The sequence below is a fragment of the Leptopilina boulardi genome, unplaced genomic scaffold (genome assembly GCF_019393585.1).
Source record: "Leptopilina boulardi isolate dan_hultmark-lab unplaced genomic scaffold, ZJU_Lbou_2.1 LbouV2_38, whole genome shotgun sequence".
NCBI lineage: Eukaryota > Metazoa > Arthropoda > Insecta > Hymenoptera > Figitidae > Leptopilina > Leptopilina boulardi.
The window spans coordinates 2,585,153-2,657,241 of NW_026137951.1; the positions used below are offsets into that span (position 1 = coordinate 2,585,153).

Consider the following 72,089-nt stretch of genomic DNA (forward strand, 5'->3'; position numbering starts at 1 on the left):
TAGTCCATTCAGCATTTTACGAGATAAGTTACGGACAAATTAAAATTACAGACCTAACAGTCACATGACCTTAATATACTATACTTTTCTATAATAAATAAATAAATATAAAATTTAAAAAAAATAAATAATTTGAAAAAAAGAAAAAAATTATAAAAAATATGAAATTATAAACAAATTTTTAATATAATAAAACATATTTAACATTAACAAAAATATTTTTCTTAATTTACTTTTTAATTAAATTTAATAATACTTCTTTTTAAATTAATTAACTAAGAAATACTACACAAAACCTACATGTTTTAGTTTTCGACAGCCTCCTGCTTTAGTTATCGTCATAAAAGAAAATATAAAATAACTTTCATTTCATCCAATTTTCGGTTGACGATAACTAAAATCTATTAATATTATAATATACAAAATTTATTTTTACATTGAAAACAAAGGTTTTTAACATCACTCAATAAAAAAGTCAGTTGTATATGTACTTAAAAATTTTTAGTTATCGTCATCTCTGACGATTACTGACACACGATGAATTTTGAGTTTTAGTTATATCGTTTTCCTTAATAATAAAATAATAATTTAAATATTAACTTATTTTTTTTAATCCATCAATAGTAGTTTCATTACTTTATGATAAAAACATAAGCTTAACTTTCAATTCACTTTATACTACTAATCACAAGTTATTTTGTATATGTCATTCACCTAAGCAGAACTTTAAGAAATGCCGAACATCTAGTCAGTACGCGGCTTTGTTACGAAAAAATATACTTTTTTAATTAAAAATTTACTATTTACACAACGAATTTGTATCCTTTCGATGCCGAAAGGTTTTATTTTCTCAAAACACACAATTAATAACACAGGAAAGTTACACTGATCTTATTTTTTACAATATAATGTACTAGCTGCCGATAACTAATGCACTGACGATTACTGGTGCATTTACCTTATACTATAACTACTCAACTACTCTATACTATACTAGTAGAGTAATTATTTCTGTATTTGTATTTATTTATTTATTTATTACTATATCAATTATTAAAAATTGGTCAATATATTTTTTGTAGGCAATATGATAACTTCTGTGCTCGGATGCTGTTGGTCCTATATCGAAGAGTCGCATACATTTATTATCCGCGGAACTCTTTTGGAATAACTTCCGTATGGTATTGTTGAGAAAATATTTCGAAAATTTAAAATTACGAAATTTTTTAGACCGATTTTAGGTTCTGTATACATTAAATAGAAAAGCAGATATACAAAAAAAAAGCACTATGAAAAGCATATATTGTAAAACGGATTCTAAATGCGGCACCTGAATACAAAACGTTTTGGAATTATGTGCTTAGAGACCAACTGCCCCTAGATATTTATATTTGACTCGCGTGCCCCTTTGCCATTAATACATACATTTTCACCCGCGTTTTATACTGAAATCTACGTCAGTCGACACGTAAGTAAGTTTACACTTTATAGCTATGGGTTAAAGGCAAACTTCCAACTCTCGTCGAGGCTTTACTACGTCGGACTCGCTGATCCTTTTGTGGGAGTCTGCGAGGGTAAAGAGAGAGAGAGAGAGAGAGAGAGAGAGAGAGAGAGAGAGAGAGAGAGAGAGAGAGAGAGAGAGAGAGAGAGAGAGAGAGAGAGAGAGAGAGAGAGAGAGAGCGCGAAGGGCGAAAAGCTTTCTAAAACGAGAGCACCCAAAGAAATATTCACATAGGACTTTCCCTCAGGAAACTCACGAGGGAGAATCTTGTTTCGTTTTTCCTTTTTAGCAAAAAAGCAAAGAAAGAACAATTTTCCAAAATTTTCTTATTCGACAGAATAAGAATTTTATTTTTGTACAAAAAAATTTCAAGCTATTTAAAATAACAATCCTCATCTTATTTTCTTCGTATAATTTGCTGTAGCAGAATGAGCTCCAATTTATAAAGTTTCTGCGGTTCTTTTCTCTCTAGTTTTCTTTTTTTCGAATTAGGGGTTCCTTTTTTTTTTGTTCTGTTTTAAGAAGAGCTATTTTCCGCGCCAAAAGTCTTTCTCAAGTGTCGTTTAGAGAGTCGAGTGTTACCTGCGCACATTTATATCAACGTCTATCGAGGGACCATATCTTCAAGGCTTCAAAGTACATATTTGCAAACACCCTTCTTATTTCTTTGTTTCAAATTCGCCATCTCGATATTTTCATAAGCCCTCCCTATTATCCAACAGTTTTTTTTTGCGAGGGTCGTTTCTATATATATATATATATTTTGGATCAAACTGCAACCCCATATTTCAAACTATGTGTCTGGATTCTTATGGAGATGATTCTATATGGTATTGTGAATTTTGTATTCGCTATTCGCGAACAAAGAAGATAAATAATCAAAGTTTTACAATAATTAGATTCGAAAATGTGACTTTCAACAATAATACTAAAAGCAACTGTTAGAAAAGAAGAATCTGTTGTGGCATTCCTCCCTCTATATAGCAGAAAAGTTTTCGGGCAAACAAAGAACCTCTTCCCCTTTTAGAAATGCGTCCAGCATATTTATGGCCGAAAAACTTTGCAAGTTTGCTTACGTCGAGAAGCATTTCAACGATTTAGAGCCACGTAAATAGAGAGCTAAAGAGCAACTCACGAATATGTGCAATAAATACGAGAATAATGCAGACCTCTGTATTCGCATACACACACATATATATATATAAAAGAGTCAATAAGCATCAATGAATGTCTCGACATCTTCATACTCGAGGTCAATTTCGAATATAAAAGAAGTATATAATCTTTTCGATATTTATAAACTTAAAAAAATAATTTCAATATTAAAAGGAAATAGAATATAAAAGAAAATTTTACTCTCAATTTAAAAAATTAATTAATAAAATTATATAAAAAAAAACGTTCTGCTCTTCAAATGTAAATTAATTTATAGACAAAAAGAGTTGTTTTTCTCTTCAATTAAATGTAGTATTGAAATTTCATTTATATAAAACACAAAAGAAAAAAGTCATCAGGCTAATTAAAAGAAAAGCAAAAAAAAAAAGATACGACAAATTTGCAATTCATCTGTTTTTATAAGGTGTGTACCAGACCTTTTTTGTCAAAAGCAAAAGGAAACGATCCGTATTCGTCAGTGAAAGTTTTCGATAAAACGTTATAAAGCGATCGAACTCAAACAACTTTTTCCCACAACTAAATATATATATATATATATATACAAGAGAGACAAATGCGGAAGGTGCAAAACGTTGGAAAGTTGCACATATATAATGAAATGCGGCCTTTAAATGAATTTGAATTAGTTAGGGTGATCAAAAGACACGTGGAGTGCATCTGCACTAAAATGTGGGTCAAGTCGTACCTCGATTTCCGGCCTTCTGTTCATCCTATATATATATATATATTGATGGTAAGAAGATTATTTTTGACAATTTGCATAGAACAATATGAAAAAAAAGAATGCATCAAGCAAATATCGCTACCAACCATCGAAATACTCTTTTCAAACGCAAAACGCCAATGTTACTGTATAAGGGATATTTTTTTCTCCCCCTACTCTTTTAATGCACATTGATTCATTGCTTATGCCAACCAGAGATTTCATAAAAGATTTTTATCAAAAGGGTCTCTATATAATCGTGAATTCAATCGGGCAAAATCGAGCTGACTGGGCGTCTGAAAATCTCAAGCTTTGTTCAACGTTTATCTGATTCTTTTTTTTCAGATTTGACTCCTTCTAAGTATCATTGATTTTATAATTCTTTTACACTTATGATTTGTAACTTTATATTACTGAAAAAAAAAATTATTTCATTGAATGAATTCTCAAATTTATAGAGACAAGAAACAATGAAAATTAAAATTATAAAAAAGAAACTGCATAAAATATAAAAATAAAATGAGCAAAAGTATCATATATATGCTTGATATAGAATTAATTCGAAAACAACTAAATGGGTTTGTTGTGACAGTTCTATGTGTAAGAATGGTTGATCGATGATCTTAAATGGAAAGTCGACGCAAAATGAGTGATCTGAGTATTTTTTTTTTTCCCCCTAAAAATTCAAAGGGGAAGATGACATCTTTTTTTTTAAAGTGATCTATTTTTCTACCACATATAAGCACCTGAGTTCACACAGTAAAGAGAAAATACAATTATTAAGAAACTAAACTAAATCTCTTTCTTTGCTTTCGTTTTCAATTTCAAAATATTTTCGAAAATTAATGGAACGTTTCATGAGATGAAATTAAATAAACCAATCATTCAGATTTTTTTTTCACTGCAGTCACATTTCAAAGTATCGAAGAACCCCATTGAATATGATACTAGTTTTTTTTTTTTTTTTTTTTTTTCATTTCCCACTAAAAGGTTTTGCCTTTCTATCTGTAAAAAAAGAGATAGGATTCAACAGGGGGATAAAAAAAAAAGAGATCCCTTATCTGTGACAAAATCTATTTTAACAACAAAAAAAAATTTTCAAATTGTTCGAATGACAAAAACAATTATTCTTTTCTATTTAAATAAAAACCAAATAGAGAAAATAATAATAATTTTAAAAAATACATTAAATTATAAACTAATCAAATTAGCTGCAAATTGTAAATAAAAATTATTGTCTGCATAAAAATTAAAGTACTTCTATATCCAAGTATATAAAGTGATAATCAAAACTGTTATTTCAAGTCTTTTTTTATAGACAAAAATTTTCAGGTTGAGAATTAAAAAAAAATTGTTTACATTCATAATATAACAGACTGAGCAAATATTTTGTCAGTCACGTTATTTTTGATAATATTTTTGTATATATACGCGCGTATTTTAAATACAAGCATTTTTCTGCTTAATATGTAAATGAAAATAGTGCACGAACTGAATTTAAAAATTAATTTTAGTTTTACTTAATGCAATAGTATAATTATTAATAAATTGGAATAAATTTATTGTACCATTGCGCATATTTTGCGGGTAAAATAAGTCCAATACGTACAAAATATATTTATATGTATTTATATATATATATATATAGAAAGATCTTTATATATGCAAGTGTCATTAATCGTTATCTTAACGTCCACATAAGATGTATTGCTATTACTCATCGAGACCACGTAATCGTACTGACTGCATAATATGTTGATATGATAATTGAGGATATATTTTTCCCGCTCGAGCAACCACGAAAATTGCTACGAGACGTTCCCTTGAATTTGTGCAACAATATTAAATTACACACTTTACTATTAATTTAAATCAGAAATTTATAATATAGAAGATGAATTATGCTTGAAACAAAAAGAATAATTTTTTTAAAACTTTTAGAATATATGCTGAAAATATTTCTTTTTCGCAACAATAAAAAAAACTTATATACCCAAATAGCACGGAAACTTGCAGCAAGTTTGCAGTGCAAGGTTTGAAAGTTTGTAAGGTAAGTTTGCAGCAAACTTGTGGCTAATATTGAAATGTTCTCCCTTGGCAAGTTTGCAGCAAAAACTTTCTGCAAACATGCTAAGCAAAATTGTCGAAAAGTTTCAAGAACAATTTGTAGCAAAATTGCGCTGAAAATTTTTAGAAATTTTAAAATGCAAGTTTTAGTAAAATAAATATTTAATAGTTTTATGGAAAATTATTTTTGTCAATTTCTTTTGAATTTAAATAATTAAATCACAGAATAGAAAAGTATTGTTCAAAATTTTATAACTATTTTGTATTTAATTAAAAAATTTATAAATATTTTTACTTACCTTATCTCGATTTTTAATGTTTTTAAGCCACTAACATCGGGGCTAATAAATTGTACTCAATATTAAAAATGTTCCATAACAAATATTTTCAAATGTATAAAGTCATTGAGAATAAATTAAAAAAAATTTCTTTCAAACAATTGTTTCGTTATTTCTCCTTTTCTATTCTGTGATTTAATTATTTAAATTCAAAAGAAATTGACAAAATAATTTTCCATAAAACTATTAAATATTTATTTTACTAAAACTTGCATTTTAAAATTTCTAAAAATTTTCAGCGCAATTTTGCTAAAAATTGTTCTTGAATCTTTTCGACAATTATGCTTAGCATGTTTGCAGAAAGTTTTTGCTGCAAACTTGCCAAGGGAGGACATTTCAATATTTGCCACAAGTTTGCTGCAAACTTACCTTACAAACTTTCAAACCTTGCACTGCAAACTTGCTGCAAGTTTCCGTGCTATTTGGGTATATTACTTTGGAACAAGAAGTTTCTTTTAAAATTTACTACATCTTTGAAAAAAATTTTTATTGAAATATTATAATTTTTAGAATAATTGTTTTTGTTAATATTTAAAAATAAATCCTGCAATTTTATTCTTAATTCAAGAATATTTAAAATACAGCAACAATGAGAACAGGTATATAATAAAAGAAAGTCAAACGACTATCAGCAGAAAAAAAAAAAAAAATCTATTTCATCGAAATAATGAGTAAACTGTGAAAGAGACTCGCAATCCTATTGAACGTCCATCCGTAAAGGATAATCTTGATGGATTTTTTCGGTATAATTCCATTAGTATACTTATCTCTTGAATACTAATATAAATGAAGGGCAATATATTTTTGCGCATAAAAAGAGAAATCCATCATTGAAAACGCGGCATGCATGACCGCATCAAGTTTAGCATTCGACCTTTAACCATATTTTCTCGGATATGTGCGATGCAGCGATTGGAACACCCCTCGAAAGTTTCTATACATATATTATATATATATATATATATGTATGTCGACAGTATGCACCCTTAAGGCAAGAGATAACCACGCGTGCATAGGGGTGAATCGTTCTTTTCTTGCACAACCCAAAAACGGGACTTGATCATCGTAAATAAAATTCTAGAGAATAAGAGTTTGCCGCCATCTATTCTTTTTCCCTATACGAGCAATAACAACAACAACAACAACATAAACCGGTAAAACCGGATGCGTTCAAGCATCATCCCTTGACGCGCGCCTCTCAAGTTTTAGGGTGGCAGTTTCCAAAAAGTTTTCACTATAATGGGGAAATAACCCTCGATCATCATACATAGAAAAAAAAGTTTATTGAAAAATGAAAAAACGCGTGCGCCACATATCTATATGTTGTAATCCACATCGGATTAAAAGAGTTTAGCAGGAAAAAAAATAGTAACCTAAAAAGGTCAGGGGAACTATGAGAGGGGGACATTAGCGACCGTTGTTAAATTTCCTTTGTGTTCAATATGTGTGTGTGTGATGAAACGGAAGGTCCTCTCTTTTAGAAGCTTTACCGGAACTTTTCGTTACGGTATATGTATTATTGTCTACTTTCCGTTCTTCGCGATCGTGAGAAAAGCGCAATGTTCCTTTGTTCGCATTTTCATCTTACCCGAGACAAAAAAGGCGCTAACTCTTTTTTTTTTTTAAACCCCCCGTGTGTATTGTGACATGGTATAATAAACCGGAAAATAATCATTTTCATGATAAATATTTCTATATTAAAAAATATCGCGCAAATTAGTAAAAATAATTTTTATAATAAAAATTTTATGCAAAAAAAAAAAAAAAAACTTGTCCTTGTAGTTTAATACACTATGGGGCGGACTATAACAACTTGGGAAAACATTTGTACTGAATTCCCTTCTTTGATCGAGTTACGTTGATACGCAATATGAGCCCAATGGCACCATAAAAGGTGCCAACCTGACGACTGTCCATCTAGTGAACGAAGTGTGTTATTCGCATAAAAGTCCGCTGAATTTCAATGCATGATGCCTTTATACTTGAGCCATTCTTTTCGGTCATAAAAACCATACATTCCATACTCCCGTGTGCTTAAAACATACACACACATACACACAATTACTACACTCATCGTAAATCACCTCCTCTTGGCTTGTTCGTATATATATCGCCAGTTTCATTAAGCGCCAGAACCAACAGAACATGCACTTCCATCATGCTCTCTGCTCCTCTCTCTCTCTCTTCAATTTTTCTCATTCCCATTTTTACAATTCCTTTCACTCGACTATAGGGGTAGAGAGCAGAGGGGCAAAAAAAAAAAAAAATACAAAACAAAAATTATCGCAAAAAAATGAGAAATATTAATCGAAACTAATTTTTTCATTCTTTCGAATAACACACTTATTTTTATATAAATATAATTTTGTTAATAATAATAACAATAATAATTAATAATGAATTATCTATATTAATAAAATTAGACTTTTGTCTGTACATTGCTTAGAACTTAAAAATTCATGTATAATTCTTCGTTTTAAGTCATAAGGATTCTAAAAATAGCATTAAAAAAAATTCTGTCTGTCTGTCTGCACAATATTTTGTTCGCCAATCACGCATAAACGGCTTGACCGATTTAAGTGAAACTTGGCAGTCTTTTAGGTATTAGACTAACTTAAAATCTTAGCCATACCCCATTAAAAAATATTAACTTGAACGGAAGTTATGGCACTTTTTGTAAAAATCGAAATTTTAAAATTTTGTATTTTTTCGCTTATTTTTACTAGACTTTTTTTTAGAAGTTTTTTGAGGTTAATTAATCGCATTTTTACCTTAAAATTGAGAAAATAACTGATAGATTTAAAATTGTGAAGAAAAATTCCAAAAATCAAATTTTTTTAATTTAATTTCTGTTATATACCTTTTTTAGCTATGTTTTTGAGTCCAATTAATCAAATTTTAACTTTAGAATTAAAAAACATGACAAATATAAAGAAATGAAAAAATGTTTTTTTAGTAACAACCTTTTTATAATTATTGTTTTCGGGTTATAGATTTTTATTTTAATATTATAGTTTAAATAATATTAAAAGATTTTAAGTTGTAAAAAAAGTATAAGAAATTAAAATTTGAAAATAATTATTTAAATAAAATTTTATAATGCTGTTTCGATTTTGTCTCAACTGATTATTTGCTATAACTTCATTCCCACAATTGACTGTTTTTTTTTTAATCTGTTAGAGATTCAAAACATTTGAAATCATTAATTACGAAGTTGATAAAGAAAAATAAAAGGTTAGTATATTTTTAGTGTGTTTTTTAGATTTAAAATTTTAAACAATTTTAAAATTTAACAAATTTGTGAAATTATTAGTTCAAATTTTTAATAACAATCAACTATCTATACAAAAAATTATTTGCACGAAAATACTGTTGGGCGCACACCACTAGATTTCGCTCTTTTATTATATTATTATTATTTGTTTATTTATTTATTATAATACTTTGAATGGTTAATAATGGATCATTTTAATATTGTATACTAATAAAATATTCTGATATTCAGTAGCGAACATAAAAAGGAAATAGAAACGGTGGAAATTCGTAAATTTTTGCCTAAAAGACCTACTCTAGGGTTAGTGTACCGAAACGCAATTACTTTAAAATTATTATATATTTTCGAATAGAAGAAATCGAATCATGAACTACTTCAATATAGAAAAAGGGTTAGAAAGGACTCACCGATCGGCGAATCCAACGTTGGGGCGATATATATATATATATATATAGTTAAATCGCCACTTCTCGAGCGCTTCATGGACCACTCCCGAAGATCTCTGCTCTTGATTGCACTTCTGCGCAGATCGGGAGTTATACTATTCCGTAAGAAAAAATACGGTAGCATGCTGGGGCCGCTTTTTTTCGTCCACATCCTTCCTGTCCTTCAGGTTGTTCTTTATAGGTATTGACTGAAAAAGAAAAAAATTTTCTAAAACACAATTCGATGCTACATAAAAAAAATTTTATTTGATTCAAATAATCAGTTACTTGACTATTATCAAATAAATATATATTTTTTAAAATTATTAATTGATTCTAAAACAGTTTTAATTCAAATAAAAATTACTTAGTTAAAGTAAATATTTATTTGATAAAAGAAACTGATTATTTGAAACAAATAAATTTTTCTTTAATTTCAATTTTGTAAATTTTAATTAATTGAAAAAGAATACTTACAATTGCGAATTTCCGCAAAATAATGACAACGAATCCTCTCCTAACGAATTTTTTCCCTTCTCTGCCAACTGTCTGAAATATTTTTTTTTTTGAAATAATTATAATTGTTTTAAATATCTATTAATAATTTAATCGCATTGTCTTAAATTATAGAAAAAGGAGCGGCTCAGCAACAAACATTTCATCTTCATCAATAAACCTATATGTCTATATTACAAAAATTGAAAAACTTTTTAATAAACATAAATGAAAAATATAATTTATGTATTTTCTAAATTATATTTGAACTTTTATAAAAATCGAAATCACCAACTTTTCCATATTTTCAAATAAGTATATTTCGAAGGCGCGATATTTCAGTGAAGTTAACATAAAAAGATTAAATTAACTTAATGCACAAATATTATTTGATTGAACGAGAAGAATAGTCGCCTCCTCGCCCCTCTGCTCTGTTGACGCATTACTTCTATATTTCTAAAGGGGTAAAATTTAATTAAATTTTCACGACTCATTCAAATCGAAATCCATGACAAAAATATTGTCGAGACTCGATTTTCATATATATGTATATAATATTGACAGTCACCATGTAATGATACTGAAAGATAATGAGAATCCCATTAAAAGCAATCATGGAAAAAATATTACAGAAAAATTTATTAAATTATTTTCCCTTTTTCAAAAAATAAATGGAAATAAAAAAATTATCAGAGAGTACAAAAAAAATGTTAAATTTAACTATAATATAAATTTTTGAAAAAACAAATTTCAACTCACCAGGTGATGTATATATATATAAATGTCGCGCCAGTATATGTTCTCGATGAAGATCCCAAAGCTCATATACAAAGCGTTTCGTGAGGCTGTAATTTCGTCCCCGGGTATTCCCTGTGGTCCAGATTACGAGGGGAACAACGTATATAGGGTTTTGCCCCGTGTCACTCAAACTGAAATACAATTTTAAGTCTCAATTGTAGAGTCGCGAAATACCTTATTTCTCGATCGATGAAATCCTAGTGGGAATACATTTAAATGCAAAGGCCGTGTTTATTTTACAGCTTAACTTCCAATGAAGTTCAGCGCATAGAAAATAAGGGGATTTTCTAACGTATAAACAAATGTTTCATTAAATTAAAATAATAATTTTATTTGATTTCAATAATCAGTTACTTAACTATTATCAAATAAATATTTATTTGAACCAAATAATTTTTGAAAACCAAATCATTGAATTAAATAAACTGTATTTGAATCAATAATTTTTCTATTTGAAACAAATACAATTTACACGGAAAAAAATGTATTTTATACACTGAAAAAAGTATTTGGTATTGACAACCAAACGTTTGGTTGGTATTTAAGCAACCAAAATTTTTTTTGTTGAATCAACAAAATTTTGGTTGTCCCAATCAAACTTTAGTTCAACAAAAATCCTTTTTTTCTAATTTTGGTTGTGTCAAACAAATTTTGGTTGAAACAATTAAAATTTTGTTGATTCAACAAAAAAATTTTGGTTGCTTAAATACCAACCAAACGTTTGGTTGTCAATACGAAACTCTTTTTTCAGTGTAACAAAATTAGTATAAGTATTTTTTTATTTAGTCATAACTTCTTTATTAATATAATGAAAATACAAAAAAATGTTTTATGCTTTTCAAAAAATGTTGAAATGCTATAAAAAAATGTACATTAACAAATTTTTAATTATTTAAAAAAAAAAAAAATTTTAACCCCTTTTCAAGCAATTTTAAAATATTTTTTATATCCTTCCCTTAAGGAGAGGTAAAAAAACTGCATTTAAATATCACATGTGGTAAATATTAAATTCACTGCATGCATTATCAAAAGCAGTGAAAAGGGTTGTACCTCACTATAAAGGGCGCAGGCAGGGGCCCTTTATTTCCAAATTTATAAATTAAATTTTGAATTTTTTAAAATAAAAGTTGAATATTTTTTAATAATATTACCTGTTAATATTATTAAATTATTATTTTCAATAATAAAGAAGTTACGACTTTTATAACTTTTTATTTGTTTTAAAAAAAAAAAAAAAAAAAAAAAAAAAAAGTCTGACACTTTTATGTTAATCTCAAAATAAAATGTATCATATATAAATTTAGAATGGGGATTAAAATAATATATAATACAGAACAAATAAAATGCAACATTGATCTTAATAAATCTTAACTCTCGCAGTCATAAAATATATTCCGGTTAAAGTCTATTCATTGAAAAAAAAAACATAAATGTATCGCTAAACCAATACCACAAGGGCGTGACTATTAAATATATATATACGTGTGGGTCTGAACAAAACTGATACATCCTTTTAAATTCAGTCACGCAATTTGTACGTAGGACACTTTTTTTAAACCTGTTTTCATGACTTGTATATATATATATATATTCATACCAAGTGTTTGCCGCGTGTATAAATTACTTTAAAATTATGATAATAAAGTGCAAATCATGTATATACAAAGTTGCAACGGGAAAAATTATCATTTTAAATTAAATATTCGTATTTAATCCACTTAAATATAAAAAATATATAAAAAAAAATTATTAATAGAAAATAAATTACTATTTAATACACTAAAAAAAATTTATTTCATTCAAATAATCGATTACTTGATTATTAACAAATAAATATTTATTTGTATTAAATAATTATTATTTGAGATGGTATTTCACAGAAAATTAAAAGGCATTAAAATAAGCTGCAACGCTTATTATTTTAATACCTTATAATTTTCTGTGTTGTTTCAAATATACAGAAATTATTGGTTCAAATCAAAATTTATTTAATTCAAATAAAAATTATTTGGTTCAAGTAAATATTTATCTGATAACTAGCAAAATTAAACGCGCGTAAGCGCGCCAAATTGAGTATTTAGTTATTTGTTATAAAGAAATTAAAGATTAATATTATCAATAATAATTTAATTTATTAGAATATTATTACATATTAAATGATAATAATGAAAAAATGATATGTTTACAGGCCTCGGATTATACGACTTTTTCCTACTTTTTTCAAAAATACGACTTTTATGGACTTATTTTAATAAAATGCGACATTTTTTTTACATTTGAAAAAAATGTAAATAAAATACATTTTTTAGTATAAAATATAGATCTTCTTCAGATCTTCTTCAATTCAATTATTTAACAACTTTTGAACTAAAATGATTCTTCACTAAATTAATTATTTTTAATAATTTTAATGAAATACATCACAAATTCAATTATATCAAAATTATTTTTCAATTAAAATTTTTATGAAATATTATAAAAATTGTTTATAATTTAAAAAAAAATATCACAATAAAATTGAATTATTTTTTAAAAATTTCAATTCAAAATAAACTAAAATTCAATTATTACCCGAAATTTTAATTCAAAATCAATTAAAAATCCAATAATTATCCACAATTTTCAATTTAAAATTTAATTATTTACCAAGTTTTCAATTTAAAATGAAATAAAATTCAATTATTTTCTAAAATTTCTATTCAAAATTAATTATCCAAATTTTCAATCAAAAATGAACTTAAATTAAATTATTATCCAAAATTTCAATTAAAATTCAATTATTTCCCAAAATTTTCAATTCAAAATGAACTGAAATTCAATTATTTTTCAAATTTAAAATCAAATAAAATTTCATTATTCTCAAAAATTTGAATTCAAAATTAATTGATTTTTCAATAATTTGAATTTAAAAGCATCTAAAATTTAATTATTTCTAAAACTTTTCCATCGAAATTTTTTTTTTGGAAATTTAATAATTTCAATTATAACTCTAAGGAAATTCAATTACTTTTAACTATTTTAATAATATTCTTTGAAAATTCAACTATCTGAAACCATTTTTCAAATTAAAAATGATTTTCAAATTATTGTATTTTGTCCGCATTTCCTAATAAATTTTTAGTGAAATCATCTAAAATTTTAATTAAAAATTACTTAAAGGTTCAATTAATTTCAAAAATCTCAATTTTAAATCTTTGAAAATTCAATTAAATTTAAAAAATGTTTTCCAAAAATTGTTTGATAAATTATTTTTAGTTCTGTAAAATTTAATAATTGTTTGAAAATTAACAATATCTTTTGAAATTTAATTATTTCTAAAAATTTCAACTTTAACCTTTCGAAAAGGATTATTATTAAACAAAAAAATTTTTATTTAAAAATCTTTAAAATATTTTTGTTAAAATAAAAAACAAATCCACTTTTTTTGGAATATAAATCGACTAAAACGACTTTTTTGTGTCTTTAAGTTGATTCGAGGCCTGTGTTTTTATAATTAATATTTAATAGGTATTCGTTGGCCCCTGGTACCTTAAAAATTAATTTTTAAAAATTAATTTTTTTCAAATTACTATCTTGTACGAAATTTCCTGGCGCATCTTTTTTCTCATCATACATTTTTTGTATTTGTATACAATTTTTGAATGAATATACAAGTTTAAAAACAATTTCGTTGGTAAACGTTGTGTATACTTCAGCTTCGTGAATTGAATTTTCGAATTTTGAATTTTAAAGAAACTGGGTCAAAATTTCTCAAACGGATCACCTAAAATTCAGAATTTTTTTTTTTAGTCTCATTTTTTTTCTCAATGGTTTCTTACACAAAATTGTGTGGGGAATTCAAAAAAAAAAAATTTTAATTTTCTGTAGGACGTCAAGAACACTATTTTTTAATAACATTTTATAAATAAATAATATAAAAATCTATTAAATATGAAATTTTTTCAAAATAAAAATTATATTTAGAAACTACATTTTAAGACGAGAAAAACCCTTTTTTTTAATTGGTGAACAGGAACTCGAGAAAAAAATTTTTTAAAATAAAACTGCAAAAAATTTCAATTGTTTATAACTTAAACAAAAAATTTTTTTTTGACCTAAAAATTTCAGGGACTTATTTTTACCATGTAAGGTGTCAAAAGAAATGATTTTTGATTAAAAAAAAAATTTCTGAATTTTAGGTGATCCGTTTGAGAAATTCTGACCCAACTTATTCCGAAATTTGAAAACACAATTATACAACTTTGGCAAAAATGAGAAAAAGAATTGTCAAAATTTGACACGTGATAAGATTACTATTCAAAAAAAAACACGTGAAATCAGAAAAGGCCAACTTCAAGTTAGGACAGAAGGACAGACCAAGCATTTTATTATTATATAATAATATTCAAGTAATCAAGTATTTGAATAAAAAAAAAAAAAATTCAATGTATAGTAATTCATTTTTTATTAATAAATTCTTTTATATATATAATAAATGCGAATATTTAATTTAAAATGATAATGTTTGTTGTTTTTTTGTTTATAAATTATCGAGTCGATGTTTTAAATTCCCTGTATATTTTTATAATCGTAACTGGAAAAGAATAATATAACTAAAATACATAATCGAATATTTTTTTAGAAATTTTTTTTCTTTTTGAATTATGATGTAAGAAAAACATTGTAGTTTAGGAAACAAAAGCAGTTAAAGATGCACAAAGGGTAGTAAATCCAAAAAAGAGATAGCGATAAGCCTCTACTAAGGAGTGGAATGAGAAGACCGCAAGGGCGGAGTATCTAGAAGAAGAAAATCCTAAAAAGAGAAAGAGAGAGAGAGAAAGCGCGTCTTTTTTTATTGAAGAAAAAGACAGAGACAGAATATAAAAGAGGATAAAATCCTTTGCGGAGAATCGAGGGGTTGCAACACACGGCTTGCCAAAGAGGAATGGCGCCGGCGTTACAACGGAGGGGTTGAACGCGATTATAGACTCAGAGAAAGGGTGGGGATTGAAATTGCAAGGGGTGAAAACTAGAAGAGCGAGCGAGAGAGAGAGAAAGAGAGAGAGTGGATGGTTCTCTGTGCTAGGTGGGTGACGCTGACGTCACGTGCAAGGTGCACCACGCTGCAGAAATGCAAGGGGATGAAACGAACAAGCCGGAACTGGGCCAGTGGGTCTCTAGCAGCCATCTGCACGATTCGCGTTTCCTTCGTGCTCCACCCTTTACTCAAATATAAATTTCTTGAAAAAAAATTTTCTTCACATTTTAATTATATTTTAATTTTGCAAAAGAAAAAAAAAAAAATTTTCTTTCTTTATTGCATAATAGATTAAAATATCCTTAAAAGTTCCTTAATTTCTTTTGGAATTTCTTTCACTCCGAAAAAGTAGTAATTTTTTTCCTTTGAAAAATTCTCAATAACGAAATTAAACCCTTAAAATAAATATTCCCGAAAAAGTAACAATAATTTTCCTTGGAAAAATTTTCAATTAATAAATAAATGTTTCCATTTTGTGATTGTGTAAATATTAGTGATGAATTTTGTGTTATGGTTTTTTTTCCGCAAAAAAAGTGAAGTTTTAGAAAAGAACATTTTTCAATTGGAAAAAAATTAATTTGCTTATTGTTTAATAATAAAATTAAAAGAAAATTATCAATAGTAAATATAAAAAAAATGATTTAAAAAACAATACAAACAAAAATTTAATATACTTAAAGTGCATTAATATGAATAAATATAGTGTAATTTAATGAAATTGCATAATTAAATTAGAAATTTAGTAAATTATACAATTTTATGTAAAACATATTTAAATAAAATTGTCAACATTTTTTTTTGCAATACCAAATATATATTATGTATTATTCGTATATATAAATATTTTTCATAAATCCTAGTTCTTTTTAAAAACATATTTTTAATAACCAAATTATTTATCAATTATATTCGTGAAAATATTCGAAAGGACATTTTTATTCAAAATTGAAATTTACCAAAAAAAAAAAAGGTAAAACATTTTTGCCTTAAATTAAAACATATAAGAAAAGAAAAAAAAATTTACGTTCAATTGTATAAATTTTCACTGTCAAATGCGCGACTTCTAAAAAATTTTATACGACTTTTAAAGTAAAGATTAAGCCTCCCTCTTCATTTTTTTTACGCTATTTCAATTCGTATCCGTTCTATCTTTTTTCGAGGCAACTTTTTTGTCTGTCGTCGTCGTCGTTGTCGTCGAGGGAAGCTCCGCATACAAATTCGCAAAAGAAGAAGTCCCGCAAGTCTGAGAAAATCTTTTCTCGCTTCGACAATTTCGAGGAGGAAATATAACGTCTTTGCGTAACGAAAAATTTTCTCAGTTTGTATATATATGTAGAAGTGTGTACCTCTTCTTTTGATTTCCGCCCTTTTGCGGATCAATCTTCTATAAGGGATTGTAACTGTGCACTCGATCCTTTTGTCTCGCGCGATTCGATTTTAATGTAAATCGACAAAATTCCAACGTAACCTACAACCTCAGCCTTCTTCGTTGGCTGCAATTTGCATATCCTGCCATTGATCGTATATATGCATTATATTCGCCCATTGTGCTCTGCGAGGCCATAAGTGGTGCCCAAAAAAAAAAAAAAGAACGTATACGAAATAGCGTTCATTGTGATGACGACTAATTTTCGCTTCTTATGCGCGCCACGTAAGTTCGTTTTGCATTCACGGGAGAATTTTTATTCTCTCTCTCTCTCTCTTCGAGAGTGTTCTGCCTACGCCGAAAATATAGAAAAGAATCGATGCTTTTAAAGCCACACGTGAGAAATTTTATGGTACAGGCTTACTCTGTGTGTGCGCTTTTGACGCTCAGCCACAGGGTGGAATTTTTTTTTTTTTTTATGACATTTTGAATACGTATGTCAAATTAAGATTCTGATTTATTTTTCATGTGACTTTTATAGTTTATATATATATAAATTTCTCTCTTTCTTTTTTCATAAAAAAAGACCTTTTCACATTGTGGTTTTTACGAGGATTCAGAAAAATTTTATGTCTGGAGATTAGGGTTCCTATTGCGCTAAAAAAAGAAAAAATTCTCTGAAAATTCGAGATAAGTTCTATTTCCTTTTTAATCCGGATTTATATGTGAGATTTTTTTTTTATAATTAAAAATTAATTTAATTAAAAAAAAAATAGATTGCGTAATTATTATTGAATAAATATATATATATATATATATATATATATTTGAACGAAAAGAAAATTAATTCCTGTTCTTTCAATAATTAAAAAGTTGAGTCATTCCTATATAACTTGGTAAGTTGGTTCATTATCATATGTTTTAAAAATAGCGTGCAAAGTACACTGTGTAAATACATTGTATATGGACAATGAAGAGCCTATTGCATATATTTTTACTTGAAGAATAATACATGTTTCACGACCGCGTTCACGAGACTTCCATTTTATTTTTGTCGCAGTGACACATCTTTTAACCAATATTTTCATTGCTTTGACCAGAATGTAAAAACATGTTTTCCACACACTTGATGGCAACAGTGCGAAATAAATTTTAAAAATTCGTTTATAAAAAAGAAACGGGAAAATTCCTTGCAAAAGCATATACCATATTAAAAAAAAAAACATAATTTTCAGTAAAAATAAAAGTATTTGAAAGTTTAAAAAAAAAATTACTTATTTAAATTATTATTATTTTTTTTATATAATTCTATATATAATATTTAATATTTTTCATGTAATACGTTTGAAATTTTTATCACACATGTTTACTTTGTAACTGATAAATTGTCACATCATTTTATTTATAACCCGCTATTAGTTTAGAAAAAAGAAATTTTTGATATAAAAAAAGAAGTATTTTTTTTTTTTGAGAAGAAAATTAAATTTAAAAAAAAAAATTATCCAGTAATTGATTATTATTATTGTATATATGCAGAATACGCCGAAAATCTGTGACCTTCACGAAAATTGAGAATCAAATATTAGTTTTCGTTCGTTCAAATATTTGTAGTGAGAAATATATAACCTAACGAAAAAAAAATCCACAATATCGTGTGCTATATATATATATGGATATTATTTAATACATTCAAAACTTGTTACGTAACTCCGGCATTTAAATCGAGTCTCTCTCACATATATCGAATGTGCAATGAATCACGAGCTTTATTTTTATTGAGGATTTAACACCAGAAAAACAAGTTACAGTTGCACAATTTTTATGACAGAGAATTTTCTCTTTTTTTTCACTTCACCAGTAGCCACGATCTTATATCTCAACATCCTTTTTATTTTCTTTCCTTCTCTCTCTCTCCCTCTCGCTTTCTCTTTCTCTCTTCTCTTATAAACAAAAAAAAAAAATGCGATACGCCTACCATATAGCGAAACCTTTTTATCAACATTTATCACCTAAAGTGTAATAACAATTTTTGATGCCACGTTTGGCACATAAGATACACTTTTGACTGTTCTATATACACACATTATGTATATTATATATATACACAAAATGTGTGTATATTCACTGTTCGTAATTCGACGCATAAAAAAAAACGTTATCTAATCATGCTCAATACAAAAGTATCTACATTCGTTTGTTTTTTAAGCTCTTTGCGCAGAAAAAAACAGCATATAAACAAAATGAGACTTTGACATATTATTGATATAATTATTATTGTGTATTATTATTCAGATATTAGTATAGGTAAAGGTGGAGCAAATGTCACTATTTTGATTTAAAAATAATAATAAAAAAAAAAAAAAAATTCATTTGATTCAAATAATCGGTTATACTTGACTACTATCAAATAAATATTTTCTTTAACCAAATTATTTTTTGAGTTAATTACTTTTTTTTAAATACATAAAAATTATTGGCTTAAATACATGTTTATTTGATACAAATAAATATTTAGTTGAGAGAAATAAAACATTTATTTAATAACTGTCAAGTAACCGATTATTTGTATTAAATAATTTTTTTTTCACAGTATAAATTATTAAAAAATGCCTTAATTAAATTTGAAAAAAAAATAATTAAATATCTCCCCCCAAAAAAATTAATCAACTAAATAAAATTTTTTTTTATAAATAATGCCCCCTTTCTCATATTTTTGTAATCGATGAAAAACAATTTCAACACACCACTGATTAAGTATAAAAAAAAGTTTTAGGAACAAAAGTAATTATTCTAACAGATTTATGTGCGAGATTAAATGGAAAACTTTAAAAGTACAAGAAATAGTGTAAATCAATTCGAAGAAATGACAATTATTATATATTTGCAAGAGAAAAAGTACAATATTTTGTCACTGATGTTCTAATTTATAGTGAATTAATCAATAAGCAATAAATAACAAGTGATATTTCTAAAGTGGAAACATAGTTGCAAAATTGTGTCTTTTTTTTCTACTTGCGGATGAAGATCAAACGCTCTCTTTGCAGAAAGTTGTATTTAATTAACGTATCTTCTTCACGCTCGATTGAATTCAGATTTATCGTTCGATGTTCTCTTTATTACATTCGAAGGAGAGGCGCGAGAGAGTCGAGAGTGTAGTACAATACATTTAAATCAAGTATATACATTACTTTGTATATATATATATATATATAGATGAAAAAAGAGAGAAAACGATTTGATCTCATATTATAGTAAATCTTTCAAATCGATTAACACGCGCTTGAAAATTTATTCTCCTATTATTGCTTTTACTTCTAACTTTTGTAATTACAGAACAGCAAAATGCTTCCGGTTTCTAGTATTAAATAACTTCTCTTTTTATCTTTATTAATATTCCATAACAGTAAATCTATTTCAAGAATCAAAGGCTATTTTATACTATTCATGAGGTTTTATCTATAATTTGTAAAATAAAATTTTTTGATATATATTATAGAAAGTGATGATTTTTTTTTAAAATTAAAATAAACTAACAATATTATTCTTTTGCTTCCTCGTGGAGGAAGCTTTGTAGTCCTTTCGTTTATAAAACTTTTCAAAGTGTCGGAAACAAATTTTTTTCTTTATAGAAACATGTTATATGAGATTCTGATCAATTGTCCGGATTTATGTATGTGTGTTTCTGTGTGGATCCCTTTTTTGTTTAAAAGATAACTTTAACAGGTTTTAATGGATTTAGATAAAATTTGGTAGGCTTATTTATCATATTAATATCTCAAATCTGACCAAAGGATTTTGAAAAATACTCCCAAAAAAAAATTTTATCGTCTTTTTTCCAAAAAATTTTTTTTAATCGAAAAAATTTTTAAATAGAAAAATTTTAGGTTATATATAATAAAATCGTATTCCTTACGTCAAGACGAATCGATCAATATATATAAAGTATACATTTGAGATAAATTTAAAGAATTAATGAAAGTTAAAAAATCAAAAATTCACATTTTGGCTATAAAATTTTGTGATTTTTTAAATTGAAGTTTATATATGAAATAATTGTATTCCTTACGTCAAGACGAATCGATCGATATATATAAAGTATACATTTGAGGTAAATTTAAAGAATTAATGAAAGTTAAAAAATCAAAAATTCACATTTTGGCTATAAAATTTTGTGATTTTTTAAATTGAAGTTTATATATGAAATAATTGTATTCCTTACGTCAAGATGAATCGATCGATACATTTGAGGTAAATTTAAAGAATTAATGAAAGTTAAAAAATCAAAATCACATTTTGGCAATAAAATTTTGCTTTCTCCACGAGGAAGCAAATTTTTTTTGCTCATCGTAAAGAGGAAGCAAAATGTTCATGTAATGAACATCTGAATTTGCAACTTGTTTTTATTGTTATGTATTTTTGTTTTACTTCTCGTTTTTTTAAAAAAATTTTTCTAGAAAAAAGTTAATTATATACTATAATTTCACATATTTTCAATTATCACCAATTATTATTACTATATTTGAAAAAAAATGAGAATTTAAAAATTATAACGCAAAAAAAATTATAAAACAGTTATAAATAAAAAGAAACACGATTAAATAATAATGTACACAAAAAAACGTCAAGAAACTCTATAAAGACGCGGCTAATCGGATTCTTTTTCTGAAAGGTTCCTCGTTCTTTAATTCCTTTGTCCCTTTTGGCAAAATACTCTAACCGGTCGTTATATAAGATTATGCAAATCTCCAAAAAAGCGTCTCTCTTATAAAGACTAAAAAGTTTTGCATCACGGAAACGAATGCCTGTTTTTTAACCAACGTGAGGAAGATACTCGATTCTCGTATAGGAGTAGTGTATATATATATATATATATAAATATATTTACACGAAAAAAATATAAAAAAAAGAGGCAAAGGGGGCCTTCGGTTTTGGTCTGCTGGTCGTTGTAATCATATGTGGACATTGGGTGGGTGTGTGGGTGTGGTCGCGAGACATAGGACATGGTGAAGGTTAAATTCGAATTGCGTTTCAGTGAAGCAAAGAGTTATAAGAGAAGTCAGAATATATAAGCATTAGAGGAAGTAAGTCAGAGGAAGGAAGAAATAAGGATGGAGAATGTGTGTGACCCTGATGCAGTCGAATTCGCAGTTTGTGAAGAGAGAGAGAAAAAGAGGGAGAAAAAAGAAGAAAGAAAGAGATTGGCTCCACCAATCAAATCCAATGAATAAAAAAAATATTTACCCACACACACACACACACAATCTGTGCGACACACTCACAAAACAATTGATAATTCTGATAAAAACAAAAAAAAATACATATTCGCCCTATTTATAGAATTGCATTCTTGTTAAAAATTGTAAACACAATTGCAAGTTTATGTCATAATTATCTACATATCTTAAAGACACTTAAATAATTCAGTTTTAATCTACTTAACGTAATTGACTTTAAAAAAAAAAAAAATTAATTATACTTTTTCATTTGTTTTTGTTTTTATTGTGCGACGTGATTTTCATTTATTTTAATTGGTGACAATTGAAAGGTAACAATAACAAGTTTGGGAATAATTACATTATCTACGATAATTAACTGTACTAATTATATTTCAAATTAATAATTAATTAACTAATAATTAAGTACATAATTAATTAATTATATAGTAATTTAATACTTTATTAATGTAGTAATTAATTACTTAATTATAGTAATGAACTACTTTATTATATAGTAATCAAATAATTAGTTATTTATATTTAATAAATAATTAATTTAATCGATTGTCATGAAAATATTAAATTTTCGAATAAAATTTAAATTGAATTAAAATTAATTATATCCCATAAACTTTTTTTTATTGTATAAGGAAATTTATCATTTATGTGTGTGAGCAAAAAAATGTGACTTGAAATGAATCGATATTTATATATGTATTAGTTGAAAAAAAAGTACAAACAGTAAATAAAGTTAAGTTAAACAATATAAATGATACACGTTTAACAACTAGTTTTGAGAAAATTAGTCATACGGTAATAAAATGACGTCAATTTTTGCGGAATATTCATGCGCCTCGAATCTTTTTTTCTTTTTTTTTAGTGTCAACTGAAAAATTATTATCCTTGGTCAAGAACTTATCAACCGCGCTCGTTAAAAATAATTTCTGAATCATGTTTTTTTCTTATAGTGTATATGTAATTGTTTTGTTTTCTAAAAACTACGCATATATTTAAATACATATACCTTTAGATATATATATATTGTATAAATTGTAAAAAAATATATATCTCTTATCCCCTTAAGTTTCCACTTATACAACCTTATCTCTTTAGACTAAAATTAACCGAAAGTCTCGGAATCACATGTGTTTTAAAGTTTTCTCTCTTGTGTTTCATTTCTATGCGAGCAACCAGAAATGGTAGAGATATAAAAAAAAAAAAAAAAATGAAATGAAATGAATTTCTATTCAGCGAGTGCAAATTTGAATATGTGTGGGTGAGCTTTTGGCAAATATACATAGCTGGGCGGGGAACGCGAACATGTGCGACGTTGCAGTTGATATGAATGGCGTCATTTACGAAACAAATAAAACAGCAATCAATCGTCGCAGTCAGAGAAAAAAAAAATAAATGCGTCAAATTGTTTTTTTTTTATGACAATATTAATTATATATTTTTTCCGGAAAATTCTTTTCAATTTAGTTCAAGAACATTGTTTTATTTTTCTTGCTCTGAATATTTTAATAATAACAATAATTAACAGAATTACGATAATTAAAATAAATTGTTTTAAAATTATATGAAAATTATATTAAAATTATAATTATAATTATAATAGAATAACATTAATATATAATACATTAATTTATATTATTATAAATTATAATATTTATAATTTTTAATATTAATTTATTAATAATATTTACAAAAATTGATTTTTTTCATCAAAGATAAATTTTTATTTTAAGTACAAAGATTTTGAAAATTAATTTTTCGGAAAATTTGTTTTTTTTATAGTAGTTAAAAATAAGAATAAGGCTAAAATTTGATTAAATGTTAAAGTAAAAAAATTTCTTACCTTTTATATTGAAGGTGTTATAATTATGAAATCCGGAACAGTTTCTTTATTACGATGAGTGGTAAGGTAACTGGAAAATTTGAAACATATAAATAAATTTTTAAATATATAATATTAATATAATTAATATAATTAATATTAATTATAATAATAGTAATATAATTAATGTTTTTTTGAAAATCTTTTACAGAAAATGAGTACATGTAAAAATGTGAAAATTTAAATCCATAATTATTATTAATTACTGCTAACGAAACGAGAAAAATAAATGAGATTCTCTAAATATTTTCAAAGCACGTTAAAATGACTAATGAAGTATATTAATAATATAATAATAATTAGAATAATAATAATAATAATAATAATAATAATAAAAATAATAATAATAATAAGAAGAATAATAATAATTATTATTATTATAATTTAAATATATTTAATATTCCATCGATAATTTTGAAACTTTCTTTCTCGCTCTCTAATTGGTGTTAAAAGTTTCATTTTTTCCAACAAGTGTGAAATTTAACTCTCGAAAAGAGTAAAATTATATATATATACTTAAAAAAATCCACTAAAAAAGAGTATAAAATCAAATTCTAAAAAAAGAAGAAGAAAATATATATTTGACCGTAACGTGATGATATTTTTCTTTTATTTTTTTTATTAATCGTGAGTTTTATGGTGTTCTTGCATATAGGACAGAATAAAGGAACTGGATATACGGGTTTGTCGGTCGATCTTAGTGCAGAAATGCAGTCTCTCTGATATGCAAGCTGCAAGAGAGAAAAAAAAAAATATATATATATAAGAATAAAGAATTGAAAAAGAATAGCTCGAATATTGCACTTCCTTTTCTATACATTGGAGTGAGGGAGATCTCCGATAATGTTGGTTTTGTAACGAGAGATATTTCCTCTTTATCCACACGGTTGACGTTGTATCGTCTAGATTACAATTTGATATAGATACAAAGTATATATATATGTGCATGCGCAAAGTTCCATATAAAATTGGTTTTACTTTTCCAAAAAAAAAAAAAAAGAAGACAATTTATCGTGTAATAAAAGTCCTATACATTGTAAGAAATTTAAATGGTTTTAAATCAGTCTTATTTTTACACTTTAAAATATATTATAGAATAAATTTGACATTTAAAAGCGATTTTAAAATCCAAAAAAAAAATCGAAATTAAAAACTTATTTTCTTTTTTTAATTGAAAACGAAATGTATAGATAAAAATTAAAATGATAAAAAAAGAGCCAAAAAAAATATACGCACTTTTTGGGCGAAAGTTTTTGGAATGCAGAGCGGCGTTTCAGGACGGAATATAAAAGTGATGCAAGTTGAATTTAAATCAGATAGAAAATCCACGCTTGTCTCAAAATTCGAATAAGAGTGCAGGGATATATGTTACATCAAGCGATAATGTTGTGAAGATACATCAATTCTTAAAAGGTTCCCCGAAGAACGATATCCTCTTATCAAAAGTGCACACATTATATACATATACAATGTGCAAAATGTGCAACGCAAAAGAAAGTGTCAAATTTCACTTGCCCGATTTGCAAAATACCAAACCTGGCATATTTTTTTTTTTTTTTATCAAAGTATAAAAAATAAAAAAAAATTTATATCAAAGGTAATTTTTTTTACAAAGAAAAAATGGATAAAAAAATTTTCTTTAATTCATTTAGAAAAAAATTGCACATATAAAAAAATAATACAATACAAGAAAAAATTAGTCTGAATTTCGCAAATCATTACAATTTTGTGTGCGAACTTTTTAAAGAGTCTTTTAATAAGTGTTTCACATTTTTTTTTTTTTTTTTTTTTTCTTGATGAGAACCCTCGGGATATTCTGAAGGACCTTTGTCGATGCTTTGCTGCTTTTCGCACTCACTAATGCGATTATCGCACTTTTATTTCCGCGCGTATTCCTCTCAACGAGCAAAAAAAAAGTGATATTAAGAAAAAGAATGAAAAAATCTTTGCAAATGTCTATACCGAAAAATAAAAGATTTGCTCCTCTTACATAAATTCTACACTGAAAAAGCAGGGTTTGGTATTGACAACCAAACGTTTGGTTGGTATTTAAGTAACCAAAATTTTTTTGTTGAATCAACAAAATTTTAATTGTCTCAACCAAAATTAGAAAAAAAGGATTTTTGTTGTCCTAAATAAAGTTTTATTGGGACAACCAAAATTTTGTTGATTCAACAAAAAAAATTTGGTTGCTTAAATACCAACCAAACGTTTGGTTGTGAATACCAAACCCTTTTTTTAGTGTAATAAAAAAAAAAAATTTCTAAACTAATTCTATATATAGGAAAATATTTTTACTGTATTATAATTTTTAATATTATTTACTGAGAAAAAAAAATATATAATTTTCAATTTTTTGGAGTAATTTATACAGATGAGGGTCAATTAGATTCCCGGAACGTTATATATTAAATTATATTGTTTTCGTCTGTATTATATTTTTAGACAATTTTCGACTGTATTATTCTTTTTACGATTTGTATATATATATACATATGTGTGTGTGTGTGGGTGGGTGTAATACGCGGCCCAAATTTTCAGCCATAATCGAAGTGGCGCCATGAATTACGTGATGCCCGTAAACGAGATGCTAACTCGCCCACGCAAAAAAGAAAGATACATATCTAGCCATGTGCTTAATATTTCGATTTTTAAACTTCATTTCGTCCCTTTTTTGTTTATTGTTTACCTCTGCACCATGAAACATTGATCAGTAAAAAAAAGATTTCAATTAGAACTTGAAATTTTAATAAAAGTAAACTGAAAAAAAATTTATTTGATTCAAATATAATCGGTTATTTGATTACAAATAAATATTTATTTGTATTAAATAATTATTAAGTCAATTAAATGGTATTTGTTTCAAATACAAAAATTATTCATTCAAATACAATTTACTTAATTCAAATAAAAATTATATGGTTCAAATAAATTTCTTTTTTCCTATTAATATATTAGCATATGACGGAAAATCATAAAAATCATAATCGATTTTATCTGAACATAATTGGAGAATTCTTATTTTTAAAGAATATTTGCCAATTTTAATGTGCATAACGTATAAATGTTTTAATTAAAAGCGAAGACAATAATTAATATATTATATACATTTAAACTGATCTGAAATGTCGATTTGCCGGAGGCATATACAGAAGCAAAAGGTATAATAAAACAAGTCCATTGATCAAGTACGCCTGTACGCGCGTATGGATATATAGAATTCAGTGTCTAAGGTTACGCCGCATTTGAAAGAGGACCCGTTTACCGGTCCCACGGTGTATTTCAATTAGAAAAGAGAGACTCTCATTTTGCCTTGCAGCGATATGAATTTATTCTACTTATTTACTATATATTCACATAATAAACCAAATGGTCAAAAACGTCGAGAAGTTACGTTCATTTTTTTTTTTTTTTTTTTTTCAACAAATTCGACCCTGACAGATGTCAATCAGAGGGTACAAAAGTTGCCATAAAAAAAAATGGTAAAAATATAATTTTTTTTTTCCTATTCATTTGACACTATAATTTATTTAAATACATTCAGAAAGTGAAGGGAACATAACAATTGCTTGTAAAATGTCCATTATTACGACAAATGAATCATTAAAGTTCTCTTTACCCAGAGAATTACCAATTAATTGCACATGCATACTTTATATAAAATGGAATTCATTCTCTGAATTCCATGCATTGTTTTAATAATTCCCCGCGGTAAATTAACAATAAATTGTACCTTCAATCGATATATTAGTAGCTTTATAATAATCATTATTTGCAATAATTTATTAAATTGATAACTATTTTTTATTCTTTAAATATTTTAAAAAAACATTGATAATTCTGTGAAATTCAGTATATATATATAATTAAAATTAAAAAATTTTCAATTCGGATAAAATTTTGTTTCTTTAATAAATGGCACTTTAGTGAAGACATTATTTTAAATAAAAGGATTTAAACATTAACGCCCACATAGTTATACATATATTTTTGAAATCGAATTAACCGATGGAAATGAATAGTATACCGTAAATGTGACAAGAGAGCAAAAATTGCAAATTTTAATTACTCGAATATTGAATGCATTGCTTGTGCGTTCTACATATGAAAATTCATGAATATACGACAAACGCCATATATACACACACATTCAATGTTAATTTACATATAACGAGTAGCTTTCTATCCTCGTATTCACGATAGAACACCAGTAATTAATATTACTTTCTGCTCATATTTCATTTAGCAAAATTTTATTTTGAATTTTATTATGAAAAACGCCTTATAAAATCTAAATAACATTCCTTGAGATTAATTAGATAAACTACCGAATGCACGTTCTCAATAAAAAAAAAAAAACATAAATGAAAATAATTATTAATTAATATATAATAATGGAAAAAAGAATTGTATTTTTAAAACTAATTTACATAATCCCTAATTTCATTTTTTTTCTGATTTATTGTAATTATAAAACTTTGCGTGTGATCAAAATAATAATTTACTTTTTAAAAATTTATTTTTTTTTTACATGAATTATATGATGATTTATCAAACCGTGCTACCAATATATTATTTGCATACATCATCGATATAATAAAACGTGTATTTAATCAATTTTAATATCAGAAGATTGCATATTTATAAATTTGCAACTTTTAATTTCGTTAAAATATTCATCAGTCAGATTTGTAGCCACTGACAGAAGCCAATAATTAGCAATCATTATTTTGTTCACGTCTGTGATGTATATATATAATTTGAATTTGTAACTGTCAAAAGTACTTTTTTTAAAATTCACTAAATTGTCAATATATAAAAGAAAAAGATTCCAATTTTGTTCGATAAATTCAAAATCTTAATTATAATTTTAAAAATTAGGGTGTAATTTTTTTTAAAAACCAAATATTTATTATTTTTTTCAAACTTAATTAAAATTAATTTTTTTTCTCGCAAAAACAAATTTGTCATTTATTTTCTTTTCAGTTTATTGTAAAATTATTTATAAATTATTTTGAAACGACACATTATTATTATCGAGGAAAAAAATGATGGATGAATATATATATTTTTTCATGTAATATTAGCGATTAGAAAAATGAGTGCATATACAATGTTGCAATCTAGCCTGGTGTATAAAAGATGACTCATAACCCATAATCAGTTCGCGGTGAATGAATGCTCTTTTATCTCTCTCTCTCTCTCTCTCTTTCTCTTCTTCTCTGACTTAGTTTAAACGGAACTTATGTCTCTTTTTTTCATTACCATACAAATGTTTATAAAATGTTTAAGACAAGAATAATGAGCGATAGTTTATCAAGTTTTAACGCCCATACAGTAAAATATTTTCATGAATCTTAAATTTTCTTTGAAAATTACTTTTTAAAAATTTTTTTATTTCTATTAATAATTTTTAATTCTATTAAATTATTGCTATAATTAAATTTTTCAAATCAATTTTTTTACGAATTGTAAATTTAAAATTTACGAATTCTCTTCTACGTAATATAAATATTGTAAATAAACAATATGGGATAATTTAGTTCACATATATATATACGTTTCTAAATTATAAAACCATATACGTGATACGTGAAACTAAGAACATATCAACTGTATACGCAACCCAAGTCGTGCAAGAAAAAAAGAGAGGAGAGAGAGAGAGAAATAGAAAGGGTAAAATTCATACAACAGAGGAAGAGAGAGAGAGAGAGAGAGAATTTAAGCAAAAGAATTAACAGCGAGAGAAAGAGAGAGAAAATTATTGCCGGCCAATGAACTGACGGCCTAGTTTTAAAAATCAAAACAAACCTCAGGCTTTTAGCCATTTGCCTCACGGTTTGAATGAGCTTGTGCGTAAACTATTAGCCAATATCGGCAAATAGGTAATAACAAGTATAGAAAATTTTCAGTTTTATTTTTTAATTATAAATAAAAATTTCAAAAGAAAGAAATTTTTTTATTTAATGATTTTTTAAAAATATATACCATCATTTCTTTATGTAACAATAACTTCTTTTCCCCCCATTGTGAAAAAAATAAATAAATAATTTTTTTTCAATTTTCAAAAAGAGAATAGACAATTATTTTCTATTGTATTACTACGCTAATTGACAGAATTTCTATTGTTCCATATATATTAACAGAACTATTTTCTATACATTTAATTGATAGTTCCTATAAACACAATTTTTATAAATCAATGCCGGAATATCAATCAATTGCGATAATAAGTACTTTCAATTAAATGGAATTTCTCCCCCCCCCCCATTGTCGACTCTACACACGGCAGTATACATAAAGTATTTAAAATTCCATTTTCATTATATGGAAATGGAATGTAATGAAATAATAATGTACTTATTAATTGCAAACATTGAAAAAAAAATCAATTCTAAACAAATAAGAATTTTAATTATTATTTAGAAAATAATTTTACATTAATTTAATTTTTAAAAAACTCACATTAATGTGGAGAATCCTTTGAATCATGTGTCCTTCAAAGATAAGATACCCTTTTTTTACTTTGAAATATATGAAAATCACAGCATCTGCAAAAAGAAAAATTAAATTGTAATTAAATCTTTAACCGGTCGGTACACTCAGAAAAAAAATTCATTTGAAGCAACCAAATTTTGGTTAAATCAACAAAATAAATGCACTGATATACATAGTTAACCAAACATTTGGTTGCATAAACCAAACATTTATTTAGCTCAATCAAATTTTTTCTTTGTTCAAAAAATTTATTAAAATAAACCAAACAGTTATTTAGATCAAATAAATATTTATTTGAATTAAACAAATTTTGTTTGAACTAACCAAAAAATTGGGTAAATATAAAAGAAAATGGTACATTTGGTTCAAACATATCTTTTTTCTGAGTGTAACATACACTGAAAAAAAAATTTATTTGATTCAAATCAATATTTATTTGATAATAACCAAATACACCGGTATTTGAATCAAATAAATTTTTTTTTCAGTGTAGAAAGCAATAAAAAAATTTCTTTGACAAAAATAAGTGTGGCATCGCGAGACTAAACCTAAAGTAATCAAATAATACAAAAATCTTGAAAATATGACTTACAGTTTTCGGGAATATTTATTACAAAAAATGATATTTTTTTTTCATTTAAGCAATATTCAGCAAAATAAATAACTGAAATTTTAGAACAAAGGGACAAAAATAAAAGAATCAGACCCGGATATTAAAATTGTTTTTTTTTTTTTTTAACCGAGAGGTATATTTTTTTTATATTACTCTCAAGCCGCACAAAGTTGACCGACAAAGGCTAGCATCTGGCCAAAAAGAATTATTGTTATTCCCACTGTGTTCCATTGGTCCCAAATCCGTCCCTGTCTTGTTGTTCTTTATCTTTTTCGCGACCCTAAGCTGGATTTTTACGAGCTCGTAAAACTCGACATTCTTTTTATCCATATATACGTTCGTGAGATCGATATATACATACAATATATACGTATATGTGTGTTTGCGTGTATTTCCGATATATGATTGAAAATCGTCAACGATATTTAACGAATTTTCATGGACAAGGATCAAAATTTTATTTGAAATAAAGCTGATGCGCCGTTTTCAAATTCAACGAGACAAGGGTCGAGACTAGAAACCTCGGATATATATATATAGTGGAGTGTATATAAGGTTTCTTTCCACCAATCGATCCCGTGGAACCCCGGTTTCTGTTTTGGACAGAAAGCCGATTATATTGAACGAGAAAAAAATTTTTAAATTTCATTTTATTTCTAATTTGAAAAAAAAATTTCTTTCTAAATCCAAAAAGTGTCATTTACCATTTTATATATATTTAATCGATTTTTCATGTTGAAAAAATGAATTTTTTCCAACAGTTAATAAAATTTTCTATATCTATATATAATAATAATTTTATCAACTATTGTGAAAAATAAATAAATTAATAAAAAGATAAAAAAAAAATTTCCAATAGTTAATAAAATAGTAAATAATAATAATTTTATTATAACCATTGCAAAAATTAATAAGTCTTAATAAAAAGATAAACAAAATATTTTTAACTAAAAAAAATTTTTTTTAACCATTTTAAATTGACTAAAAACATATACGGAGTGTTTCAACTCCTTTGAGAATCATTTAAATTTCTTCTACCTGCGTGGCCTACATTTATCTGAGAATTGGAGCCGCAAAAGGTAGGGTTACATATATGAAGAGGCGTTGCGAAAGGAGCTGGACTTCTCTCTAAAGTTGGCAGTGATGTGGGGTCATTGTTCGCTAATTACAATCCTATCTAATCGTGCCATAAGCAAATGTATATATACATATGCGTTTTACAGTCATTATAATAGGTGGGAAGAACTGTCAAGCGTTTATAGATATTAAAAATAATATTATAGAAACTTTTCAAATACATTTCCTCTATATATATATATTCAAAGCGACAAACTGCAATCTAATCTCTTTTGCGATAAAAAAAAATTAAAAAAACAATAAAAAAAAAATAATAAGTTGTAGTTTAAAATAATTGTAGATGTAAAATAATTATAAAATATTTTAAATATATTTTATAAATATATATATACGAACAATTATAAATGATAAACAAAATAATAAATAGAATATTAAATAAACTGAGTAATAAAATATATTAATAAAATTATAAATAAAGTAATAATAAATAATTTAAAAGAAAATAATTAAACAGTATCAATGTACCATATTATAATAAATTATTTACATTAAATTAATGTTAGCATTTTCATATGAACTCCAGATTTTGTTATAAAACAAAAAATATATTTCTCCCGAGGAAAAAAAAGCTCTCGACTCGTAATTATAAACCAAGAACATAAATAGTATATACAAATGTTCAAATATTTTTTTTTTTTTTTTTTGTAATAAAATTTAATTGGAATCACATTTTATCTTAACTGTATAAAGTGTTAAATTGTAAGTACTAGAAAAAATTGTAATAGTTCATGAACCAACATATTACACATATTATATGATAGTTATTTAATGAATGAAGCTGCTATGCAAATTACAGTTGCAATAAGAGTTTTGACTGTATGATAAAATTTAATTTGCATATATACACTGAAGAAAAATTGATATCTAATGATTTTAAATTCGCCTATATTATTTATCAGATTTATAAATATATATATATTTCGAATACATATTTTATATCTTCTTTTATTGGCGTTATTAAAAAAAGGAAAAAAAAACGTGTATTTAACTATTTTCTCCTCAATGGAACGAACAATGCGGTAGAATGAAAAAAAAATGCAATGTGGCATATAATTATGAGTTTGAAGGCGTATATTATTCTTGGCAACATTGATACGAATATATAGAAGAGAATTTGAATTGTTAAATGGAGTCTATCTTTATAAGATAATAAGAAGATTATGAGAAGGGTGTGAAATATTGTATAATAAAAAAAAATAAAAATGACAAGAGATTGAATATTAATAAACTTCATCTCAAACTATGACTATTAAATTCCAATCACTCAACATTAATTATGTCAAGCCTTCAGCTTAAAATTCCTATTCAATAAAATAGATTTCTTTTATATATATATTATATACACATCAGGATTTACGAACATTAAAAATTAAAAGCACAATTAAAAATGTTCAATTTCAAAATATTTCATACTGTTAAATAAAAAAAAAATCAATCAAAAATAAAATCAAAAACATTTGTTTAAATTAAAGATATTAGAAACGTTAGAAAAAAAATCTAGTACAAAAATTTGAAATGAGAAGCGGATTTAACAAAATATATATATAATTATCTCAAAAATCTTGGCAATTTTTAAAAACACGTGCCCATTTGAAATCTATATATTCAAGCACGTTTAAATAGGTCGAAAAAGGAATTACAACTGATGAGTTTTAGAATAAATTTCCAGGTGAATTTCAATTCAACTGTGCGCTGTTATAACCTACGATTAAGTCGTTCCCTATATATTCGTACCTGAATATAAACACATACAACTCAACAAAAAAAAAAAATAATAATAATAATAATTTAAGAACCTTTGTATTTGATGCATTTAAATTACCTATTCAAAAATATAATTCAAAAATTTGAATATTGTTTCATTTATATAATAAAATTCCTTGAGAATTTTGAACTTGTTGATTCAAAGTTTGAAGAAAGTAAAATTATTCATTCTTTTATTAAAAAAAAAAAAAAAATTCTGTAACAATTAAATTTTAATACAAATATATTTCAATTTTTTTTTTTATAATTATAGTAAATTAATTGGAGCAAAATTTATTATTGCAACAATTTCTTGAATTATTTTATATAAAATTGCGATATTGGTCTTTAATTAATTTAATTATATTGAAAACAGTTTTACAATCAAAAATGTCAATTCGTTTTTATCTTTTAAGGGCTCGACTTACAATTTAAAATTTTATTTTCAGTACTTTATATATATTGTATAGGTATATATTAGCTTTTTTAACTGTCACGTTCGGAGTTCAGTGTTGAAAACAAAATTAGTAAAATGTCCATTAAAGAAACGGTTCTACGTGACCATTGAGGTATATACAAATCGAGTTATACTGTTAGGACAACACTATCAAATTTCAAAGAAACTTCCTGCATATTAAATTATTAAAAAATATTTCAAAAGAAAAGTTTATCTACCATAGTATTTTTATTATTCATTTTCATGGAATTCATTTTTTTTTTAAATCTTTTTATTCGTTTTTCTACAAGAGAAATAAAGGCGACATAAAAATTAATATACAAAATCACGAAATTGCTAATTATTATAATTAGAAAAGGCTTATTATTCAAATATAGCTAATAATTTATAATTAGTAATTTAAATTTTAATAATCTAATTAAGATAAATAATTAATTTCATTCCTATTATTAAAAAATGTATATTCAACACTAAATTTTTTAGGTCTGGTAAATAAAAGTTATAACTTAATTAGAATCGAAAATATAAAAGAACAAATTATGTAAATTATATAACTAAAAATAATTTTATCAGACGAGATCAATTCGATTTAATTGAAAAAATCGAGACACAACAATAATATGCGACAATAACAAGAATTGCAAAACAATTTTTCAATATCTATAAACAGAAGATTGACAGTTCCAGAAAGTTTCTTATATTTTTTTTTTTAAATATTATATAAGAAATGGCTTAGGGACAAAATTCACATTTATAAAATGACGTTTGCAGACATGTTTTTTTCGCGATTACAGGATAAGTTTATCACTGATAAGTGCGTGTTTTACTGCGCAGAAGAAGAAAAAAATCTATCTATACAATGAGAAAAGCCGATATGTTTTAAATCAATATCACACATGGAAAGTGAATCAGTTAAATCAATATAAGAGTTTTTCCGTTATCTGTTTTTCAACGCTATTTAAAATCATTTTCATACAGAAATTATGGATTATAATTTTTAATTTTACTTCACATTTGGAGTGAAGAAAAAAAATTGCCAATTGCGATGACTCCAAAGAAGGTTAAGTACTTCAAGAAAAATAAAATATATATAAAACATTCGAAAAAAAAATTTATTTGATTCAAATAATCGATTACTTATCAAATAAATATTTACTTGAAGCAAATAATTTTTATTTGGATTAAATATAAAATTGGATCAATAATTTCTCTAATTTTCTTGAAACAAATATACAATTTATTCAATTCAAATAAAAATTATTTGGTTCAAGTATAAATATTTATTTGATAATAGTTCAGTAATCGTTTATTTGAATCAAATAAATATTTTTTTTATGAAGAATAAAACCGCGAAGTAAAATTAAAAACCATTTGGAAAAAAATATTTCTAATTGATAAAATGTTATCATAGATCAGTGATAAAGAGAAGAGGAATCATTATTATATATGAACAGATCATTATTATAGAAGTCAGTGGACGCAACTAAAAGATAAGTTTTCATGAGATCACTCATAGACACATTTAATATGCGTTATGATACTTTATTTGTGTTTGCAATACACATATGCAAAACGCATTTAACTATCACACTAGTCAACTATTGAGCGGTAGCGTTATCGTTCCGATGATAGCAGGCATTAGACGCGAGTTACGTAACGCAGTTTTATGCAACTGCATGCTATGAATAGTATTACTCTATAGGTAGTGGTGCGCGATGTCAATGTTCTAGCCTCAAGCAGAAATGACGCGATTTCATTTCACAAATTTCTCACATTTCAGAGTTTATTAATTTTCACCGACAGACATTTCTATTTTCACATATATATATATTTCTTTTTTTTTAATTATAAAAGCAATGAAAAATATTTTTAAAAAAATTTATAAATCATAAGTAGAAATAATTTAAAAATAATTAATTATTTTTAAAAATAATAGAAATGAAAAAGACTGAAAGAAAAAAATTTCCATAGAACAAAATGAGTAAAAAGAACTGTATGAAAATTATCAAATGCCAATTGATGCCTGCATCGTGTCGTAAAAATAAAATAATTTTATCAATGCAGTTGTACAATATACATTGTATTGCATACATGTAAATAAAGCCTTTATTATATTCTTAAATAATTACGCTCATTAATATTTGCTGATAATAATTATATATTGCAATTATTTGTAGCAACCTATTTATCATATTTATATAATCAGAATTATATTGTTTATGATCATTATTTATCACAAATTACAATTTTTATCACTTTTTTTTTTATTTTTTTTTTTCATAATAAATCGTAATTACGTTGTTTTTTTTTAATTTCTTTGTATAATCAAATGTTATTTAAAACCAATTTTAAATCTTTTCTTCTAAACTTTTTTTTTGTCTGCAAAATGTGTATTAAAAAAAGTAGAAAAAATGTTACTAAATAGAAAAATAAAAAAAGTGAATTCTAATTTGACAAGGATATATGATTACTTATTCTTAGCCAGAAGTTTTTCATAACAATATATATATATATATATATATGCAACTAATAATTTACGACCAGCTTTCAACAAAAACTTCATCAAAAATTAACTTACGCATGTAAAAGTATTAAAACTTGTAATTTATGGTATATCCTTTGTGTTTTTCAATTAGTCGCGCTGATAATGATAGCTTCTCTACATAATATATTTAATTAAAAATTTTAGGATAAATTCTTGAAAAAAAAAAAATTGTGAATAATTATTCAAATATAATATTTTCTTAAAAACCAAAAAAAAAAAAACAGAATCTGCACGATATTTATATTCTTGTTTACCCGCCTTATTTAATAATACAATCATCTTTATGATTTATTTAAGATTAAGAATTAATCCTTATATAAATCTTGAAATAAGCATCTTATATTATAATTCTTATCTAAATTTAAGAAATACTGTATATTTCATTCAAGTTGATTTTATCGAAACAATTAAAATTAAAATATACTATATTTTCATTATAATCACGAAATTATACTATATCAATTAATAATTAATAATAATAAAATTATTAATAATTATGGCAAATTTCTTTTCTTCAGTCTTTTGTTTTCTATATTTTAATTTTTAAATGAAGAAAAAAATAAAATTTGTAATTTTAAATCACCATCTACCCTTTAAAAAACAAAAACGAAACAATCGGAATAATTAACATATTTAACCTGAATGCAATTTTATTAAAAAGTTGAATATATATAAAGAAAACAAAAACGTCAAAGGTACTGTCTTAATCGAACTTGTTGTCAGAGGATATTATTTTTAACTCATTGAAATTTTAATAATCGTACTTTTTTTTATATATACCAATAACCGGTTCATTATATGTTTTGATTGCTTTTTCAAACATGAAAATCACATTTAATTTTATTCACTTAATATTCTCGCTTTTAACATATATATATATACGCAAATTAATTTTTTAAGCAAAAAGAAAAAGTTTCATATATTTGACACTTGTAAATGTATTATTGATAATAAATGGCCACTTTTGAAGATTTAATTATATATACAAAGTAATATAAAAATTAAAAAAAAGTTTTTAAAATGTTTTTTTTAGTCATTATTAATGATTTGTGATTAATGTATATAAATGGTTATTTCCGTTAATGGTAATTTGTAAAATGTATATATATAATTAAAATGCCAAAGTGTGAATTTTTTTATTTTCAAGTGTCCACAATGTTGTGTGTATTATATATATATATATATAGTCGAGTGTTAAGTTTACTTTCCCTTACGCGAACTCTAACCTTGTATCGTTGAACATTCATTTTCTTTCTCAATAGTCTCAATAAAGAATGTTGTGTGTAATGCAGGTGAGTATATAAGAATATCGTCACAAACGGCGCAATCGACTTTTACTCGACTCAACAATGTCTACAACATGCCATTTAAATTCACATTTTTATACAAAGTTTATCGCGGCGTACAGAAATTACAATGACCTTTCGTGATACATAATTTTTTTTTTTTTTTTAACAGAGGGAGTGAAAAAGAACTCAAGTTATAAAAGTTTTTAGATACTTTTTTTTTGCGAAAAAAGAAATTAATTTATAAATTTTTCTTTAATATTTTTAATCAAGAAATTGTAATTATAATCATATTAATTTACTTATGAAATTGAATTTAAGTAAACTTTAATATTACGAATTATGGTTAAATAAAAATTATTAGGCTGCTAAATTTTTTTGCTAAATGTCGATTAATCCATTGTTGAATAAAAATATTATCTGTTTAGAAACAAGTTTAAAAATATAACTATATATTCTAATACTTTTTTTTTTAATTCTTTTTATTAGTGTAACTTTTTTTTTAGTAAACATTTTTTTTGGTAAAAAAATGAAAACGTAAAACTGCACATTATGCAAAAAAAAAGTAAATATATACTTGTAATAAAAATTTCATATATACATTCACTCTTTATGTACTGTACGCGTTTTAATAACGACAACCGCGCGCACTTTAGTAATTTTTGTTGTTTTTTGTGTGTGCACCTCATAAAATTTCTATCATCATAAAAAAATATTATACATCGAAAATTGTATACTTTGCGTATAGATCAATATAGCCCGACAATAATGGTACACACATATATATATATATATAAGAATATACATATATATATATACTTCGTTTAAACGAAAATACATGCGCTTATATATATAGGATATATTATTGTCAGGCCATTTAGGCGGCATGTTACGCCAGTGAATTATGTTATAATATTTATGATGCGGAGCATTGGAGCAGAGTATCATGTATTAAATAATAATTTATCCGGTCCAGTGCAAAAAAATGGGATCCCCCAAAAATTGGTTGTGTAACCGAAGGCGACCCACAACGACAACTCTCATGCGAACATTATTTGTATTTGCGCACATATTTGCTAGCGAGAAATTTATATATATATATATACATGCGCATAATAAAGTGATATACAACTCATTCCCATGAAACAAGACTGATAAAAAGTTCTCTTTTTTTTTCTCTCCCCTCAAAATTTCATAATACTTCAAAAGAGAAAGAAACTTTCATTACCTTATAAATTTTATTATACTTTTTTTTTCTATATAAAAATTAATGATTTATATCATATATGTTATAAATGCGACTGACATTCCAATAATTTTTCAATTTATAAACGAGAACGATTTTGTTTTCGTATAATATTATTTTAAATGCGGCAAATCAACATTTTATGACGTTGCAAATTGATTCATTAAGCTTTCAGAGACGTCTGATAAAAAAATTTAATTAATTCTTTAATTGACAAAATGATATTACTTTCATATAGATTGTTGAATGAAAATGTTAATTTTTTTATTGGAATTTTGGAAAATAGAAATTCGGATAAAGAACAGTTCGGTCAATTAAAGATTCAATTAAAATGACGCAATTTTGATAAATAAGACGGGGAAAAAAAATCTTTATCTGGAATAGCGATACGTTTCTCTAGAATAAAGAAAATTTTCGCTGTTTTAGTGAAACTTATTGCTGTTCCAAGTGAAAAAAGAACAGAAGAATTCGATTAAACAAAATTTCAATCAACTGACAATTTGGAATGTAAATAAAAAATTTGATTGAACAAAAATTCGTTTCAGCAGCGGCGATTTGAATAAATAAGAATTCGATGAAACAAACATTTTGTTAACTAACAATTTGAATAAATAAGAATTTGATTAAACAAAAATTCGGATAAATGACAATAATTCAATGAAAATCTGAATCAATTAAATTTCGGTGACAAGAAAATTCGAAAATTCAGACTTCTTAATTGTCAAATAGAAATTTTAATGGCAAATATTTTTGGAATTTTCCAGCGATTCATTTAAACTAAATTCAAATAATAAGAATTATTATATAAGATGAATAAATTCGGTTGGGGAATTTGACAAAAAAAAAAAAAAAACCAATCCCTATCAAATTCGTATAACGAAAGAAAAAACTCAAATAATTTGTGAGCGAAAATTGCTGGATGGAAATCGCATACATATATATAGCAATGTTCTATATGGGAAAAATGCAACGATGTAGCAGAGCAAGGTAAATGTTACAAGACCCTTGTTGGCAATGCCCGATGATAGTGTGTAAAGGGAAAGGGGTTTGGTTGGCTGGTACGCTTGAACCATCAGCTACGCCCTGTAATTTTCGATCCCATGAAGGTTCACATTGCGTTAGGGAGTGCGATGGTGGATAAAGCTGCGGAAAATTCATGAAAGTGGGCTCTGGGTAAAAGCGCCTAGAGAGAGAGAGAGAGAGAGAGAGAGTAAAAGATGAGAAGCACATGCGCAAAACTGAAACCGAAAGTATACGCCCACTTGGCATTGCCGCCCCTGAACCTAGACCTCAACCCTCATCGTTTTCCACTCCCACCCCTTCCATGGTCAACCCGGTGCTTTCAACCTTCAGAAAACCCCCCCAATCTCCAACCACCCACCACCACGCTATGCTTGCACGATGGTTTTCGACGTGTGCAACCCTCATCGACTCTCCTGATTTTTCTATCTCTCTCTCTCTCCCACCCCTTATAAACTCTCGCTTGGCCGCTCTGGACGACATTTTGGAACGCTTCAATTCTACAGGAAATATATTCCTCGGAGTATCCAAAAACCTATAAAATTGATGAAATCAACGATAAAACATCCATCCTACATGGTTTTTTCATTTTTATAATTTTTTTTTTAAATTCAACTTTTCGATAAAATTTTTTTTTTCTAACATTTAGGAAAGAGTGGAAAGCAGTATGGATAATTTAAGTTTTCTGAAAAATTAATTCAAAAACATTCCAAACTCTAAGAAAAAAAATGGAAAACAATATATGGGGCATTCCACGGGAGATTTTGATTCAAAATTTTTTTTTCCCCGAAACATTTTTTTCGAAATCTATATGAAAAATAAGGAAATACGTATATTTTTATTTGATGAAAATGAAGGAAGCTATATAATTTTTTGAAATTTAACGTTTTAAAATTTGTTCATTTTTTCTCAAATTTTTCAAATATGTGCTCAAAAATAACGTACCTATAACAGAAATAACAAAAAAGTTGAAATTAAACTTATGAAATGAGTTTTCTCAAAAGAGACACTTTCGATTTTTAATTTTTTTTTTGCATTACAATCTCTGATGACTGAAGAATTTTTTCCCCTATCTGCGAAAGTGGTACTTTTAGTTTTTAAATTACTATTTATAATTTTTTTAGTACGGCTCACAGAATTTAAGCATTTTTTCTACAAATATAACCTTTTTCCATTAACATTCATTTGTTTTTTTTAATTTTCATAAAAACATACTAAAAATCGTTGCGTCAAGCTTAAAAATTGTAAATAGTAATTTAAAAACTAAAAATACCACTTTCGCAGATAGGGGAAAAAATTCTTCAGTCATCAGAGATTGTAATGCAAAAAAAAAAATTAAAAATCGAGTGTCCATCTTTGAGAAAACTCACTTTATTAGTTTAATTTCAACTTTTTTGTTGCTTCTGTTATAGATACGTTATTTTTGAACACATATTTGAAAAATTTGAGAAAAAATGAACAAATTTCATATATAGCATAATTTTTAATTTCATAGTACAATAGATTAAAAAATGTTCCAAAAACACACTTTCTTCGTTGACGTTAAATTTCAAAAAATCATATATCTTCCTTCATTTTCATCAAATAAAAAAATACGTATTTCCTTATTTTCCCATAGAATGCCCCATATAGTAACTTTCACTACTTCCAAAGTGAATCCTCTCAGAAATATCTGGCATTTTTTTATGCTCCGGAAATAGTAAAAAATACTATTTCCGCGAGTAAATTTATACCTCACTCATATATTTATATTAAGAATTCAAGAGCGTTCTTTTGAATTTATTTTACAAAAAACTGAATGAGAATCATTAAGATATATTTACTATAATTAGAAATATATAAAAAAGAAAAAACTCTTACCATATTGATTGAAAACGCTGAAAGCGGTAGAGAAGTCGATTTCCTTTTTCCTTGATTCCATTAGATATATATATATATATATATATATATATATATATGATACAGCCACATTATGTTTTCGTCTGGACAACTGAAAAGAAGAAAAAAATCTATATTTATTTGAATAAAAATAAATTTAATAAAGGTAAAATAATTTTATTAGTAAAATTTACATATTAAATATTTTGAAGAAAATTAAAAAAAAATTGTTAAAAAAAATCGATCGACTTTTAAATTTTCTTTTCCCTGTTCCAAAAAAATTTATTTACATATATTTGCAAAATGAATAAAATTTTGTTAAAAACAAATTAACTTATATTGATTTTATCAATTTTTCTATTTCAAACATTATAATCAATGAAAGTCATAAAACATGTATATACACACTGGGGTATATAACGAACAATATTTTAAATTGCGAGCATTCGTTCAGCATACGACATTTGACGGTTCCAGCACATCTGGTTTTCTAACCCTATAGAAACGATTCATTCATCCTAGAAACCCGAAACGATCAAAACAACTTTTTTTTTATCCAGACCCTCTCAAGGACCTCGGATTATCCATCCGAACCTCGTTTCGCCAACGGGGGTAGTATACCAATTTTACTCCTCTCGAGAAGATTCGTGTTACCTTCTATATATATATATATAAATTTCCGCAACCGACTGACCTGCATTCCGTTACATATATTATATTCGGATCAAATTCCACCTAATATATATTTTATACGAAAAATTTACAAAACAAATGAATTATTTTTTTCTTTATAAATTAAATTTTTCAAAGAAAATATTTTTTTGACTGAAAATTTTCTTTTTTGTTCATAAATAAATTATTTGAATGAAAAAAGTGTTTAGAAAATTCGACTTGGTTTGTGTTATATATAGTGACATTCGTATATAAATATCTTAAACCGAATTAATTTATTAACTTACAATGAATTATTTTCCTGTGATAACATATATCAAGATAAACGATTAACTGGAATTTTCAACAAGGCAATAAAACTGCAAAAAAAAGAGAGAAAAAAAAACTATACAGAAATTCGATTTAACTCGCGCACTATTTCTCTTTATCAAAATACATCATTGTAAATCTTCGAGTGTTCCAAAAATCTTATCTAAAATGTTTTCTCACTTTCATCCTTTTTCTGGGGTATTTATGCCATTATCTTATTGCACGAAAACGATCTTGATGATCCTCTTATCCTGATAAGAGCATAGTGAAATAACTATATAAATAATAATTCTTTTCTAATTCAATTTTAAATAATTATATAATTAATATTTTCCAATATTCCTAAATTCATTATTTTATTATTTTTTTAATAATAACCTTCAATAAATTTTTTTACAATTTTGCTATAATAATAATTTTCCAGTCTTCATTTAAATAAAAAAAAAAAAATACTTATATACTTTCGCATATGTGATATAAAAAAAAAAGAATTTTTTGTCCTTAACATATATATGATTGCTATTAAAATTTTTGTTGACCTCCAGCCCCGCTTGTGTCTCGCACTGAAATTTTTACATATATAGCGACGAAAAAATAAATGATCTCATTTTCATTAATTATCGCATACACGCATCTTTCAACAAGTATTTCTTTTGCAAATGCTAAGCGATTTACTTCACGAGACTTTGACTGTCTAATTAGATTACCAAAACAAGTTTTACGACACTTTTATATCGTACGAGAAAAATGTTTTATTTACGGCCGCTATATTTATATACATATATGCAGTTCACTACTTGCGTCACAAATTATATATTTATTGAGAAAAAGGGAAATTAAATAATACAATAAACAGTGATTAATGAGATTCCAAACATTAAAAAAAATTCCTTTTAAATTAAGACTATATATTTTCCTTAATTAAATTATTTCAAATTTTTTCAGAGATAAAAATTTAAATAATTAAAATTATTTTTTAAAAAATTTCGTTTTTTTTAAAGATTGTCGATAATTTAATCAAGATTTTCCTCTCGTTTTCTAAAGAGATTATATTATTAAAAATTAAAATTTTATAATGAAATTTTTATGTAGGAGCGCGCACATCTGGCTTTTCTTCTCGACCTTCGTCTCATATCAAATAGCAACCAAAATACTTGATACGAGAATAAAAAAAAATTACACACAGTGAGGAATGGGTTGATAGTATACTATACTTATGTGTATAAAGATAAAAAACACATATTCGATAAGAAATGACGCAAGAAAAAGAGATGCTTAGTTTGTGTGAATAAGTTTTTGCACTGCGCACGAATATATAACTAGAAATTTCTCTTTCTCTCTTTTTCTCTTGATTTTTGCCAAGTGCACAGATTTTTAATACACACATCAGGGCCAGAAAAAAAATTGAAAAACATATTTTATCAATGATGATAAATTTCATATTAATAAAAAAAAAAAAAAAATTATATATATCTGTGATTTAGAAGATAAAAGTTTCATCTCTCAAGTTAATTTTTCGTTTTTATTTTTGCAAACATGAAAATTTAATTTCCTAAGTGTCATTAAAAAAGTAATAATTGGCTTCAAATTCGAGACAAACGCACACACACTGAGGAATAATCTTAAAATATCTGATGTTTTCTTTTTTATGAACTTACTATAACGTCAATCATTGATGTTTCCAAAATGGAAATAAAATTTAAAAAAATTTTTTTTTAATTATCATTGATTAGAATTATAATTTACGGTTTGCTATCATATTTTATTTATATTTATACCATTGCACACAATTATTTTAGAAATATATTATTTTTGAAACTATATATATACACCACACCCAAAGTTAATCAACTAAATTCTTTTTGTTATAAGTTTTAACATAAAATTTGGTTCAATGAACAAAACAAAATAAACTACAATATAATTGAGCAAAATATAAATAGGAAGTTAAACAAAATCATAAAATCTAGAATTGTAAAGCATAATACTTATAATTATTTAACTATTAAAAATATAAAAATTTGTTTTTTATTTTAAGTCCGATTTTCTCTAATATTTATGATAAAATATCACGTTTTTTTTTTGTCGTCATTTGGCTTTTGTGAATGTGTATAATTTTGTAAAAATAAATCGATATACTACGAAAATATATATAATATCCTTCTAAAAAATAAAGTTCATTTTTTTGCAGCTGGTCGTTGAGACTGTTGACCTGAAGATATAAATTTTTGACAATTTTGTATATTTCATATCGTGATATCTCTGTTTGTTAAAAGCACGCGTCGATGCACACGGTACACAAAAATGAAATTTGTATTTACATAATAGATATATATATACGCGAAAATTCATCAGACAATTTATAGATCAGTTATAAATTAAAATTTAATTTAATTTCAAAATAAATGAAAAAAAAATTTCCGTTTAATTAAATTTTTCATTAATTTAAAAATTGATTTTTTTAAAAATAAATTGTTAATTAACTTTTGTAATTTTCACAAATCTTATCTTCCATTGATCAGTGATTATTTTGTTAATATATGCATAATCTTATTTTTGTATGAAAATTTGGAATATTTTTTAAATCAATTAAATTCAAATTAATGCATTTCAATTATATTAATGAATATAAACTGCGAATTATATTTAAAAAAAAAAGAAAAAGAAAACAATATTTATCAGATTCATTATATATACAGTGAGTGCTTATTTTGTCATTTTTGAAACACACGGCTCTTTATAATCACCAACTAAATAAACACGAAAAATTTAATAACGCGATATCAAAATTTGTAATGTTAATGATTTAAAAAAACAAATTTTGATTGCAAAAAGCAGTAAAGCGGAATATGAATAAGTAAATTTCATTGTAATTGTTCATTTGTAAATTTTCACATAAAATTGATTTTGTTTGATTAGTGATAATTTTTTTAAATTGCCATACACTGAATGGAATTGATTAATAAATATTTTTCTATAGTATTTTACATCTTTTTTTTTGGGAAAATATGAAAGAATGTGTAAATTAGATAAATTTTCCACTCAAGATTTAGTAAATTATTATTCATTTATTTATTTAAATTAATTATATTTATTTTAAAAAATCGATTAATTATTATTTATGTACTTTTTTTTAATATTATTTAATCTATAGAGAGTATAAAATTTTTGTTTGTAATTTAAAATCCTCGAATCTTTAAATATCTAAAGGGAGACAAATTTTTTTAAGGTTCCATAAATATGAGCTTATTTATATGAAAGCTTAGTCAAGAGCATCGCGTATATAACTTTATAATAAATAAGTTGTCGCTTGGCACTCCAGTATCGAAGTTGGGTCGGAAGAATTAAAAAATAAATAAAAAAAAAGAGTGTTTGAAATGTGGTCGTGTAAGTATATAAGCGACCTTGGGCTAAATTTAGGCAGGTCTACCCTGCAATTTAGACCCTCTCGAATCTACTCTTGCAAGGCCTCTATATGCCTGAAGGATTAAATCGCGTCTAGATTTACACTTTAAAATGCGCTCTAATAGTTGTTGATGATTAAAAAAAAATTACTATGACAACTTTTTTTTTGCCAATAAATACATAAATAAATAAAATTATTATATTATTTATAATTATTTTGAAATATTTAATTTCAATAAGCATTAAATATTTTTAAATAAAAAAAAAAAATTGATGATAATATTGAATAAGATAAATTTTCTTTCTAAAATTGTATTATTTTGAGCAAATAATAAAAAAATAGGTTGCTTATATAATCGACAAAAAGTTCATTGATCGATCAATGATCAAACGCTCGATGGTTTATACTTTAAAGCTTAGAGAAATATTTTCAAATTACACTGTATGTGTAAGGAAACCTAAATATTTATGCCTCAAAAATCTCGTTCTCATTTCGAGTTCTTCGAAACAAAGAGGCATTGAAATATTAAAAAAATATACATAAATATATTCCAATTCATGCATGTAAACGGTGTCAAATATTTAATTATATATGTTTAAAATGATTAAACATTAATTTTGATTTATTTTAATAAATTAATTTTAATAAAAAAAAATAAAAAAAACATTCAATTTTAATTCACTTTTTATGTTCCCTGTTTGGTTTATTAGCAATTCTAAATTGCACTTTCAAATATCTTCATTGAAAAGTATTAATAAATAATTCAAAACACGCTAAAGATATAGTAAAATATTAAAATATATACAAATAATATAATATATTTTATTATATAAATTCTAAGATTTGTATTCAAAGTTTAAATTTTTATCATGAGAATCATTCAGATATTATATGAATTTATAATTACTGTACATAATTAACCTTCGCTTGACAAGATGCCCACCCAGGGTGGGCCAGACAAATTGAAATTGCCATATCTTCTAAAGTTTTGCCTTAATTGAATCGCGATTTTAAGTCACTGAACAAAATCTTAAGAACTTTCAAAAAATGTAAAAACAAATTTTTAAAAAAAATTTCTTCTTGATTATTTATAACTTTTATCAATGTATGTACGGAGATAACCGGGATGATTCAGATATTTTTTTAACTCTATTTTACAAAAAGACTTGAAATCATGCAGACTTTTCACTGTGAGTGTTTTATGATGTCAAATAATAGATATAAAAAATATTATGTTGCATTTTTCATTTGTTTAAACCTTTAAACAATTTATTGTTATTATTTATTAACTTTCTTTGTTCTGCACCTAGAAAGATGCAGTTTTTTTCTAATTTTGCAATTTATCAAGCGGAATATAATAAACTGCATCTTTCTAGGTACACTACAAGAAAGTTAATAAATAACAACAATAAATTGTTTAAACAATCGTTTGAATACTAAATTCATATAAAATCTTCATGTTTATTATGTTGAGCTTGTTAAGTTGCAAAATTAGAAAAAAATTGCAATTTTCTAGGAATATTATGAAGAATGTTAATAAATAGCAACAATTATTTGTTTAAACAATTTATAATAATAGTTGTTGCAAATTGAATTATATATTTTATTTTATTTATAACCTTTGAATTAATAACTACGAAGAAAAGGTAACAAATTTATAAAATTCTTCTACTGTCGTATGTATATTTGAAAAAGTTATAAATTATTAATAATAAATTGTTTAAACAAATAAAAAATCAACAAAACATTAATAAAATATATTATTTGGTAACATATAACAATTTTGGAAAAAAACTGAATGATTCTAAGTTTTTATTGCAATATACAAAGAAGAAAACATTTGGCCCACCCTGGGTGGGATCTTGTCAACCGTGTATATAAAAAGTATCCAGTCCGGCGAAGGTTAAAGAGAGATATAAATAAGGAGAAACTCTTACCTTTTATTGACTGAAAACGCTGCAAAAAGTCGATTTCCTCTTTTACTGAATTTTTTAATTTCATTAGAGATGATGAAAATAGCCACATTATCTTTTCGACTGCGGACAACTGAAAAGAAAAAAAAATCTATATATTTATTTGAATCATAATAAATTTAATAAAGATAAAGCAATTTTCCTGAAAATGAAAGTAAGAGATGTTTTTATTTGCGTGTGAAAAATATGAAACGCCAAAGAAAATTTTCTCTAAAATAACAATTTTTTCTATATATCTAAACGGTAAATTTTCGTTTATCTCGTAACTTTTGTTTATTTTATGAAGTGACACTTTGTCTAGAGAAAAAAAAATTTGTTTTTTCTCTGTCACTACTTTTCTATAGGTATACTTAAAATGTGGAATCAATAAATTATTATCACTACATACAATTTTCTCAAACAATAACTTTATAGCATAAAATGGTAAAAGTAGAATTAGAATAAGAAGACATAAATTATTAAGGTTTTTCTAACTCACCAATAGAAAAATATATCTAAATAATATACAACCTTTAGTTGAACTGCAATTATATATTTATTGACACGCAATTTCAATCTATATTTACTAGGTTATGTGGCGTTGGCCGTTTTAGTGCTAACGAAAAACGGTTGAAATCTTCAATATCTTAATCAAATTTGCACACCATTTTCGATTCAACTTTGAAGTTTATATTTATCAGAAAGATGATTTATTTCTTTTTTTTCTGGATTTATTATGTTAATAAAGTATAATTTTAATACAACATTTAACTGACAACAGCACTGAGCGCACAGAATATTGGCGCGAATGAATCAATCAGCTCTACCAACTTCTTATTTCGTGTACTTAAGAGAGTTGGTAACACTTCTAACGGACTCGACATGAACTTGGATGCGCGCGCATATTATATTGCCACCTGTCGCAAAGCACGATCAGGTGACTGTTTTTTATTACACAAAAATTATAATAATAATCTGTTATATTAAATGCTGAAGCTATTACCACAATTAAGTTATACGAAATCTCCTAACAAGATGGCGAAACTGAGATGGCGATGTCAGTCAACGTCTATATATATTTACTTAAATAATATATAAAAAAGCTCAATACGAACCAAATTACTTTTTTGTTGATTTATGTTCCTTCAATGAGATCTCCCTTCAATACATAATCGATCTACTTGATATCCTAATGCTTTTGTGAATTGGAAGTGATGATGATGGAAATGGAAGTGGTTGTCCAGTCTTAACAAAAAATAAAAAGCTAAAAATATTTTTTTAACCATCAGCGTAGATGTTGCGTCTGGAAGAGTCAACTGCTCATTGAAGTGCTTGTAAAAAACAGCCTATATTTATAGACGTTGGCAGCAAGAGCGCCTGGCCAATCACAATGCACAGAAAGTAGCCCCACCAATAAGCGCACGGCAGACTAAAAGCTCGAAGTATAAAAACTAGCTTCCCCAGTGCGCACACTCAGTTCCATCTTGGATGTTTTTAAGGGAGAATCTATGTCGCTTAGAAAATTTTTTTTAATAATTTTTAATTTAACAATAATTGATTTTCTCCCACTTTTTTTCAATAGAATCTTGTAGACTTTCTCTGTCTAAATTAATAGCATTGAATCCCGGTTTAGAAAACAAATAGTTATCGCGAAAAAGAAAGAATATTCATACTTGTTTTTTTGATTTTGTCAATTTTGTAAAATCACAAGTAAATACGGTTGACTCGTCCACTTTCGTGTAACTGGCGGGAAACAAATCTTTTTAATATAATTGCAATAGTTATTCTGAAAAAGCTTTTTCTTTTTATAATTATAATCAGTAATCAGTGTCGTAAAAAAAAAAAATTCGCTATCATTATCCAAAAATATCATAGATTATGCATTTTTATTTACATCTTTAGTTTTGATATGAGGAAACGCACCTCACGAGACTTTTCACATGCAGGGACATATACACACCTACAGATAAACGCGAACACAATGAAATCGTACTCACACGCATGGAGTTCACAACGCAATATTGGAAGCGGTGCGAGACAGAGAAGATCTACAAGTCGTGCAAGGGAGAGAAGATGATTCAGTGAAGTGAGATGGAAGATATACTCGTTGTCGGAGGGACGAAAACGGTGCGCATCGATTGGCGCTCTAGCCGTGACCCCCACCACATGCTTTCGCTTTCACCCAATGGGGCCTCACTTTCGCGTTCGCCCGCGCCGAGCCTTGAGCCGGCATGCTGCCACTGTCTCAGTGACTGGTACACCCTACGTGTGAGCGAGTGTTTTTCGTTGTGCGAAGAGCTGCCTCAACAAAAGGCAAAAAAGCCGGCTTCCTGCTTCGTATATGTTTTCAACAATATTTTTCATCCCCAGTGACATATTGTGATAAAATTGAAGAATTTTTTTTCAAGGGTGATGACAAACAGTGAGTGAGAAAGAGACAACCCGGTAGTATTTCGATCGAAAATACCCCGCAGCCACCCCCTCTGTCCCACGCGCTGCGGTGGTGACCCTGACACTCACAGTTTATTCATCGAATTCAATTTCAAGTTAACATTTATTCGATTAAAAAGTTAATTCGCGTTATTAATTTTGTTTGTGACCTTGATTTTTTTCGCGTGTGTGTTCGCCTAGTGACCTTGACCTCCCGTTTCTCCCTAAGACTCGATGATATGTGGATTTTTCTTTTCCGAGGGTAGTTTTCGTGTAGGGTTTTTCCGAGACACGTGGTTCCATAAAAACATTTGGGGTAAAAGTTTTCAAGGGTGTGTTAGAATGAAATAGTGCTCAAGACTACAATAGACGATTGTTTGTGAATAATTTGGGATTGTTTTTGTTTTTTATTGCTTTTTTTTTCATCAAAGACAACGGATTCATTTAAGGAAAATTTTGAGACTGGAGTTTTTTGGAATACTATGGCCCCAAGACGACAGGTCAATGGGCATGGTGGTGTTTTAATTGATCCAACAACAAATAACAGTCTTCATAACGACACCATGGATAACTTGATTGTCAACGGTCAACATTCAAACACAACTCATTGCTGTATTCCAAGTGGTGAGTGTCTTCGGGGAGATGCATTGATACGTATGAATTCACTTCAGGATGTGATTAAAGTGACGTGCAACAATGATAATTGTCCAGTGGGACAATTTATGCATAGAGAATGTTTTGACGCATGGGAGCAGACAGTGTTGACATATTTGAAAAGTTGTGGACGTGCCAGAAGTTGGTCAGAACGTCAACGTCATCAGAATCTCTGGACCAAGAAGGGTTATGATTTGGCATTTAAAGCTTGTGGATGTCGCTGTGGACGTGGACATTTGAAAAAAGATTTAGATTGGTTGGCACCAGGTGTTAATCATGTGAATGGAAATCGTCACGAGGAAAATGAAGCTAAAAAGAAAAAACGTAGGAATAGACAAAATACAAGACCAAGTCTTGCTGTTTCCGCTGGACCACCGGGACATGCTAATCATGTGAATGGAGGAGTTCGAGGATCTGATGTGCAGATTATTGAGAATGGACGAGGAAGGGCTGGTTCTCTTTCATCCAGCAATGGGTCCAGCTCTCCGCCTGCATCCAGCGAGCCCAGCGTCAGCCCTCTTCATCAACCCCAGGCACTTGTCAAGAAGAAGAGTAAGGTGGAATTCTTCAGCGATAGAGTTCGGTGAGTCTGGTTTTTCTCTATTATTATTTATTTGTGTTTGGTTCCTTTTTTTTGACGTTTAACAGATGTTTTTAATTGACTCAAAAGAGGTTAAAGACGATTCTAACCTCAATTTTTTATGGTTGGAATGTCGAGTGCACTGGCGTGTATAATTCTGAATATTTCAGTAAATAGAATTTTTTTAGATTGCCATTTTGTAACTAAAAATAGATTTTTAATAGTAGCATTAGTGAATATGTTGCAATTTGTTATTAAAATGACAATTGTTTGTACAATAGGATTTTGTGAGAATAATTTTGATTTAATATTAATTTTTTTCTTATCAATCAAAGAAATTTGACTATTTTTAATTTAAAAAATGTTTTAATTGTGGTTTAAACACATTTACTTGGTTATAAATTAATTTTTAATTAATATAAAAGAAACTGATAATGCAAACACACATTAAGTAAAATTTGATTAAAATGTTGTTTTCAATTTGGTATCTTTTGAACTAAAATTCCTTTTTTTTATTTATTGATTATGAGTTCTCAAATCGTATTTCTCAGTCAAAATTTGTCGTAATTGTTCGTTTCGGTTTTAAAATAACATTTCTTAACTGGAAATAATTTATTATCTGCGTTTAGAATTTGATATTTCCAAATTTAAAAATTGTAAATCTGTTTTGTATTCTCTTTGAATATGTTGCTTGTCTTTCACAAAAATCGTGTTTATTTTCGTGTCAGGCATTTCAAGGTCACATTTATTGTTCCCATTGCGCAATGTAAGGCCCAAGTTCCCACGATATTTAAATACAAAAAACATTTCATTTTTTTTTTTTTTAAAGACAGAGGTTGTGTGTTTATATATTTCACGTAATTTGTTTTTGCTTATATTTCGTTGAATACAGCTAATAATATATTATCTATAACTATTTAAGTAATATTGTAATTATTGATAAATTCAAATAATGGTATCTTTAATTGTTGTTAGTGTATTCGCAGTTATTAGTAGTTTAGTTTAATTATATTAATTAATTTTAGTTTAACAGCTTATAGGGTTTCTATAGATCCTTGTAAGCCTTGAAAAGACAAGAAACTTTTCAATGCTTTTAAAAAACACTTTAAAATGAAACAGAAATTAAATTATTTCTTTAAAAAACTTTTCATTTTTAATTATTGCATGTGGTGAAATGTTTTATTAATTTTTCATAATTAATATGAATAGCCACTATATTCTGGACACAATTTTTTAATTATTTATAAACAATTAATTTAATAATTACATTTTGTGGATTATTTTACATAATTAAGAAGGTTTTTTTAAATTATGAAAAATTCACATGAAATTATTTAATATTTACAAAATTATTAAATATAAAGCGGCTTCCTTCAGCTTTATCGAATTAATTAATTAATTGCTTCTAAAATTATTTTAAAAATGAACTAAATAAAAAATTAAAACTTGTTAAAAATTGATAATTTTTTAAAATTATTATTAAAATTATTCTTTAAAAATGGGGTTTATATTTTTTTTGATGAGAACATACATGTTGAAGACTTTCGCGGAAGAGGGTTGGATGATTTCCGGCATGATTCACGTTTGTTGTCGAGTTTCATGGCGCCTGGGATTCTTATTTGTTGAGAATCCTTACGTTTACGATAGGTATTCACGCACGCATGAATGAACGTAGGTTTGTACCTCGAAGGTGCGTAGGTCGTTATTGTAAGAGTATATAGTAGATTTTGCTAGACAGAAGCGTGGATTAAAAAAGGGAGATAACAAACATTAAACTATAGTCTATAGAGAATAGTCTTGTCCCTCCCATATTGCTGACGCGACACTATATAGTCTATATAATCTATATATAGATTGCTTGCTTCGGAAACCTGTCCTATTTCTGTTTGTCGTTTATATACGCATACTCTTTCGATCGAACAAGATCATTGCTATACGCTCTATCAAACTATATAAAATCTACGGCTTTCATTTCGCTGTTTATAAAAAAAAAATATATATATAATTTTAATCTTAACTAAAGATTAAGGCGAGACACCACCTTGGTATTCTTTGTTAATTATAGATTAAAATCTATAAAATTCTATTGAGAGGAACATGTAATGAAGATTAGAAGTTTCGATTAATTTTTTTAATTTTATTTTTAATATTAACAAAACTATATTCTATATATATTTTTTTTTCGTAATGTCAAGTGTTGGATTTGTTTCTCATTGTCTTAACTCTTTTTCGTATAAGATTGATTGGATGTTTGATGTAACTAGCCCTAAGGTCAAGGTTGAAATCGTGATCAGAAGTGAGGTATGTATTGCCTTCTTCATTTTCACCCCAATTTTATATATATATATATATATAAGAGGAGTCGAGATAAGGGTCAGCCCATGAAGATTGCTTGCTCTTTGGAATTTAATTTCTTTCAAGAGGGGTCGCTGTAATTTAACAAGGTTGCAAATATCCAAAAGATATTTTCCCTTTTGTTTTCAGAGAAATTCCTTTCTACACCCCTTGACACATACACAGGATTATTGAATTGCACTTGAGAGAATTTATCTTCGTTGCCGTGTATATTATTGAAATACAGTTGGAATATTTATATAATGAAATTGCAGAAAAAATAATTTTAAAATTCTTTAGGGAATTAAAAAAAAAAAAAAGTGTGTTCTAAAAATATTTAAACTATTTTTCGTGAAGGTTAAGTGAATTTTAAGATAATAGAATCGTTTTAAATTCTATGAATTTTATGTAGGGAGTGTAACAATATATCAGGAAAGAAGATTTGATCAATTTCATCGAGTTTATTCAGTGTCAGTATATGATCCCTCTCTCTCTCTTTGTAAATTTTAGGGGAGATAATGATTAAATATAAAAAATGATCTCTTCACTACAAGTTCTCTGAACTATTTTAACATGACAAAGAAAATGATCTATTTTTTGAATTTTTTTTTTCCACGTCCCTTTCTTCATACATATATATATATATATATCGAAACTTTTTGATTCCGCGCGCAACATGCGGATTGAACATGAGAATTTTCGAGGGGAGAGACAACGAGTCGACCTTGCTTCGATTTTTAAAGCCAAAACCGGATTCCAATGTGGTGGTGGTTTTAAAAAAGGAAAAATAATAATAAAGCGACTCTGCTACGTGTTTTTGTTATGCGGGCCCCGAAGAAGAAGAAGAAGAAGAAGAAGCCCGCAAAGTAGTACGCGTACCACACACTCTATGGTCCCTGATCCAAAGCAAAATGCAAGTTGTTGCATGGGGAGTTTTAGGTGGTTCTTCTTCTTCTTCTTCGATGGTTGAGTTGCTGCCTATATGGCGAAACACCGGTTTGCGACGATGGGTCCCCCGTGTTACAAGTCTGTAGCCTTGACCGTGGCCACCACTTCAGGGCCATGAGGCGCTGTTGCATCCTTCAAGGTCAGTTGCGTCGAATGAATATACACCGCAATAACACACTCATGGACGATTATGTGCGTCGCAAAATTCATTCACGTATATGGGAATCAGAAATTCGTTTTTTAATTCTTTGTTTCAAAAGAACAAAACTCGGGGGGGGGGGGGGTTTAAATAATAATTCCATAACAAAAGGAAAATATTTCTTTCTATGTATAGTAAAAGAGATTCGAGAATCTAATAATTTTTTATGTTTATTTTAATTCTACGTTTTTGGGTTTTATTCGTAATTCTTTTTTTACACTTTATTTTAGTTTTTTTTTATTCCGTTTCTTTTTATGGTTTATGTTTATTTAGAGTGTTCTTTTTATATAGTTTTTTCTTTTTATGTTGCGCTTTTTTACGGCTGCTTATGTTTATTTAGTTTCTTTTTTTTTAGGGTTTATTATACAGTGAGAAGAAAATCTTATTTTAAGGGTGGAAAAACATTTTAAATTTGCAACACATTTTTTCGAAAGGTTTTCGTTGATTTCGTAGCTTTTAAAGCTTTAACTTTTAAATTCAGCGGATTAGAATTGATTATGAGCCAAAAGTTTTGAAGGTTCAAATGAACAAAATATTTTTTGCTATCTATAAATTATTAGAAGTTATATAATGTCAATGTAAAATAAAACAGTAAATTAAACAAATATTAAATTAATAACTTCTTTTTAGATATTTAAAACAATATTTTGTAATAAAATTCGTACTTAAAGAAGTTACAAAAAAAATTTTGTTCATTTCAACGTTCAAAACTTTTGGCTCATAATTGATTTAGTTTTCCAAGTAAATTTTTTTCCTTCTTGTTTTTAATTTTCGAAAAGTGGCATTTAGTAAAAAAAAAAGAAATTTATGAAAATGTGTTTGGAAAATTTTTGCATTGAATATTGACTGTTTGGAAAAGAAGTCTAAAAAATGATGAAAATAACACATGCGCAATGATAATGGAATAAAATAACATATATAATGACTGACTTGTTCTTGACGGAAAAAAATGACGAATCGCTCGCAAGAGGGGAGAGTCTTGAAAGCGAAAAACATCAGGCAGTGAGAGAAAAAAAAGGGATGAAATTTGGGGTGCCTGAGAATTTGGGTTCTCGAAACCTTCACACTCTCGTAAGCAATTACATAGCGATCAAGTAAAATGGCACACACCACATATGCGACGTGTGTGGAATATTTCTATATCTATATATATATAGAAAAGTTGAAAAGAAACGAGGGTAAGAATTGCAATGAAAGACGTTGAGAATCGTCTTCCTAAAAGCCCAAACTATTTCGGCACAATTTATTTCTGGTTAAAACACCACGTTGGGCGACCGTGAACCGTTTCGTAGTTATATACGCATGGGGTCGTACCAACCCCTTGGCAAAGAGGCAAACACGAGCAAGAAGAGAATTTATAGGTCGCATTGCGGCTCCCGAATACGTCCATTCCTACTACTACTACTACTACTGCCATGGGTTTTGAGGTGTGAGTGTAACAAGCGAAAAAAAAAATCCTCACGTTGAATAAATTCAAATCCCCAAAAATAACGCGAGATGCTCTTCATAACCAAATGGGAAACAACGAGAGACGAGGGTGACACATATGTGACAGTATATGTGTATTTATATATGTATATATATATATTGCAGTCTGCACACGGTATACATGTCAATTTTATATTCAAATTTGACATTTGCAAAGCGAGATTTATCCAATGCAAAGAGTTTTTGTTTACTGCTTTGTTTTTGTGCGTGGGTTATACAAAAATCAGACGAAATGCATAATATTTTTTCAAAGTCTCTGGATAAATGACAAAGTTTTTGAATTTATGGACAAAATATATTTTTTTTTCGTTCTTTTTTCGATGAGTTAGATTATTATTGTAGCCTGTTCAATTTTAATTGAAAATTTATTTTTTGAAACGCTTTTGTTTTAAATAACTTTTTAATTAAAAAATTTTTTTTTTATATTTTGTAAAAGGGAACATTTTGCTTATAACAAGTTTAAATCACTTTCTTCGAATTAGGTATATTGTCTGCTGCTTCACATTCAAAGTTGGTAACTTGCGATGCTTTTTTTTTTTTTTGTTGTTGTTGAAAAATTCAACCAGTTTTTCATTGCATTTTGCGACAGAAGTCTGCGAGGCACTTTTAAGGAGATCCAGGATTGAATTCTAAAGAACTGTTTGGCAGCAAGAAATAAAATTCAAAGTAGAAAAAAGCAGCTTGGAAAGTTCTTAATGTGTTTATAGCGTCTTTTCTCGAGATCCTCCGCAATACTTTTCGCAATCTTGGAAAATAGAAAAAGAAGCTTTATTATCAAATATTATATTGAAATCATTTATTTTGGTGTGAAGTGCGTTTCTATTCTATTTTTAAAATTGCTTCCATTTTTTTTTTGATAGGAAAATTAGTTTTCAGCAGATAATTTTTTAAAATAGTTTTTTTTTTTTGTTTAAAACTAGTAAATTAATTTTTTTAACTGAATTTTTGTTCAATTTAAGTAATTATTAAAATTAATTTTTAAAAAATTGCAAAAAATTAAAAGTCACCTTATTTTATTATGATGAGAATATAAAATAAATTAAAAAATGCATAGTGGGAAAAAAGTTGAACGAAATGCAGTCCTTTTATAATAAACTTGACCTAATATAACGTGAAATGCATTCCTCACACAAGTGGGAGAAGGTTAACGTGATCTTACGTTGTAATAATTTAGTACGTGATATCTAGTTCGAGTTGAAAATCACGTTTACGTCAGTAAAATTGGATCTCAAGTGACCTTAGAGTTTATCTGGTTTTATAAAGAAAAAGTCAGCAGAAAAAACTCGATATTCGGTTAATGTTAAGAAACGTAAAATAATTGAGTATTCCTAAAATTAATTAATTAATCTTAAATTAAAATTAATCTTGAAAACATTTTATTTTCGATTCTTTTTCTTTGTTTTTTTTATCATTTCTTTATAAAAAATGAGTAGATTTTTACAGATAATTTTGCAAATAAAATAACGAAATATTATAGTTTCAATTTGCATTAACAGAACAAATATTTAAAGAATGATTAGATTCTTCAGGATATTATAATAGTTGAGAGCTAAAAAAATAAATAGAAATTCATAATGTTTATTCAGTAGCGAGTGGGTATTAATTAAATTTCAAATATCGCAAATTACCAAATGTGAGAATTTTTAACTATTTTACATAAATATATTTATATATATAGTATATTGTAAAAATCAATTTTTTTGAAGAAAATTTTAATAAGGGATGACCAAAGATAAAAAAGTAAAAAAAATGTTCTATTTAAGTATTTTTTTTTATTGAATCTTGGAAAAAAGGTTATCCATTTTATATAAATATAAAGATTCGCGTGATGAATAAATGACCAATTAGACTCGGTCTGAACCCAGATTAAAATGTGAGCTATAAATCGCCAAGTAATTTTGATAAACATCGCTGTAATTCACATGAGACGCACACAAATCATTCACAAAGTCTGTCCGATTTATAATATAATGAGGGAATTTTTTAAATAAAATTATTAAAATTATTAAAATGTCAGGGTTAAAATTTTAAACATCGACACAAAATTTAAATCAAGAACGTGGTTTTTATCGGTTATATTATATCTATAGAATGTTGCGCTAAAAAATCTTAATAACACGAAAATAATCTTTAATATACAGAAATAGTCTGTCTTGGCTATTTTAACTCGGCTAGAAAAACAGGTTTCTATATGTATATATAGATAATGTCTCGAAATGTATATTTTGTCAATTTAGAATATTCTCTTTTTACATCTTCCCATGTTATTGCGTAAAATCGTCAACTTTTTTTTTTATGAATTGTGTGTTTTTCAATCGTGCAAAGAAAAAACCCACTAAAGATAAAAATGTAGAATATAATTTATTTTTATATTTCATCATATAGAGTTAAGAAAAAGAAATTTGAAATATATTTTTAGATTTTGTTTTTTATTTATTTGGAGAGAGAGAGGGGAGTTGTAATTGTAAGAACAAAAAATCAATTGAAAGTGTTAATGATAAACAAGGAAGTTTCAGGTTTATTCACCTTTTCTAAAAATGTAATAGCGGTATAGAAGTAGTAGCCGAGATCGAAGGCTGACCCTGAACTTATATTCCACGGCACGAGGTTGAGCTCAAGGGTACTTTATATAGTAGAATTTTATTCCTCATGAATTCTTAGTCTTATTTTAATTCTAATATTTATTTCACCATATCTAAAATTACAATAATCAAGAAAGATTTTTAATTTTTTTTTTTTTAAATTGCCATTTTTGTTATTATAATAATTACTTTCATTTTGCCAAAAAAAAAACTTGTGTCTTTTTTGAATTCTTTATATATTTATATATTCATTTGGTATACTGAAATTTAATTTATTTTTCTAAATGGAATTCATTATCATTGAATGAACAAAAAAAAACACACTTGTATATGAATAATCAACGAATGTTAAGATCATCTGCGGTTTGTTTGCGTTGAAAATGCATATATTTTTGAATGTCCGGTCAAATGAATAAAAAAAAAAAGTGAGATTTAAAATTGAAATCGCACCAATAATACTTACGCGACTTTGTAAACAGAAATAAAGATTCGTATTATAAATAGAAAATGAAGATAAATGCGTCATGTGAAATGAGTAAGAGAAAGATAGAGGGATATATTTTTTTTTCTTTTTTAAATACTCGGATCGACGATGAGTGACCTTCACACGTTGACCCACACTTTTATAGGTTACACATATCCGTGTGTATAAAAGAATTGTAGTCTGTGGACCACATTTATGACCATGTGACAAAGAACATATATGTATATACATATATACTTGTATTAGTTATTCACCAATGCATGACGAACTGTTTATCAAATTTATGTAAATGTATTGATCGTATAAGGATGGGCAGGTTCAGAACTCGTTGGGCCTTCACGATTGACCCGCTCATATATGTAGTTAATATTTATGAACTCATGCTTTACGCATATATATATATATATATTCCTATCACGTGTGTATATTTTCTTATTGTCGGCTTCGCACTCCCGAAATATATTCTTCAATATAATTTTACACATTTACCTATTTTAGTATATGTTTATTATCGTATCAGAAACTTTTTGATAAAACAGAATCATTAATTTTCATTCCAAGTTCTCAGGTATATCATATATATTGAATGATAATAATTGAATTAATTTTGTCCTCAAATAATCATGATTGCGCAATTTTTTATCTGAATTATTGCAATATATATTTTATTTCAAAATGTAGAACACTGTTTTTCATTTACGTTTTGTTATTTCTCGTTTTTTTTTTATTGCAGTAAGAGTAATTTTTTGCTATTTGAATATTGCCCATTAAATTGATTTATAATTGTTTATTATATGATGCATTTTAATGTCATACATATATACAATGTAATTTATAAATAAAAATTTATAAAATTCCCCATTTTAATGTGGCTATAACTATAAAACGATTTTTTTTTTTTTTGAAATATATGAATATTTAGAAAAAAAATTCTTACACAGTTGAAAGACATTCTTATTTAAACAAACGTTATGTTTGTTAAACAATTTGGCTAATAAAAAAGTTGGCATAATTCCAAATTGGAGCCATTCCAAAAAAGATTGTATAAGATATTTTTCAATCGTTTCGATAAGCGATATATATGATTCTGATGACATTGTGTTTGAATTATTTTAAGTGCATGATCTTTAATTGAATTAAGTGGTCAATATTTTTCGTTGTTATTTTTAGATTGATGTTTTTTTTTGTTTCCTTTGATTTTTTTTTGTTTCTTTAAGAAGAAAGGTGCTGATCAGGTTGACTGTTAATTAGATGTAGACATAACATTTTTTTGATTTTATTTTTTTTTAGGGCTTTGGGAATAGTTTTTTTTTGGTAGCCGCGCATATATATATATAAAGGAAAAGCAAAAAAGAAAAAAAATTGGTGGCATGCACGTTACGGGTGTCGAATTTCTCATTTGGAATTACCGCGGGACGCTTATTGTCCCGTCAGAGCTCACTGAGGTATAGCGAAGCACGTAGCAGAATATGTAATTCGATACGAGAGCGGAAAGCATACCCATGAGCAGCTTCAGTGTACGAACGGTTCATAATTTGATAAGGAACCCGCAGAGCATATACATACACTCAAAAAGCTTGTAGTATTCTGTACGTTAAATATAACCCTAAACTTTTGGCCACTCTCCCTTTTATTTTTCCCATCACTTTTCTTCTCTGACATTCTCAGTTTCATGTTCCTTTTTTTTGGTACCCTTTTTATTTTTTGGCTTCTCCGCCAATATACCCCCCTTTTTTTTGAAATGGCAATAAGTTATAATAACGAATTATTTCTAAAACAATACAATATAATTAATATAACAATATAATAATAATAATAAAATTTTGTTTCACAATAAAGATCTCTTATGTGAAGAATGAAATTCACGATTCACGATGGGTCAATAGACTTCTTCTCTAGTAGTCACGACACAGCGCAATCTTGGATCAAGTCCAAATTTGTTGTAAATCCGTCTGACGAGAACGGGCTTCGACCTCAAGACCTTGCTTGAGAGAGAAAATCCTCTTTTCTTGTCGTAAACCTTTGTCGAGTGTTTCAATATTCTTGTCTTATGATTTTTTAGAACTCTCTTTCTCTCTCGATTATCATTTAAAAATCTCTCAATGTCTATTCTCATGACGGCAAGATTGAATTTATCATCTCATTCGAGTGAACATGTACCTTGAGAGTCATATTCAATAGGATTGAAACCTTGTTAACAGGCATCTCACTTCCTGATTTTGCCGTCAAACCTGTCCTTCTTTATAACTTCAGATCAAAATGTTAAGTAGATATTCCTGTCGATGTTATTGTGTGTGGGGTTCTCTGCAAAAAAAAATAAGGAAAAATTAATTTATATTTCGATTTTCATTTTGAATTAATTTATTAATTCTAATTTATTACAGTTTTAAAAATAATTATATTTTAAATTCTTTAAAAGCAAATATTTTTTATAATTATATTATATTTATATTTAATTAATGATTATCGTATAATTTACAAATCAAAGGAACTAAATGGTTTTTTTTTAATTTTGTTATAGAAAATTAAAAAAAACGAGAGTGTGAATTATTACAGTTTATTGCTAATTGGTTGGTTAATGTCCAGTTTTATCTCAACTTTGAGAGATCGTCAAAGCTCGTATCGTCTTCGTGTATATAGTCATGATAATGCATCCAATATATATGTATATATATACATATGCTTAGGGAAAAAATATCAGTTTACGATTCTCCAAGCGATGTGGTACATAATGCCACTGGGATCGTAACTCAATGAGAAAAATGCATGCCGTGAAATTTGAAACTCGAGTTCGTTTCATGCTTCTTGATTTTGTTTCAGATATTGCCTAGTGATACAAAACAGAGTTTTTACTCAAAATGCCAAGCACAAATCTCATTGTTCGATCTTATCTGCGCGTATGGCAATTTAAAATTTGACAGGCCTCTTAATTCAAAAAATTATTCTCTTTAATTTCATATGTACTCTTTTTAGTTATTAAAATATCGCAAGTACATAAATTTATTTATCAGAAACTTTTTTTATTTACGATTTAGTTTTCATAATTTTAGTATTAGTTGTTTTTTGATTTTTAAAATAAATCCTGATTTTTTTTGAGAATTCGCGAGATTAAATTCTAGTATATTGGGTAGTAGGAATTTTTTTTTTAATTATCTTCTAAGTGCTTAGAGTGTGTGTGTGTGTGTACATGAAACTTGTCTCTCGAGGGACGTCGAATCTCATATATATATATTCTGAGTTTGAGGATCCTCCTAACATCACTTTTCTGTTGCAGTTATTGCATTAGACACACACTCAAAAGTTGTTTTCTGTATGGTACTCGAGACTATATATATATATATATATATTCATGAAGTACATAATACGTTTTCTCTTGTGTTTTAGAGCAGGGATTCTAGTTTTAGCCTTATACATACTCCCTCTATATAACAAAATGGCCTTATCAGCTTTTGTTGTCACTTGAATGCGGTTTCAAGCTGTTCACCAAAAGTTAGTGAATCACAACAGTTAAGATCTCTCTTGTATGTTTGCCAGAAACTATTATTGTGTGTCTCTAAATTCACTCAATTAAACTACGAAAATTCGAATTCTTGAACCAAAGTTTTGGTGTATTTAACATTTAATTATTTTTTGTCTCTAAAATGAGTTAACGGGGTTTTTTTTTATAAAAATTTGAAAATTGGTTGAAAACATTTATGTTAATAGTAATAAAAAAAAAAAAACAATGTATAATTTTCAGTGAGCAAATTTAATAATGTTTGAGACGATTTAGAGGTATGGGACCATAGTGTAATGATAGATGTTATATAATAGATGCGGGGGCGTAGATAAATGGGCACCTTGAATCTGTGCACACACACACACATAAATGTCTCTTCTGTCGTAAAATGGAGTGAACGCGCGTAGGTACTACGCACCCTGATACGATAGATTGCAGATAGGCTACATTGTGATACATACCTGCTTTATAGGGAGAGACTGGTTTCCAAGCACTATAACGACTTACGAGCGTTGTTAATCCCCCGGGGTGATTTAGCCTAATCCTAAATGTCCTGAATCTAACTCACTCTTCATATATGGGGTACATTATTATATTGCCGAGGAAAATACTCTTTCCTATAATCTTTGTTTATGTTTAATTTGTTATGATTAATTACTTTTAGTTTTTCAAATTACGCAAATGTTCAATCATTCATTTTTTGTTACGTCCTTTGTTTTTAGTTTCTAGGATTTTTAATCCTGAAAAGTAAAAGACTTTAATGATTTTAGTTATTTGTTTCGTTATTTACTTTCACACTGCAAAAAGAAGTATCTTATTTTAAGATGTTTTGGTAGCAAATGAGCCAAAAGTTTTGAACGTTCAAATGAACGAAATTTTTTTTTTGCAACTTCTTTAAGTACAAATTTTATTACAAAATATTGTTTTAAATATTTAAAAAGAAGTTATTTAATTTAATAATTGTTTAATTTACTGTTTTATTTTACATTGCTATCATAATTTTTTAATAATTTATAGGTTGAAAAAAATATTTCGTTCATTTGAACGTTCAAAACATTTGGCTCATTGGTAGCATTTAGATGTTTAAAATGTCTTAATGTCTTAAAAACGCTACCAAAATATCTTAAAATAAGATACTTCTTTTTGCAGTGCAATTCGTAGTTTTATTTTTGATATTATTGTTGAATTTTTATTTTTATTTGCTTTTCACATTTTTCTTGAAAACGAATTGGAACTTTTCACCTCTACGGTTTAATTAATATATCTAAAAATAGAGGAATGAAATTATAGATCATTAATTTGAGTGTGTCAGTGTCAAAATTCATTAATTAAACCCTTTAGTTTACGAATCGGAGATTCGTTTTACATTTTATTTCTATATATTTCGCCCCTTGTTAAGGTCTCAATTACCAGCTAAACTTCTAGTATATACAAAAAGAGATGAGATTTACCCTTCTCACAAATCAGGGGAAAAGAAATAGGATGAATTTGACACATTCAGTTTCATATTATATATATATATATATATATTAGAGAAAATTGTCGCGTTTTTGATTGATCCTCATCGAATATTATGCAATACTCTATACTGCTATTGGTATTTTTCTCTCGAGATCTCGATTGAACAGGATTTCCCCTCTCCTCATCGAAGGGTCGATTGTCGTTTGTGTTATATACGTATTGACAAGAATATAAATACTATGTATATAGGAACAAAGTCTGAGAGAGAGAGAGAGAGAGAGAGAGAGAAAGTGAGGGTGAAAAACGTTAAATCGGCCCGCTTCTATTGCGAATAGCTCCTTGTCACCAGCAGACGTCTCTCCCGTTGACGTGAGAGCAAACGCAAGGTCTTTTGCGATATCTCTTGTCAGTGATGAACTGGAAATTTGCTGCGCAAGAAGGGTGACAAAAGAGGTCCCCCCCCCTCTCTCTCTCTCCTTCTCGAAATTCTTAAAAAGAAAACGAAAAAAAAACTGTTTTCAAACACACTCGTCGGAGCAAGCGACAATTTTCTCTTTCTGAGAAGCAAGGCTTATCAAAAAAAAAAAAACCTTTTTCCCTCCAGGGATTTGCTTTCGCTTTCATATGACTTGATTCTCATTCTCAAATGGAGATTTTTATTTACATGTTTACGTCATGGAAAAGTTTCGAATTGACATACATATATAGTAAATCCAGTGCCACTTTAAATATATATTTAAATATTAAAAAAATAAAAAAATAAATTAGCAATATTAAAAAATTATTATTATTATTAATTATTACAATTGTATTGTTTTATCCCTGATTAATGATTTTTAAAAAATAGTAGATTGCTTAAAATTCTGAATTTGTAATTACTTATAATCACCGTTTAGGACTATTTCCTCTTTTTTTTTCTTCGTAACTTAGGGGTTGTTGGCTCATTTTGGTGTATTATAAATCATGTGGGAGGTTGGTATAATTTATCAGCTCTTTTCGCCAAGTAGAAAAATATATCTGTGAAGCTACTATTATCCTTCCTGTCCAGACAGATTCATGCGTAATTACAATTTTGTCAGAGCGTGCCCCGAGGGATAAAGAAAACTCGGTCGCTCTTATCGCCACCGAGAATTCGTCCTCTTTCGCACTGGATTGCCCAAGTATAATATAATCCTCGCCGACGTCGTTATAAATCACATCAGGAAACGAATCTGTGAGTAAGCTCCTTTTGCTTATAGTCGCATCTAGTTCGCTTTATATAATACATTTGTTAATACTTATTTATAAAAGGAAACACGAGACATGTTCTTTTCCATTATGAAAAATTACTATATATATATATATATAATTTCACCGAGATATTTATGACTTTCTATCATATTTAATACGTTTCGAATGATTTTGAAATAATTTTTGTATAAAATTTTTTTTTTGATATTCATTTCTCAAAATGTATCTCTTTAGTTTAATTAGAAAAGAAGGGTATGCGTTTCTGTGAAGAATATTGTTGATCAAGCGCCTAATTAGCATACAATTAGAGATGGTACATACAACACGCATTCATAGGAATATATATATATATATATGAAAGCTACTTGAAAATCGTGGCGCGTAACGACGTGACTACCGGGGCTTCACCCTCTATTTCTCTTTGTCTCTCTGAAAACTCATCCGCTAAACCTATGTCTATAAATTTGAGTAGAAAGAAAAAAAAAATGCCACATTTAAAAGCTAAATTGTTTAAACCGGAAATGTAGAAATGCAAATCTGCAATTTTATATCAAAGTGCAAGTTAGTTTAATATAATGTCTTTCTCATTTATTTTTTGTATCAAAAAAAGAAATTTTATACATATAGGAAGTGAGACAATTTAAAAAAAAGCTCACGTATTTTTTTTTTAGTAATTCGTGTAGTGATTTCAGAATTTCAAGGACACGGTCAGAAGGACAATTTTTTTTTGTCGCTTCGAAAAAAACGACGTCTATTTTGTGTTGTATCTTATCGTTTAGATAGGAATTTATTTGAGTACAACGAGAAAGGAAATTAATTTAGTTTTTTGTATTTTTTATTTGAAAAACATAATTTCTTAAAAATATTTTTAAAAATTCTATTTAAGGTTAAATTTACTTGTGTGCTAAAGGAATGATTCATGTTTGAAAGGTGTGTAGGCTTTATTGTTTTCATATTATAAAAGGGTTTAGCCTTGTCTGATGTTTTTTTAATAAAAAAAAAAAGAGAGGTTTAACACTTGCTCGATATTTGATCTTTACTTACGATAGATATCTGTATCCGTCACTCAAGATTCTTGAGGAAGGGTATATATATTTTCTGAGTCAGCACAATCATCGCTTCGTTGCACAAAAATAGTTTTAGTTAAAAACATTGTTTAATGTATATCGAGTTTGTGGTATCGAATGTCAAATACATTAATATGCACACGGGGTTTTCTGTCTCACCATACTCTGGCATATTTAACCACTAACATTGCTGCTGTGTGTAATTAAGAATCCTATACAGACTCCGTTTTTTTAGTATTTTTTAAAAATTTATATTCTCAGTAAAATATTTAAAAGATTTTTGTAATTTTTAGTTTTAATTATGTTAGTTAATAATTGTGAATAAAAAAAAGGAAATAAAAATTTGGAAAAAAATATATTTACACGTAAGCATTAAAAAATGGTTGAGGTATTTTGTTATTTGAATACACACCAGACATATAAGATTGCTTTCTGGAATTGATTATCATAAGCATAAAATTTTTATGGCCCAAAATAATGAGTGTTAATTTTATTATTATTATTATTATTGCAAGGACGATCAAAAATTCCAACAAATTTATATGCAACTATACATGTCACTGTCTATATATATAAAAGTATTCTAAAATTTTTTAAATGAAAAGTGAAAAATTTATTTAAATTTTCTAATTTTAGATTGTAAATCTAAATCTCATTTTCACTTTAGTTCCATTTCTCGAAATGGCACACAATTTACAATAATTTCAAACAAGTTTTGATAGTTGTTTAGCAATAAAATAGAATTTTTATTTTCCTATAGACGCACACACTCATTTGTAATCTAATATTGCATGAAGGAAGATAGAGGTGAAATTATCATGAAAGTAGGCTAAAAAAAAAAGAACTGTAAAAATGTTACGGACCACTTAGAACCTTTTTGCAAAAGTATTTACGATGTGTATCATAAATGTCAGAGCAATGTGACCGTTATATTAGCGCACTCGTAACTTGTTATAATACTTGGATCTCAAGTTTCCGCCATTTGACCCAATCGCTGATTAATAATATTGGTCACGATTTGTAATAAACAAAAAAAAAAATTTAATAATTTTTAACAAGAAAAAAAAGCTAATGTATCTACATATATCTATGAAAAAAACAAAGTCGTTCATATACGAAATGAGATGAAAAATATTTTTTATTATTTATTTTTTTAATTATATAGCATTTTATTTTCTCTCAATGATGATAATAATCTAAATTAAGATAAAATTTTATAACTTTTCTGAATCGCGAAAAAAAAAAATTTTCGTATCAAAGTAATAAAAATCATTAAAAACCAGTTTTTTTTTTTTGATAATAATTTTTAGTCGAGATGATATTTTTTCGAGATTCGTGGGAATAGCCTTCATTGGGGAAAAAAAAAACAATTTTTACAACACACACAAAAATAATAATTATCGAGGAGACTCGGAAGTCCTGAATTTAGTGGACATGCGAAGGTTAGTTAGATAACTTTGCCCATCGGCGCTCACACTCGTTTGATTTTTTTTTTTTCTTATTTTGTATCCTTTCAACCTGCTTGATGTTTTTTTTTCTGTTTTCCTCTTTTTTTCGATCCTTCGTCCACACTATAACGCGTCCCAATAATAATGCACACAGAGAGCCCAGTGCAAAACCGGTTACGGAATATAAATTTCACTATAAAATATTTTTAACACCGCCCCGCATCAGCCCCTGGGGCCTCTTAAATTTTTCTCCAATGCTAGCATAAACGCGTGCCTAGCATTTCGATATATTACGCTTCAAACTGCTCCTCTTACTATTCGCATCATAAAAAAAAAACAGAATTCTCATCTCGAAGGACGTATATCGATATAAAACAAGTTTTGAGCGACCTCATATATAGTTTCTAAAAATACTTCTATCCACAATTTTCAGACCTACGGTTGTTATTAAAAAAAAAAACTTTGCTAAATTAAAAAAAATATTTGACACAAAGAAAGTATTTAAGTCAAATTATTTTTCGTGTTATTATTATTATTAAAAAAAAAAATTATTAAATGCTATTTTTATTTATAATTTTTTATTAGCCATATCGAAATAAATTTTGACTAAAAAATTAATAGCTGTGACGATGAGTGATTGACGTTTCTGAAAATTGAGAGCACTTGTCCCTCTCAATATTTCTTTTTCTTTAATGGCTGGATCACTTTCCTTTTTTGAGACTCAGAAAAAAATATAGTAAAGTGCAAGAGTTTAAATTAGGTTTTCTTTTTGATAAAAAAAAAGAGCTTTTCTTTTGGAACTGTTGACTCACACTTTTATTTTATTATTTTTTACACACGACTTAGTCAGATTGACAGATGAATTTTTTTTTTTATTAACATAGCATCTGTTGGTAATAATAAAAAGCAGTTAAGTAAATTACATAAGAACGCATAAAAAGCGAAATTGTGTGTGTGTGTTTTTTTTTCATTCTCGCTTTCGATTTCGTCATGTTATATATTCTTTAGGACCATTCGTGCATAATGTTTTTGTGACCCCGGACTGTCATTGCCTAAAATAACTAATGCGGGTAACGATAAAGCTGAAATACCAAGGTGAAGGTCAATTCCACTACTCCGCCGCTCCACCACGCTTGACACAATAATACTGTGGTTAGGAATAAATTGCGTTTCGCGCTCTCCTTTCTCTCTCTCTTTCTTCTTCACTTCTTTGATTAACTGTTAATAATATAGATAGTTAATTAATAATGAAAAAAATAATAATATATTTATTTGAATGTAGAAGATTAATATTTTCATTTTCAAATTTGTTTTGCGGATGCACGTGTGTATCACTTGAAAACCAATTAAGAATTTTTTTTTTTTATCGTCTATTTATAACTCTCGATTGAAATAAACAGCTTTTATCATTTGACAAGTGCTCTAGTCGAAATATTTTATGTATGTGAAATCTTGAAAGAAATTTAATTATTTTTTTTCTGTCTCTTTTTTTTTCGTTGAACTTTTTTCTTTTTAATAATTTATTTTTTTTGTAAGATTAAATCAGGATTTTTGTAAAATTATAATTTTTATTAAGTATTTGTTTATGTTAGATAAAAGTCTCTCATCGTGACGTAAAATTTTGAAACAAAAAAATATGAATTTTTCGGTGATTTTTATTTACATCCGCGGGAATATTGCGTCAAAATAAATTGACTCTATTAAGAGTTCTTTGAAATTTGAGAAGAATAGACTTATTCTTATATATATGTATGCTTAAAGCATCAAAAATCTCGAATTTCACAATATATTCAAGAACTCGAATGGAATCTATTATAATTTTGTTTCACTCAATTTCGAGGTTGAAAAAAATAATTAAGAAATGTATGTTTTAAATTTCAATGTCACATAAAAAAAAAAAATTAGAAAATTAGAAAAAAATGGAATAAATATAAATTATTTTATATATTTAAAAAATATACTCTTTTTTTCTAGGAAGAAAAGAAAACATTAAAATTTTGAAAGAATTTATTATTAAAGAAGATGAAAAGTTTTAAGTTTCTTTTTAAAGGCTATTTGTACAACTCTTGGAAAATTAAATTACAGAATAAATTATGTTTCTAAATTTAGAATAGAATTTTTTTTTTGTGACATTATTTTTATTTAAAGAATACTTAAACACTTTTCAATACTGAATTTTAATAAGTATATATATATATATATATAAATAACATTAGCAGACATTAAAGCTTTTCACATTGTCAATATGAATAAGATGTTATAGTGAATATGTAATTAATGAAATCTTGTATGACATAAAAATTTATTCTTTTTTTATGTAAAAAAAATATTGTTTGCAGACAAAGCTGCGGAGCAAATGGCATCTTTTCTCGTCGTCTGGACTTCAGTGCATTCAACAGCTTGCCGAGGACCAAATTGAACTCCTATCACATTAAGGTAACATTTTTTTTTTTTTTTTTTCAACAAACTTTGAATGGAAAATTTTTATTTTTAACTTCTCGAGCTTTTTTTTTTGTCGGAGGGTGAATTTATCGTAATGAATAATGCGTGCAAAAATATCGTGTGTTCTATATTGTGACCTTCCCCAATAGTAATTAATCATATAGGTTATTTCTTTGTTGGAATCAGAAAATCGAAAAATTTGCAATAA

The 72,089-nt window shown here is 26.8% G+C and overlaps 1 protein-coding gene and 2 long non-coding RNA genes across 3 annotated transcripts in view; 1 reads left to right on the forward strand and 2 right to left on the reverse strand.

Moving 5' to 3' along the window:
* Positions 1 to 9,396: 9,396 nt before the first annotated feature.
* LOC127288194 (uncharacterized) lies at positions 9,397 to 24,296 on the reverse strand. The gene is made up of 3 exons (XR_007844002.1): positions 24,235 to 24,296; positions 10,739 to 10,908; positions 9,397 to 9,693 (listed from the first exon to the last, which is right to left on the reverse strand). It is a non-coding gene; the product is annotated as an uncharacterized LOC127288194 (long non-coding RNA).
* Positions 24,297 to 39,856: 15,560 nt separating this feature from the next.
* LOC127288191 (uncharacterized) lies at positions 39,857 to 51,099 on the reverse strand. Its single transcript, XR_007843999.1, has 4 exons — positions 50,151 to 51,099; positions 49,021 to 49,129; positions 42,679 to 42,808; positions 39,857 to 41,353 (listed from the first exon to the last, which is right to left on the reverse strand). It is a non-coding gene; the product is annotated as an uncharacterized LOC127288191 (long non-coding RNA).
* Positions 51,100 to 51,286: 187 nt separating this feature from the next.
* The window catches only part of LOC127288171 (headcase protein), a 145,953-nt gene continuing 125,150 nt past the window's right edge, over positions 51,287 to 72,089 (forward strand). Inside the window, exons 1-2 of the mRNA XM_051315477.1 lie at positions 51,287 to 52,702; positions 71,779 to 71,875. Coding sequence (XP_051171434.1) covers positions 51,948 to 52,702; positions 71,779 to 71,875 — 852 coding nt within the window. The 5' untranslated portion in view covers positions 51,287 to 51,947. The remainder of the gene's footprint in view (positions 52,703 to 71,778; positions 71,876 to 72,089) is intronic.